Raw genomic sequence first — 72,089 nt, forward strand, 5'->3', positions numbered from 1 at the left:
ACTCCGCAGCTGTTAGGAGAGATGAAGTCATGAAATTTGCTTAAAAATGGATAGACATGGAGAGTATCATGCTAAGTGAAATGAGTCAGAAAGAGAGGGACAGACATAGGAGGACTGTACTCATTTGTGGAGTATAGAATAACATAACATGAGGCTGACAACCAAGGACAGTAGATACAAGGGCCAGGAGGATTGCCCTATAGCTGGAGGCATGCTTCATGAGTGGAGGGGAGAAGGCAGATGGAATAGAGAAGGGATCACTAAGAAAATGACAGCTGGAGGAATCAGTTGGGATGTGTGCAGAAAGTAGATAACGGACCAAGCATGATGGCCTCTCAGTGTCTGTGTTGCAAGCCATAATGCCCAAAAGTAGAGAGAGAGTATGGGGAATATTGTCTGCCATGGAGGCAGGGGGTGGGTGGGAAAGGGGGGGTATACCAGGGATATTGGTGGGGGGGAATGTGCACTGGTGGAGGGATGGGTGTTTGATCATTGTGAGATTATAACCCAAACATGAAAGCTTGTAACTATCTCATGGTGATTCAATAAATTTTTTTAAAGAAGACACTAGGTACTTTACAGTTGGTAATTTTTTTCTTTGGTCATATTTTCAAAGCTATTCATAGTTGAGTTTTAGGGATCTGTGTTCTCGCACCAGTGTCAATTACCTTCCATGGTGTCTCCAGGCAATCTGAGGAGCATAGAAGGAACTGGAGAAAATAATACATTGGGGGAGCAATCTAATGTCTTAGCACTGATAGGTGGACTATTTTTGACACCCCAGCCCTGAAGAGGCATAGGGAATGGCCATTCCAGATCCTGGTGTTAGTAGGGTTCAGTGGAGAGCAGACTGGGACAAGAGCCATGGCTTCCAGCTGAGGGGAGGGAAGCAGTCACTCAAGCAGGAGACTTGACTGTTATTTTTTTTTTAAATTTAAACACTGTGATGTACAAAATCGTTGGTAATAGTTTCAGGCATTCAGTGTTCCAACACTAATCCCACCGCCAGTATGTCCAATGCCCCAGTTTCCCACCCACTCCTGAAGCCTGTCCCTTTAGCAGGCATAGATTTACTTCATATTGCTTGATACAATAAAATGGCAAATGGAATGATCAGAAAATAGATCAAAAGTAGTCACTTATGATAATTGCTACATCTCACCGTGGTGTTACTAAAGTCGTCGTCTGAGGATTTATTGAGCTGGTTGGTGCTGGGTGAACCTTCTCTTTTACTGTTTTTTACTTATTGAGCTTGTTTGGCATAAATGCAACTTTCCCAACAAATTTGCTGTACTTGTACTGGGCTATCAGTACTGTGAAATTTGAAGGTGTTGCACAGCTGCGTGTGTGGCCACGGGTTCGCTCTAGAACAGTGGAGCTGGAGAACTATGTGTCAGAGGGTTTGGGGTGTGGGGCGCAGTTGGGCCATAGGGAAGGTTGGGAAATCAGTCAGCCCTCATTCTCGGAAGGTCTTAGAGGTTTAGGACAATTTGGCAGCTTGGCGCCTTGATGCGTTTTGCCTGAGGAGCTGGGCCGCTGTGTGCCAGACTCATCAGTGGGTGAGGACTGCCGGGCAGTCTAGGTTTTGCTCTAGGTATCCTCCCCGGCATCTTCACACCAGTCCCTGCCACTCACCAGTGCACAAGTAAAACAAACCTTCCAGTCCCTAGCAGGGTGCAATATGGAGGAAAGATTTGGAATCCACCCACAACCTTGACGTTTTAGGGTGCAAGTCACTAAATCAAGCAGAAAATCAAATTTCTTTTTTTCTATAAAATGAGAACCATTCATTCCATCTCTGTGATTTGCAGAGAAGTCCTCCTACTGGAAACATAGAAGAGCTCCAGAAGTGGGGCAGAAGCCCACTAGAGGCTGAGGCTGCGTCCCACAGTGGCCTCTGGTGCTCAGCCTGGAAGCCTCTCCTCGGGGTGGATGGGGTAGGGAATGGAGATCCTTCCAATTGCCCTGGCTGGGAACTTCTAATCTACCCAGAGGCCTCTGCCGAGCGACCTCGAGGTCTCTGACCCTCTCTCTGCGCTGCGAGGAGAAGAGGGCTGGACGCCTACGTGGCCTGGACTTGGGCAGCCACAGGAGTGTGAGGCAAGCTGGAGAGGAGAGAGGAGGGCACGGTTCCGTGGAAGGACTTGCCCTGCCAGCTCCGCGGAGGCTCCCGTGAGCTGTGGGCGTGTAGCGGGGGGAGGGGGGAGGGGTTGGGAGGCGCGGAGGGAGGGAGGGGGAGCGCGCAGCTGCTGGGCCCGGGAGGGGGCGTGAGGGTGGAAGAGCGGAGGAAGTCCCTGTTCCGCCGGCAGGAACCGGGGCTCGGCCATCCGTTCAGCAGCCCCCGGAGCGTCCCTAAGCCCGTCGGGAATGGGAACGGGGCCAGGCGCCTTGTCCAAAACCAGGGTCAGGAGCTTCAGGCGGGAAGCAGCGAGAGGATCTTTGTGCTTAAAGCCCTCATTTTGCAGATTGCAAATCTTAAGGCAGGGTGACGACGAGCTAGGGTCCCAGGGCAGGTGTCCGCCGCGGGGCCTGGGCAGAGAATGACCCCCGGAGCGGTCTCCTGTCGGGGCAGAACCCTTGAGTCCTGGGGGAACATCGATCAGCTCGCGACAAAGATCCCACTCAAAATAAAGCACAGACCAGAAACCGTGTTGGAATCGAGTTAGCCCCGATTTTCCCGAGTGGGCATCCTGAGTGGTCAATCCAAAGCAATCCTCCGGGGCTCCCGCTCGCTTCTGCCGCCGGGGCCGGGGTGAAGACTCGAGGCCCCGTCTGAACCGGGTTCGACCCTCGGGAGAATGGGAGAGGGCGCCTGGGTCCCGCGGGCCTCGGGCCCGGACGTGTCCTGGAGCGGGTCCCAGCTATCTCGGGGGTCCGGGCTGCAGACCCAGCTCGGGGGCTGGCCCAAGGGCCCAAGTGCCGGCCCGGAAGACTGCGGGTGCGGGGACTCCGGGCGCTGTGTCCCGCGCAGTGCAGACGCGCCCGGCGCTCCCTGGAGGGTGCGGGACCCTAACAGACGCCTCTGGCGCCCTCCGGGAGGGTGCGGGACCCTAACAGGCCCGAGGCCTCCTTTCCTAGCGCTCACTCTTCTCCTTTTTATCACGCTGGACTTTCTAATACAGAGTTCACGCAGGCACAATTTTTATTAGGATTCTGAAACTCAAGCAAACCAATCCCCACGACTGCCTTCTGAGAGTCCCGCTCCGGCAGCCCAGAAGGCAGGCGCACGGCGCCTTCGATTCGGAACCGCACGCCTCGCGCATCGCCCCCTGCCCCGCGGCGGACGACCCCGCGCTCCGGCCAGCTGGACTGCGGCTACTCCCCCGAAGTGATGGGAAGGAAGGCGCGCTCTCGGGGCACCTTGCCCTCCTTTCCAAAGTGAGTGGGGAGAATCTGGCCGATGCTGAGAATATCCTCGTGGTTAGTAAATTTAAGACAATGGTGAATTAATTAAATTGAAATTTAAGCGTCACTGACGAAGAACACAAACGTTGGGCGAGAGCGGAAAAGTCAAGCTGAAGCTGCCCTTGCGACTGCACGGGGGACGAGACCCCGCCCTCCGAATCCCCTCTGCTCCGACGTTTCCTGGCTAGGTTCCGGCCAAGGCAGCTCAAAGAGCTCGCGGGCCGCGGGCCGCGCGGCTGGGGGTGGCCGCTCGGGCCCCCAAGTTACCCGGGTCTCCCGCACGGCTCCGGGGCCGTTCGCCGAGGTCCGGGGGCGGCGGGTCAGAGGGTCCGGAGCCCGGGGAGGCGGAGGCCCGTCCCGCTCCAGCCTCTTGGCTGCATCTCCGGGCGCGGCCCCGCAGCGCGTGGGAACGTCTCCAAGGAACGGCCTGCCCAAGGCGCAGGCGTCAGGTGGCCCAGGCATGGGGGTCGCAGGGCCAGGGTGCTGGCACGAGAAACTTTCCAGACACCCCACGCAGGAGCGCGGGGACTCGGCTGGCCGGTTACTGATACGGGAGAGCATCTAGCAAGGGATTGCGCTGTCGCCCGCGGGCCAGGCCGTTTGTGGAAGCCAGACCCCTCTCGCCCCCGCCCCAGGAAGGTCGTTTTACAGAAGAGAACAGGAGCCTGGAGCAGACTTGGACTATAAATAAAAACAACTCGGGATCTATGTGCTTCAAGTTGACATTTGACTCTGAAAAATCGGCGGTAAAAAACACCTAGTAATTAGAATGACAGCAAACTAAACCATCTACTTAAATGAAGACTAATTATGGCTTTGATGTTTTAATCAGGGAAAGGGGGATATAGAACATTTTCTTAAATTTAATGTCACCCGGTTTTCATTTTTCAACGACCAGGACACTTTTATTTATTTGTTTCCTACAAGTGTTTATCACTCGCTCCCTCAACCTTTCGCAAACCGCATAGGTTAGAAATCTAGGAATATTTTTTTGAGGACAAGTTTATTCAGATACTAGTTAAACGGCAGAACGCGAGAACAGCTTCTGGCAAAAGAGTGACATAAAAAAAAAACAAACTGACAATGATTTCCAAACACGTTTTCTACTCAAAGTGTCAAACTTCTCGAATGGGTGCTTGGTCTGGAAATGCCCTCCCACCCCCGCCCCACGCGCACCCCACCCCATTCCATCACCTCCCTCTCCTGGCCTCTGGATTGGGGTCCTCTGAGTGAGACTGGGCGGGTTTTAGAGGATGCAGGAATCTCTGTTTGATTCCCTCTCCTCCAACTTCCCCTTAACACACACACACACACACACACACACACACACACACACACACACACACGCGTGCGCGCACACACATGCGCACACGTACACACGCACACACATGCACACACACACACACACACACACGCGTGCGCGCACACACATGCGCACACGTACACACGCACACACATGCACACACACATGCACACACACATGCACACACACACGCACACACACGCACGCACACACATACACGCGCGCGCATACACACGCACACCCCCTTCGCCACCACTGAGTGTGGGTTCGTGTCCCAACATCCGGAATAGTGCGGTGCAGGCCGGCTTGGAGGGAGGGACGCGAACACGTGGCGGGGGTCCCAGCGTGCCGCTCGGTGGGCTCGGGCTTCTCAGCGCCGGGTCACCCCAGCATCCTTCCCACCATCTGCTCCTGTCACCAGCTCGCGGCTCCGCCCCTTAGGGCCGCCCCTCGCTCTGCAGCCAATCACAGTGCCGGGCCCCTCCCCGCAGCCCCCGTATTTGCATGATACCGCGGGCCTCTGGTTGGTGGAGTGGTCCGTCCTTCCAAGGCCGGCCCGCCCCCGCACCTCGCTTGGCGCTCGCTTCCTGCGCAGTTCTCCGAGCTCGGCCGCGGGACGCGCCGCGCTGCTCTCCCGCCTGCTCCCTGCGCCCGCTCGGCGGCGGAGCGCCCCGTGTGCCCCGACCGGCCGCCTGCCGCGCGGCGACAGCTCGACTTTCTGTCCGCGCGTGACTGCTCGGGGCGGCATGTCCAGCGCCGCCGGGGTGAGGGCAGTCGCGGCGCCGGCGGGGTCGGGCGCGCGGGGAAAGTAGAAGCCCACCGCGACCCCCGCGGCGGAGAGCCGGGCCGAGCCATGCCCCGCGCCGCGCTGGCGGCCAGCGCATGGGCCCGAGCCTGAGCGGCGGCCGGCCGTGCCCCGATGCGCCCGGCGGGCTCCCGGCGCCGCTGAGGAGGCGGCTCGCGCTGCTGCTCGCCATGCTCTGCGTCTGGCTCTGCGCGCTCCTCGCCGCCTGCGCCGGGCCCTGCGCCGCGGCCCCCGGGCGGCCGCCCCCCGACGGGGCCCCCGGGCGGCCGCCCCCCGACGGGCCGCCCCCCGGCCTGCCGCCCCCCGACGGGCCGCGCCCCGGGCTGCCGCCCCCCGACGGGCCGCGCCCCGGGCTGCCGGCCGGGGACCCCGCCGAGCCGAGTCCCGGGGCGCCGGGCGCGCCCGGCCCGATGTCCAGCTTCCCGAACGGGCCGGGCCGCAAGCGGCTGCCGCAGGCCATCATCGTGGGCGTGAAGAAGGGCGGCACGCGCGCGCTGCTCGAGTTCCTGCGCGTGCACCCCGACGTGCGCGCCGCGGGCGCCGAGCCACACTTCTTCGACCGCAGCTACGACCGGGGCCTCGCCTGGTACCGGTGAGTACTGCCCGGGCCCAGGACCGGGGGAGCAGGGAGGGGCGTCGGGAGGGCCGGCGGCCGGGTGACAGCCCCGCCGTCAGTGCAGCTCGGCCCGCGCCGTCCCGGCCGCCCGGGGCCCCGCTTCCGCCTCGTCGAGGGAGAGCTGTGGAACCCCAGGAGCGGCCCCGAGGTCTCCCCGGAGTGCGGGCGGCGGCTGGGCCACTGTCCCTCCGGAGCAGACCCCAGCGAGAGTCGAGCCCGGGCCGTGCTTCTCCCCTCGGGCCAGGTCCCGCGCGAGCGGCGGTGCGTCTCCTGCCCCGACAACTTCTAGCAAACTTCTGCGTCCCATGAGACGGGGCGGGGGGCGATGGCGTTCCGCGGCTGCTGCCCGGCGTCTGCGAGCTTCAGGGGCGCCGTCCTTTTTCCCGGGGCCGAGGAGGGGCCGACCGGCCGGCGAGGGGCCGGGCCGGGCGAGGGCCGGCGCGTGGAGCGCTGCTGGCCCCTGTCGGGCGGACGCGCGCACTGCGGCCGGCGGCGGGTGCGGGGCCGGGGCGCGGGTGGACACCGGAGTCTCGCCGTGCACGGCCCCGAAGTGTGTTTCCGCAGGTCGGGGCGTCCTGGGACCGGATCTTTCCTGGCCGGGTTGTGGGTTTCCTCCCGAGGACTGAGGCCCGGAACGGCCTTTTCCGTAGCCGCCGCCCCTCCCCGGGAGCTGCTAGTTCTGCCGAACTTCGAACTTGGCGAGGTCTCCAGACGCAAGCTTTCGGGAGCTAGGGGCTGCGGTGGCCCCGGCCCAGTGCTTCCCGCGCCCACCCCCCGGCCCCCATATCCGTCCAGGCCTAGTTCGCTCTCAGGGGACTCAGGAGTCTGTTAGCTGAAGGCGAGAGTGCAACAGAACCTGCACCCCATCCCCTGGAATTCGGGGGGAGTAGAAGCGACGAGAGGGCGATGCTGGGCTAAGCTGCTCCCTCCAGCCTCCTCCTCCCCCCTTCTGTCCCTGGTGTGCGATTTCTGTCTGCAGTTGCTGGGTCTGGAGGCCTGGCCAGCCCTGACCGCGCGCCCTCCCGAGCTACAGGCTTAGGTGATAGGAATAGGGTTCTGGGAGCCGCGCTGAAAGAGGTGGGATCAGTGTTCCCATCTGGGCGGTGGGCACTCTACGGATCTCGCATGTCCAGGGGGCCTGGAAGCGCCTTCAGAGTCAGTCAGACGGCTGACGGTGGTCAGCCCCCGTCCTGGGGACTCCGGCCCTCACCCAGGACGGGCTGCGAGTCGCAGGCAGAGTCCTTGGAGGTTCCGGACCCGTGCGTGCGCGGGGGCGGGCAGGAACCAGCTGGGAAATAACAGACTTCGGGGCGTCTGCCGCCTTTAGGGGCGCCTGGGCAGGCTGCGGAAACCCCCCGGGAAGACGCACGCCGTCTCGGCCTGCTCCTCCCGACCCTCCGTGTCCTTTAGGACGGACTCAAAAACGCTGAATAAAGAACCGCGTCGCGCTGGGAGCGCTGCCCGCGAGAGCCCAGCGGCCCTGGCGCGGAGACGGGGGACTGGACACTCTGGGCCGGGCCGGGAGCTCAGCGTTCCCCGTCTTCGCCCGACCAGGAGCGCCCGCCGCGGGGGGAGCCACTTCCCCGTGCGCGTTGCCCGTGCGGATGTCCCCAAGCGCCGGGCGTGGCTGCAGGATTAGTGCATATTTTTAAGGGCGGGGGGGGGGCGAGGGGGGGGAAGAGAGTCTTTTGAATGCCGTTTGCTTAATTACACTCTGAAAAATCATGAATGAAAACTATTCGGGATAATTGGGCAGATTCATGGACCTGATTATTTTGAAAGCGGTCGTGGTAACTGTGAACAGGCTGCACTGGGACGGAGACGGGCAGCACCGCTCCGCTGCCCGATGCTTGTCCCCCTCCCTAGGGGACTCGGGGCGTGTTCGTCCCGGTCCAAGCCTCCTTGCTCGCCCCGACTGTGCTCCGTTCTACCGTCTTCTGTTCGTGGTCTGTGAGAAGGAGCGGCAGATAGCACAGGAGTGTAAATAATAATTAACCAGAGCGAGTTGCAGTTAGGAAACTTGGCTAAAGCAAGTTCTCACAAATCTCATATAGAAGAGACTGGAGACTTTGTAACGGCATTTAGGTATTTTGAAAACATTTCTTAAAAGCTCTGTGCACGGCTGGTTTAATGTGAGCGTAAGCGCGTCCTTTGGAGATCTTTGCCTGTGTCCGAGTGAGTCGTTAGTGGGGCTAGTGCTAGTTATGCGAGTGGCCTACGCCGGGCTCTGGGCATGTTGGCGTGAAATCTCGAGTGTGATTGCGGTTCCTTTCACTCGGGCTGAAAAGGCGAGGTGCATAGGTGCCCTCCGCTCTTGGTCCCACAGAACCCAGCTTGGTGGCGCCGGATGTGGCTTTCCACTACCCTGTCCACTGCAGAAATCACTACCCGGACGCAGCCGCCCTCATCGATTGCTTCAGCTTGAGGTTAAAACTCATGGAGTTCCTTTTCCACTTCAATTTCCACCTCTGCCGCGAATCAGCCCTGCCAAACTTCACAGGTGCTGGGAGGACCCGCCTGGGGGCTGGGAGTACTGTCGGTGAAGCTGGCGTTTTCCGGTGGTGCTGCCATGTGAAGGTTTTTAAGAAACGTGGAGCTTGGGTTCAGGAGAATCGCCTGTAGCCTAGCTGGAGAACCATCTCAGCATACAGCCCATTTAGGCTCTGAATATTGGTTTCAACTTTGGCTTTTGAACAAAGATCAAATGAATAGTAAGTCTCTCTTTTTTATTTGACTTAGTTTGGTAGATTTTTCCAGTGAAATAATTACTTTTACTGATGAGAAAACAGTCGCAGAGGGACTTCAGATGGGGCATTAATTGAAACAAATATTGTGTGATTATTTTCTATACAGAAATATGCCTTGGATTCTTACAGAGGCAAGATCCTTCTCACATCTTTACTTGGACTGTACTTTCATTTTTGGTTACACAAATTAGGCTGACACTAATGCAGGGAGCAAATTTTTAAATGTGCTCGTGTGTGTCTGTGTGTGTAGTGTAATACTGTCAGTGGCAGACACGGAATGTTTTCCCTATGTGCCAGACACTGTTTCAAGTTTTATAGGATTAGCAAATTTAATCCTCATTACAGTCCTCTGAAGTGTAGGTAGTTTACAGGCAGGAGAAGCTAAGCAACTTGTCTTAAGTCTCACAGCAAGTAAGTGGCAAAACTAAAACAACCAGTCAGATAGACCTGCCCCAGAAATCACGCTGGTCCTTGCTTCCAGGACCAAACATGATGTTGGTCATAGATGAAGAGTCAAAAACTATGAAGGTTTGTTTCAAAAGGTTTGTTTCCGTGGCCCCTTTAGTGAGCTCAATGTAGATTGATCCTTTTGTCAATCACTTCAAAAGACTGTTGGCTCCAGAAAAAAAAAATCCAGTTGGTTTATAATTAGAATGAGAATTATACCACTGTAGCAGTTTTATTTCTTGTCTTGCATAGGACAGAGTCAAGGGGTCATTACAATGACAAAAATATCTCTCAAGTATAAAGGCTCAGAAAGCCTTAGCTGGTGCTCCTACTGAAAAAACATGTATTCCCTTCCATTTGCCCTTTTACATCTGAGGAGGTATGAGAGGGTGTGGAGTTAATGGATATATTCCAAAACTTCCTGGATTGAATTTATTAATTTAAAACAAGTATAGTGCCCAAATTGAGTTTGGAAAATGTGTACTTAATAACTAGAAGATAATCATTACTAAGGATATGGGTTTATTTCTTTAGATTGTGCAGTAATTCAGTATCTTTAGAAATCTCTCTTGAAAGGAAATAACCAAAAATAGTTACTTTTAATTTAAGAAATTAAGCCCAAAACATCACTTTTTGCTCTTCTTTTCTAAAGCTCTTGATAGCAAATGACCAAGATTTTTTTCTCTATGAGAACTTGAAGATAAGATCTAATTGGGGATAATCTTTGCAAAGATTGCATTCTTGGAGTCCGGAGTCCTGGAGTTAAACTAAGCATGGCACTCACCTCTAGCAGCTGGTTGAAGACCAAAAATCTACATTTACATGCAACAATTTGAAATACTAACCAGCATGTTACAAAGCTGTCAAGATTTATTATCAATACAGTGTAGCATGTGTTGAACTCTGTTTTTAATTAAGCACCTAAATTAGGCCATAAAATGGTTGATTAATCTTTCACAAGTTGAGGGGAAAATATAACAAATTAACCTAATCATAAGTGTTTTACCAGATATTCTGAATTAAAAAAATGATAAATATTTAATAGCAATTTATTGTTTGTTTTATATAAGTAAAACCCTGAAATAGAATAGTTAATTTGCACTTATTGTTTTACAGATGATGTTTTATTGAACTAGGGTCTAAAACTTAGGTTGCAGTCTAGATTAAAAACAAATTAGATATTCTTATAATTTAGGAATTAAATGCTTACTAAATTAGTTTTTTTGATGGAACTGATATTGAAAATTTGTGACGTTTTATTTTTTTAATTAGGTGTTTTGTCTTTGTTTGAAGAAGAACTTAGTTTTTAAATTATTTTTCCCTAAGAAATTAATATGCAAATAACCTTCCATTGTAAGCTTATTTACTCTTTGGTTTAAAACATTGCAGGACATACTGTTTTCTGATTATATAAGATGGTCCTATGAGTCACGGAAGTAAAATGAATTAAAAGCATTAGAATGTAAAACACAATAGGAATTTTTTTAAGCCTACTAATCAGCTAATACCATGAATCAGGAAAGTGGCTTTCCTTAAAGTTTCTTTAAAGAGCTAAAAATATGTAGCCAAAATAACTTGCTGACTGATTTCTTTTTCAGTTTATTTTAAAATACTTTTATGTTCCCACTCTATGAGCATGGAAATTAAGTGGATTGTGACAGAAACACAAAATGTCGTCTCTCTGGGCAGAGTATAATGAGCGGTTCTTTCACTGTGAATTGAGTTAGTTTTCAAATAGGACTTTACTCCCCTTTCCCAGTCTGTCATTTCAGACAGTAGTAAGAAGGGGCATTTCAGCCCTGAACTGTTGGGTTAGTCAGAAATCCCAGCAAAATGAATTCCCCAAATATGTGGTGAATTTTCAAGGGTAATGAATACAATATGCTGCCTACCTCAAATGGAAACATTTACCATGACTGAAAAGAAATGGGATACTGATATCTTTAAAAACTGCTTGTAAGTAGAGCATGAAACTTGTAATAGTTAAAGCATTACCTTGTCAGAATTCTCATAATCTCCTCAAACTAGTCCAAAATAAGGCTAAAATCAAGTATAACTGATGTTTTTGTGTGTTGATTTTCTTTCTGATTTTAGTTTTGGACTGAGGAGCAAATTGCCAGCCTAATTACCTGGTAATTTTAATGGCAGTTAAGAAACGTATGTTAAAATGCTGCCATATTTTCTTTACATATGGGTTAATTTTTTACACTAAATTTTGTCTTAAATTGTTTATTTCAGTACACATTTCTGAGACTTAATGTTACACCTAGCAGATTACTGCGTCATTCATATCATTTACTTCCTTGTGTCATGGCTGTAATGTTTCAATAGCAAAGCTGTCCTGCAGAATTTGCCTCCACAAAAAAAACAGCTCACAAAAATTTAGTTGATCTTTGGAGAAAGGGTTTGTTAGAGTTAGCCAGGGAAGAATTTGTATTTTTCTAGCTGCATTATAACATTATGCATGTGTTATACATTTATGTACACCCACATAAAATTATAATCACTGTGACTGTCGATAAATTTGTTGAAGAACATTTTTCTCCTAAATATAGCAAATGTGTTAAAATCACATCAGGTTTAACATCAGTCTGGTGATTTTGATCTTAAAGTTGACATGTGTGCCTAGACTAGTCAGTACTTTCAAATACCTTTGGACTAGAGAGTGAACAGTTGTCAACAAGTAAATTGGGGGTATACGATTCAAAAACTTGTTTTCTCCCAAATCTTAGCTACTTGGTGACACCCGTTAGAAATTCATAACAGTGGAAGGTTGTTCTTGGCAACCGGAGGTTGGTTGGGGCAACAGATGGGGTGGGTAAAACTTGGGAAGAGAAAGGAGAAGCAGGAACACGCTTGGCTGGGGGCGGGGGTGGGGTAGGGAAAGAAAGCCCTGATATTCGCGTCCGACGTGGCCCTGCGAATGCCACGTGTCTGTTCTTTCTGGAAGGGTGACCAAGGGCAGAGGAAGTGGCCCCGCGGCTGCCCAGCGCGCTTGAACCATCGCAGGGATCCTCTGGGCGCGGACTGTCGGCAGTGCCTTCTCCGGCAGTCCCCAGACTGCCGCTCCCAGCCCAGGCACCAGCCTCACCTGTCGGTGCTGAGCCAATCGCAGCCGTGCTCGTGGCGGTGGGCGGGACCGGCGTGTGGGACCACCCTTATTGGCCAGAGCCTCCGCCTTCCGGCCAATGGGCGCCCGCGGGGGCATGGGGCGGGGACCGACGCGCTGGGGCTGGTGTGGAGCTGCCTCTGGGTCCTGCTGCTGAGTCGGGGAAGTGGGGCTCTGGGGTGGGAAGCCGGTGGCTCAGTGTTCAGCGGGCATCCTTTCCCCCTTACTACTGCTCTCTTTCCCTACCGGGGGAAAGAAAGCGATTCCTCAGTCACCCGCAACGGGACCAACAGGACATTCGGCAGATAACCAACGTTTCTTTCATCCCGCGGCTCTTTGAGAGAGAAGCGGAAAAGTCCTCCCTCCGGGAAAGAGCCCCCGCAATCCCCCCCCCAAGCGCTCCATCTCTCCCCCCAGGTGCTTCTGAAGGTCCCCCCCCCCCGCCCCCTCCCTTCACCAGCGGTCCATCTCTCCCCCCAGGTGCTTCTGAAGGCGCACACGTTCACGCCAGGCACGACCTTTTCTCAGTCCTGGTGCGTCCCCACACGGGAAGGAAGGGATCTGGAGGACCCCCTGTGCGCTTTCAGCCTGTGACCCGGGCTGGTCAGCTCACACTCTGCAGGCCGAGCCAGCATGTTCATTGTGCCCCGAAAGGTGGAATGGCAACTCAGAACGTTTTGCATTAAGTATTTATTTTGTCGTGGAGTTTGTATGAGGCCACGATATCTCCTGAAAGTTTTTGTAGAGGTTACAGCGATGACCTATTAAAAAAGACAGGAAGCACACCTGGCTCTTAAAGTAGTCCCCCGGGAGAAGATGCACTCCGAGCTGGTAATCAGGGGTGTAATCGCCTGCAGATCACTCCTGCTGCCTCTCGCCCGGCTACTCCTCCTGTATATGTGGTTCTTAGGGTCCCTGGTGCCCTTCAGTCTGACTGTCTGATTGTTCTGGAGTCTCTAGGCACTTAGCTTTTGCTGGTGCTGCCAGTTAACACAGATATACAAAGAAGTAAACATCCTGTTCCCAGTGAAGAGCTTTTATAGAAGCCCCAAGTGAGTGAGTGTGCAGAGAGGGGGTTGGAGAAAAGTGAGGTAGAGAAGTTAAGTGATCCCTGCTTAGCCACTGACTGGAATACGTAATGGAGGACCCTAAAGGCAACCATTTTTCAGTCTTTTTCTATAGGCAAGGAATAATATTCTTTTTAAAAAAATTTTATTGAATCACTGTGAGATAGTTACAAGCTTTCATGTTTGGGTTACAATCACACATTGATCAAACACCCATCCTTCCACCAGTGCATATTCCCCACCACCAATATCCCGGGTATACCCCCCCCTTTCACACCCTCCCCCTGCCTCCATGACAGACAATAAGGAATAATATTCTTAAGATAATGTTGACTATTTGTTCTTCATTTAGTAGTCTGTACTGAACATTTAACAAAAAACTGTGGTGACTTTTAAAGAGTAATTTTAGGTTCACAGCAAAACTGAGTGCCAAGGCAGAGTTCCCATCACTTCCCTACCTTCATACCTGGAGCTGCAAGACTGTGGACACTGTCAGCGACCCACCTGGCTTTGGCACTTGTTACCATTAGTGAAGCTACTTTGACAAACCCTAATTATTCAAAGTCTATAGTTTATAAGAGAGTTTGCTCCTGATGTCACATATTTTATGGCTTTTCACAAATGTATGCTGACATGTGGAATAGTTTGCTCTATTAGCACACTTACTTTTTTTTTTTATCAAATGCTGCTATGCCAGGCAACAGGACATACTAAGTAAAGAGACATAAAATAATTCTTAAGTTATCTCTTTTGGTCAGTGAACTAGAGTCTATGGGGTTTTAATGTGATTTGAACACTCTCATTTAAAAAATCATTAGTTCTGGCAAGTCACTAGTATATCTAAACATTCTGAAGAAAAGAGGGAGCATGTGATAAAATTGTACAAAAGAAGAGAGATGTGATTTTATTATATTTACTTCCCCCAGGAGATTTTCAGAGGCAGCTAAGGAGATAAGGAGAGGGATTTTGTCAGTTACTATGTGATGCAATTGGAAAAAATATCTTAGCCTTAGTGAGGGCCTGCCTACTGTATTCACACAAGTGACCTGTTTTATTTGCTCTTACCTGTGATACTTCTTGCATTTTTTAAGAAATGCAGGTATTGAATCCAGGATCTCATACATGGAAATAGGATGTTTTACCACTGATCAACATTTCTGGTCTCACTTAACCTCATTGTGCAAAGGAGAAAGGAAACTCAGATAGATTGCTTAAGGTCAAACTATTATATCTATAGGTGACTTCAGCCTTTATAATCCAAAAAGAAGTTAGAATATCTTTCTGGGGACTCTTTGACTGTTCAGACCATTTTTTCAAAACTTCTATCTATGTCTGAATGTTTTGTTGTTTTTCCTCAAATCACAGATTTTTCTGCATCAAACTGCACTGTAGCACTGTCATCCTGTTGTTCATTGATTTGCTCGAGCAGGCACCAGTAACGTCTCCATTGTGAGACCTGTTACTATTTCTGGCATATCGAATATGCCACGGTTAGCTTGTCAGGCTCTGCTGTGTGGGCGGGATGCTCTTGGTAGCTTTCTGGGCTCTTGGAGAGGGACGGAGGAATCAAACCCAGGTCGGCTATGTGCAAGGCAAACACCCTACTTGCTGTGCTATCGCACTAGTCCCTGCATCAAACTATATAAAAAAAATATTTCCTCCTTTTTTTTGTCCTTGTATTTGTATTTCTTTTTGCTTCCCACACCTGTTACCCAGCCTCACTTGTTAGCGGGACATGTGAATGGTGACTGTCTTGAATGTTATCTGTGACTATGTCACTCAGACATGACTTCCACATAACAACTATCACTTTGAGTCAATCTATTAGCTCTGAATTCGTTGATAGTTTATGTCCCACCTTAGCATGCAACCTCCTTTCTTTGTCTCATTTGATGACCCATCTTTTCTTTCTACCTGTTCAATAAAGTTACCCAACATGTCCAGAACTTGGGTTGGCGCTGATTTTATAACTTTTTACCTATGAGTGACACTCTTTTCTTTTTTTTTGGGGGGGTGGTTGAGGTGGGGGTGGGAGTTGGACCAGGGGTCACTCCTGGCTTGGGTTCTTAGTTTTCAGGATCTCATTGATTCTCTCCCTTAGTCACCCTTACCTTATACTCTAAATACTCTTGGTTTGTTCAACTGTGGGAGCATCCTGTTTGATACTGTCCTCTGTAGCTGTATAGGAAAACATTTGCCTAGGGACTGGAGAGATACAGCACAGCAGTTAAAGCATTTGCTTTGCACACAACCAACCCGGGTCTCATCCCCAACATCCCATATGCTTCCCTGAGATCATCAAGAGTGATCCTTGAATGCAGAACCGGGAGTAACCTTTAAGTAACCTGGTGTGTCTCCAAAGTGAAAAAAAGAAAAAATGTTTACTTATAGAACAGGCTCACTAACTCTGAGTTATATCTTTGCCCAAGAAGTTGGTCCAGATTTTGTAACTTTTTACCTATAAGTGACACTTTTCTTCTTTTTTGGGGGGTAGGGGGTGGGAGGGGGTGAGCGTGGGGATTTGGGCCAGGGTTACTCCTGGCTCTGTATTCAGGGATTATTCCTGGTGGTGCTTGGGAGAGACCATATGGGATGCCAGGGATCAAACCCCAGTTGGCTGCATTTAAGGCAAACACCTTACCTGTTACACTATCTCTCCAACCAAACCGTTTCATGGTTACTTTTGTATTCTTTCCTTTTAAGCACCAATTCATGAGGCTAAGAATGATGATGAAAAGCTGAAGTGTATGCTTTGCATAGTGGAGGCTCAGGTTTGATCCCTGACACTGCATGGGTCCAGGAATGCGATCCAGAATGACCTGTAAGCGCCACTGGGTATGGCTTACTCCCCTGCCCCTCACAACCCCTAAAGAAAAACTTAAGGAAACAAAATCAAGCAGCAGTTCAAGAAACTTCGTCCTCACAGGGAGAAATGACTTGATTTGTAGGAACATCACTTCACCACTTCTCAGCATGTTTACTACTTTTCCCAAGACTTTCCTTCATTGTTTCTAAGAAGTGTCATGTCATTATTTTACCAATAAATCTGGTCTATGTTTTTTTATTCACATACTTATAGAAAAGTGTAAAGATCAGAGGCTTCAGCCTGATGAGTTTTCACAAAGTGAAGAACACATCCATGTGGCAGCAGATCAAGAATCCCCAAAGCCACACTCATTCTCCCTTCTGTCATTTTCCTTGTCCCTATAATAACTGTTCTCTTTTACTTCCACACATTATTTTTGCCTATTGCAGATATTTTTTTATCTTGCTTTTTGGGTCACACCAGCGATGTTCAGGGTTCCTCCTGGCTCCTGACTCTGCACTCAGGAATCACTCCTGGCAGTGCTGGGAGGACCATGTGGGATGAACCCAGATCGGCCACATGCAAGACAGATGCCCTGCCTGTTGTACTATTGCTCTAGCTTTAATATTGTGGAACATAATGTAAATCAAATCCTAGAGTTTCAAGAACGTACATTTTCAGTTTCAAGAACATGTAAATTAATGGCTAATTGGGATATTTCACTTGATAATGCAGATTTCCGTTTGTTTGTTTCTTTTTCTTTTTTTTAAATAAGGCAATTGCCATGGCTGGAAAGAGAGAGCAGCTTCCTGGGTGGTGACAAAGTGTCATTTGACTCAGGTCCCACTACTCCTTAGTCTCATGCTAGATCAGCTTCACTCATTTTTTTGCCTGCCTGGTCCTTGATTAGGGTTACTGCCAGAGAAAGGAGCTACAAACTTTCTGCCACTTTGTAAGGTTTGCACTATTTTAGAATTAGGTCTTCACAGTTCAGTTTGTTATGGACATTCTTAATAGATTTCGGCACCATCCCATGCCTCTGTAAAGATCCTAAGACAGGCTGTATTGAAATATGGCATCTAGATGCCATTTACAAATTAGAATCACTACCATGTAAAAACCATTTTTAGTGAAATGCAGCTTCCTGCATATTTTGCAGGGCATGGGGGAACTGCATGGGGCACCATACCTACTTGCAGGAATGCTCAGGGTTTACTCCTGACTCAAGGGACCATGTGTGTGCAGGGAATTGCACCTGGGTCAGCTGCATATTTAAAGCAAATGCCTTCCCTATTGTGTGCTCTCAATGGATCTCTACTAAAATTGAAAAAAGGAAAAAAAGGTTTTTCGAAGGAATGCTGTGACCTTTACAAATCATGTAATGTTGTTGGTATCCCCATGTGTGCCACAAAACTGGAGCCAGGGCAGTGCTCAGTACCCTAGAATGTAGGACTGCATTCTTTCCCACGCCTGTTACTGCTGGTGACCTGTTGCACGTGACCACTCCTGCCAGGCCCATGCCTCCGGCCATGTGATTTGCAGTAGCCACACCGGTCGCTACCTTTTTTAGTGAGTTCATTGATTAGATCATTGAATATCGCAACAATGGCACTAGTTGTTTTAAGAAATTAACTCAGAAGTTATGCTCAGATTTTGTATTAATCACCTGAACATAGCTTATAGGTAGTCTGCGGACTACCTTTGAGAAGTACTGCCTCACACTTTCTTGGTGGGGGTTCTGGAAGGTCCAGAATGATAGTACAGCAGATAGGGCTCTTGCCTTGCATGTGATTGATGTGGGTTCCATATCTGATACCACACATGGGCCCCCAAGCCTGTTTGAGCACAGAGCCAGGAGTAACCCTTGAGTAACACCACGTGTGACCCCCCAAACCAAAACCAGCCAATCAAACAAACAAAACCCACAAAAAACAAAGTCAAAAAATTCTGGAAAGACTAATAGGTAGTGAGTAGGGAAAAAAAGGCTACATGTTAACATACTTTGTAACAGGTAATATTTTCCATGTTAGCATATTAAAGATCTTGAGGAGTACTGTAGGTAATAACAGAATAACAAAGCAAATGTTTTCATTTTGTTGAACCTAGTGTTTTCCCTCTGTACAGAATCTTCATTTTATTCAGTACCTGAAAAACATCCTGAGAAGGAGTATGTTTTCCAGTGCCAACTCCGGGCAATTAGTGGAGCAAGTTGCCAAGGTTTCTTGTAGTTCAGAGAATTGAACACTGGACACAGTTCCCTCTGTCCACCTTCACCCATGGGAATAAGCTGCTCTTTCTAACTGCTCAAGTTAAATTCTACACTTCCTCCATTTGTTACATCATCTTGTACTTGATCTGACTGCACCCTCACTCCTTTTTACTCCCTGGTGATTGCATAGAAAGAATAAAGAACAAAAAAGAGGAATTGCAGTAAATCAAGAACCCTAGACAAAAAGTTGCTGAGGTTGAGACCAGGAAACAGGCTTATGAAGATTTCAAGTTGAGTCTTGCTGCAAGGTTCTTTAGTTGGCTTCCACTTGCTGCTGTTCTGTAAGCAGGCTAATTGCTGGTTCAGCTTCTCTGTAAGAAGCTTGTGTCTGTTTTTTCAAAGGTATGTGCCCTGTTCGGGTGTTTAAGGAGCAAATATTTATTTGATGGTGTTGGAAAAGGGGGAGACTTTTTGCCACCTGTCTGGCCCTGGTGATCTGTGTATGCTTTATTACAACACAAAGGGAATTTGTTGCCCATCTTTCATTTCTTGCTGAGATCTCTGCAAAATAACATGAGTGCCCCATATAAACATTGGCAGCCTTGAGCTGAAAACAATGCCAATCACTTTCCTTTGAAGGCATGTATTTTCCCTTTTTTGTGTGTCTGGGGCCAAAGGGGAATACTAAAAAGTAACTTTAGTCACATAGCAACGGAAATGCAGACAATTTCAGATTAGGTGTCACTTCGAAAGGTGAGTGGGGCTTTCCACAGGGAGAGCCAGAGGATTGATTTACTTGTTTGTATAGAACTTAAATTACAGGAGTATTTAGATTTCCTCTCCAGTAATCTAAATGTGCTATAACAATCTTACTCTCTTGATACACATACTATAGACTCCTAGCATTTGGGAAAATTCTAATACTTGTTTGGATGTTTACCTCACCCCTGCCCTGAGCCCTGGTCTAAGGGGAGGTGTTTGGCAAGAGTATTTCACACAGTCTAGAAGTGAACAGTTCACATCAGACTGCAGTCCTTGATCATGTTCTGGACTTAGTTTTTCATTCTTATCACACTTCCCTTCCTGTGAAGTTGCATATCTTTTAATGGGATATTTGATAGCCACCTTCTCTCCTCAGGGGGCTTTGTGAAAATCAGGAAATAATGATGCAGAGTCAGTTCCTAGTGACAAACAGAGCTTCTATGTGATACTACTAATGGAATAATGTGATGTCTACTATTCTTCTATTGATGATTTGATTTTAGATAGTTGTGAAGTACTTTGAATGGCTCAGGCGTATGAGAGCATTTGGGAAAATAATATTTGAAGCTATCGGCAGACCTCTCAAGGAACTCATGATCTCAGTTAAGGGCTCTGTTGAGAGAAAACATCAGAAAGAAATGCTGTGGAAGCAGAGAGAAGGGGGGCCCTGAGGAGGGCCAGCAGTGTGCTGACTTTGCAGCATGGGGAACAAATGAAGCCATTTTTCCCAGAAAGCAAATAAAAACACCCAGGACTTCATAGCATCATAGGAAAGTCCCCCCAAAAGTCAGGACCTTGACTTGGGGGTACATGGAGTGGGGGAAGTGTGGGAGAGTGGAAGAAATGTCCCGGAGACTGACCCAGGTGGAATAGACCTTGAGGATAGGAATTCATCTTATGGGCAAAGGGAATTTTCCATACCAAAGAAATTTAGCCTAAGTGAGCTATTTATTTAAAATATTATTATTTTTGTTTCATTTTGGCGGGCCATATTCAGCAGTGCTCAGGGGTTTCTCCTGGCTTTGCACTCAGGCATCACACCTGGCGGTGCTCATGGAACCATATGGGATGCTGAGCATTGAACTCAGGTCAGCCACATGCAAGGCAAATGCTCCCCCACTATACTATCTCTCTAGCCCCATCATTTGAGCATTGTAATGCTTTTTTTTAAAGGAAGGAATTTTAGTATTTCATGATAGACAAAACAAGAAAAGAAGTTATCTAGATGATTTCTCTGTTTAGCCCCACTTTGTGATTTTTTAAAAAAAATATGGTTCTACCAAGTAGAGGATGTTGGGAGGATCCACTTGGGGTTGAAAGATGTGTGCCGAAAGTAGACCATAGACTGAACATGAAGCCCCTCAATACCTCTATTGCAAACTACAACACCCTAAGGGAGAGAGAACAAAAAGGAATGCCCTGCCACAGGGCAGGTTGGGGTGGTGGGGGTTGAGGTGGGGGTGGTGGGAGGGATACTGGGAACATTGGTGGAGGAGAATAAGCACTAGTGGAGGTTTGTAAGAGATCACTGTATGACTGAAGTGCAAACATGAAAGTTCATAAGTTGTAACTGTACCTCACAGTGATTGACTAATAAAAAAATTACTAATGTTAAAAAAAAATATATGGTTCTTAGAATTCCCTAAAGAAGCTTTTCACCCCAGAAGTGCTCTTGAGAAGAGACAGGCCGCTGAGAACAGAACCCGTATGTCACTATTTCTGTTTCCTCTCTTGGCTAACTTCCATGACTGTTCTATAATGGGACCACCCTCTGTGACTTCAAGTTTGGGGGAAAGAAAGTCATTTCCCCCAACACCAAACTCAGCTCCCGACGAAGCCTCACTAGTCCAGTGTCTCAACTGTTGAGGAGCTACAGGCTGAGCCCCACCCACCAACCCTAACCAGATATGCGTCAGGGGGCTTTCCATCATCCCATTTCTGAGTAAAAAATCAAGGGAGAAGGAACACCGTGTGGCTGTCACTCTCCCCAACAGCGGGGAGGCTGAAGACAAGCCCTTGCCTTCTGCCCAGACACTAGAACACGCAGAGGGGAATCTTGTTTGGTTCCTGGTTACGAGCATTGCTGGTATGAGTTAGTCCTATTCCCATCACTCATTACAGAGGAACTCAAGTTTGGAAACTTCCATGTTCAAATATAAGATGATTTCAAGTTGTAGATCAGGTTTAGCTTAGACTTGCATCTCCCTGCTCCAGGGTCTCAGTCTGTTAAGAAGAGATGAGAGGCTGAGGTGGGCTCAGGAGAATGCAGCCAGGGGGTTCTTGGGAGGGGACTGGCATCATGAGAGGGGCGCAGTGCACTGTCTCCTCTGGTGGAATGGAATGTTTGGTTAGTCAATTTGTTTGTTTGGGGAAGCAAGGCAGTTTTTAATTGAAATTTATTTGAAAAGATGTGAGAGGAGAGAAAGAGAGAAACAAAGAAACACATATTTAAGAACACAAGGTTCTCCAGAGTGGAAATAAGCAGGCAAAGAAGCATAGAGACAAGCAAGGGAAGAGCAAGCCTAGTTATTTTTAAGGTTGTTTTTTCTGCTGTTCCCAGCTTTACACAGCATAGGGCAGGCTAATATCTTTTTCTTTCCTATAAAAGGAATATATACCAGGGAGAACATATACTAGCTTCCCCAGAACTTAAGCTTTTTCTTTTGATCTTCTATAGATAGTATTTAGGGTAGATGTCAGTTGGGAAGTGGGAAACTTAGTACCCTTGCCTTTCAGTGGTTGCTCAGCAACTCTAGTGTGGCAGTAAAATTAGGTCCTGGAAATGAGGTGTAGACCTAACTTTTTCAGACGAGTTAAAACTACTTTCACCTTTGAAGTTAAGTGGTGGAGTTAGGTCCTAAAGGTTGGCAACATTTGTATCTAACATGACTCCTACAAAGAATTTTCCAGGTAGATCTTAATTCTCAGTTTCATTCTGAGTTGTCTGACTTGTTACATCTTTTGACTTCTTCCTGCTTAGTGATTGTATTGAGAAGAGAGTTGGCAGGAAGCTGGCACCCTGGAGGATTATCTCCACCAGGAAAGAGTACTGATATACTAGAGACGAATCTCCTGTATTGCATTTGAAGTAAAATTTCTTCTGGCCTCCCTGCATTTAAATGTCACCTAAGGTCAGTTTTATTTGGTTGAGGTCTTTGGTTGTTGGACTCTAGCTGTCTCCGGGGCTCCTCCTGGTGTTGTGCTCAGGGACTACACCTGGTAGTGCTTGGCGAACGTCTGTGTTGCAAGACTCAAACAAGCTGGTGGCATGGCTGACAGCTAGGCAGGCATCTTAGCTTTGTACTATATTTCCAGCTCCTAATACCAGTTTTCTTCTTTAGAGTTGAAGATCCATTTATTAATTTGATGAATATTCTGCTCCGAGCTCCAGGGATGCACGGATTTAATCATTTATGGGATAATATTGAGTGCCTATTTTATTAGTATGATCTTATCCTTCCATAGCTCACATTCCAGTAGGGAAGAAACAAGTTAGGGAACCAAAAAACCCCAGAGGATCACCTGGTGATAGAGCCTGAAGAGGAATGAGACAGTGTGAGGTGATGAATAGTTAGGAGAGAAAAGTGTATTTTAAGTGGTGGTCTTTTTAAAGAGGTGACGTTTGGGATAAGGAGAAGGGGGTCTCCAGAGGTCTGTTGGGTGGGAGCAAGTTCCTAAGAGAAGACATGTGACTAGAATGAAGAGATCAAAGTAAGAGGGAAATGGAACGGGATAGAGTCTTTGTGTTCTTAGTGTGTTGGGGAGGGTGTTCTGGGCCAGACCAGTAGTGGCTCTCAACTATAGAGAGTGAGGGAGAAGGCAGGAAGTAAGATGCTAAAATACACAGCAGTGTACTGCAAACCATAATGCCCATAAGTAGAGAGAAAGAGGGAAACTGTCTGCCATAGAGGCAGAGGGAGGGATGGGACAAGGGGGATGGGAGGAGTACTGGGGACATTGGTGGTGGAAAATGTGCACTGGTGGAGGGATGGTTGTTTGATCACTGTATGACTGAAACTCAAACATGAAAGTTTTGTAACTGTAGCTCACGGTGATTCAATACAAATAAATAGAAAAATAAATAAATAAAATATACAGCAGAACCAGAAGGAGGTAGAAGGCAAGGAGGATAAGGGGGGTTATTCTGTTTAGGGTAGTCAAGCCTCACTGGGTAGGCTGCAGGGAAGACACAATATTCAGGGGGTATTTGATGGATGAATGTGTAGACCTGATGGAGAAGGGAGTCTTTTTGATAGAAGAAACACATGTGAAAAGACAAGACGGTTGCATGAAGAAGCATGGCTGCCGAAAGGCCTGCCCGCAGAGGAAGCGTGAAGCTTGCAGGCCAGAATAGACTCCTCATCAGGGTAGGAAGCAGGAGCACCCTTTTGTAGAGGGACTCAACATTACAACTTCAAAGGGTGACTGGGGCGATTGATCTTGTGTTCCCTACAAGTATTTCAACTTGCAAGAGGGATTTCCAAGATGCCACTGAATAGTGTTAAGCAGGAATTGCTCTTGCCAGTGGTCATAAAGGATGCCACCGAGAAAAGCCAGCAAGCCCTGGGAGCCTTTCACGATTGTTTCCGGGACCTGGTCCTCTGAGCTGGCTCATTTCTAGTTGCCTGGATGGAGCCTCTCATTAGAGGAGCCCAAAGCCACGTAATTAGAAATTCCACTTCTCAGCTCTTAGGACCTAAAGCAGGAACAGCCCAGAGGACTTTCGATTCCAGCTCGCTTCAGAGCTGAGCAGGGGCTCGCCAGCTGCCTGCCAGGTGCAGAGCTGGTAGTTAGCATGTGGGGGGAGGGGGCTGTGCAGGCACACACCTGTTCTAAGTGTGCAATTAGTGCCCACTTCCCTTCTTACGGGAGCTTATACCTCTGCACACCACTTGGGGGTTGCTGGGGGGGTATGTGTGTGTTTTTTCCCTTTTTTTTCAATCTCTTTTTTAACTCATTGCCCCCTTTTCTTCCTCCTTGCTTGTTTGCTTACTTTTTTGCCTTCTCTGTTTCTCATCTAAATATTTTTTCTGTATTCATTTCTGAACAACAAATTTCTGATCATCTAGTTTACTGAAGCCGTTTCTTTGGTTATATTATCAAGATTAACCCAGTTTCCTGTGCTTTTATCTAAAAACCAAAATAAGAACCTTTTACCCTTTGGCTGGGGTGTTTTTTTTTTAATATTCAGAAGATAAATTGCAGAGAAGGGGCCAATGTGGAGGAGAGCATGTGGGAAGGGGAGCTGCTCCCTGGGATGGCTCATCAGATACTTCCCACTCTGCATTCCTGTCTCATAACTGCTCTAATTTAATTTCCAGCTGAGCAGCTACTCCCCATCTGATGGTAATCTCAAGTAGTTAATGAGCTAGAAGGGAGCCGCCTATGGGATTGATTCTTGAAGCTCAGCTGAGTGGCTTTGCTGCTGGTCTAATTTATTAGCCTGTTTGTTTCTCGGGTCGAGAGGCTGTTCACCCTGGCACAGCTTTGTATTTCTTCCTACTCCTTAAGATGGATTGAGCTATGACTTCTGGCCTCTGGACATTTAGAACCCACTCATTTTTCCTTTTACACACCTGGTTTACTTAATAGGGAAAATATAAGGAGAGGGAGTAGCTGCAACTCAGCTCTCCCTTCTGTCTAGAGAGCTGAACGTGAAATCTTGATTTTCTTCTTTGCTCCAGCTGGGCATATACCCCAGAACAACCTTTTGGGAAAGCTTCGTGGAACAGCCCTGCTTTGCCAGATAGGTCCTAGGATTTGGGGCGATTGTTATTTTTCCTCTTATGGCACCTTGATAACTTTGAAAACATAAGGACTCTTGTCAGCAGTACAGAAAGGAAGCAATGACCGAAGAATTAGGGCTGTGGCAGGGGAAGGCTAGTTTGTTTCCAGTTTTGTGAGAATTTCTTTTGATAAGGTGGACGAAAAAATAAACTCCTAAAATAAAGGCATAGGGTAGAAGAACAAGGAACCAGTATTTCACTTCTACTCTCTAAATTTATCTTCCTTCTTCCCTTCTTTGCTTTTCTCTCCCTATGCTTATGTATTTATCATTTATAATTTATACCTTATAAATTATAATTAAGAGGTTGAAATCTCTTTAAGAAGATGATGATAGATGACTTGGGAAGTGTTACTGCATTTGAATGCTAATGTTTTTTAGAAATGTTGAGAATAGGGTGGGCATGAGATTCAAAGATGAACTTTTTGAAATCCTAGAGTCCCTGCATGGCCATTCCCCAAAACTTGATTTGGGGGATTGCCCGACCTCCCTTTTTTTAATCTCCCATCTCTAAAATAGCCCTTGAGAAGGGTTCTATAATGAAACAGATTCTAAAAGCACATCCCTTTTTCTCGAATTAGGTGCTAAGCAAATCTTAGAATTTACTTCATTCTAGTTAAGAAGAGAGTCTCATCTGATAATAGGAAGCACCTGGATTTCTCCACGAGGAGGATTTTTTTCCCTCACTTCTGTGAACTTTAAATATTATAGTAGGCCATGTCTTTGTGGCTTCAAAGATCACATGCTGATCTATTATGCCATCTTATAGCCATACTTAGTAAAATACAGAGACAAACCCCTCTTTTTAGGTAGCTCAGACAAAGCAACTGGGATCAGCAAGGTTTCTGGAGCCTAAATAAGTGCTGACCAGCAGGATGTCATATCAGCTCTGCACACTCACCTGCAAGCTCCCTCAGGCTGGAGGACAGAAGGGCTCATCCATGTGGATTGTTGTTGGTCTCTCTCGAGGGTGTTTCCATCTTAGGCTCACAGATGGGCCTTGTGGGTGAGTACCCAGGGAAGCTTAGTGACAAGGTTCATGCACGAAAGAAAGGTCCATGCCTTTCCCAGATTGTCTCTGAAAGACATCAAGCGGATAGCATTGGTTCCAGACACTGCTCTCTGCAGACCTGCTTTGCAGTATGTTATGATATTCATCTATTTCTTTATTTTATTTTAATGAAGTTATTCACAGTATTTGATTACATTTAATATTCAAACACCAATCCCACCACCATTACACCTTCCCACCACCATATTTCGAATGTTTTCATCTGAAACTCCAAACCCTTCTCCCAAATCCTAACTGAAGTAATTTATTTTGTATTGGTTGTTATGAATAGCATTGTAGCACTGTCGTCCCATTGTTCATCGATTTGCTCGAGCGGGCACCAGTAACCTCTCAATCGTGAGACTTGTTGTTACTGTTTTTGGCATATCAAATACACCACAGGTAGCTTTTCAGGATCTGCCGTGTGGGCAGGATACTCATGGTAGCTTTCCAGGCTCTTGGAGAGGGACAGAGGAATCGAACCTGGGTCAGCTGCATGCAAGGCAAATGCCCTACCCACTGTGCTATTGCTCCAGCACTGTTAAGAATAATCCACTAAAAATGATCCAAAAACGTTTTCTTAAAGTGTGTGAAGATTGTTAAATCTCACCCTGGAGCAATTAAGACATATTAAAGGTTGAGCTTTGTGTGCTTGTATAGGTATCTATCTATCTATCTATCTATCTATCTATCTATCTATCTATCTATCTATCTCTATCATCTCTTTCCCCCTAAGATTGGTTGACTTTTACTTTAAACCCCATCAGATGTGCTGTGCTACTCTTGGTATATCAGTGGTGTAAAGTATGAGATATCATTCACAGCTTTGCAGTCAGAAATAGATTGATTCATGGGTGAGGCTCATTTGAGTGTGTGGAGAGCGACCATGAGCATGGCAGTGATTGAGTTCTGGAGATTTTTGGCTACACGGCTGGCTCCATTGGGGCAGGGAGGGGAACTCACCTGCCCCCACAACTCTGGGTTGTCCTGGTGCGGGGTCAGAAGGCATCTCTATGGTGCATCCTGAAGCTCTGTTTCTATTTTGAATAAGAGAACCAGTTCTTATCAAAAGAAAAGGGGAGCCAGGAAAGTTTTTTTTTCCCCTAGGGTAGACACCAAATCTGTCTTATAAAGAAATCTTTCATTTCCAAAGCCATGGGGAAGCTTATGAAGATGGTTAATGCACCAGCTTCAGGACTTCTTCATACAAGTAGTTTACTCCATTCCCGTCACTGCCCTCTACGTGAAAAGTTAATCTATGTGGAGAGGTTTGAACTTGATTCATCTTCTAAACATGTTGATGAAGCTACACTGAGAGCAACTTTTGTTCTCTTCTTTAGGTAATGTTTGCTCATGGGCTTAGAACTGTAAAACTGTTTTCCAAGTCTGAGGCCCTGGCATTTGGAAGCGAATTCATTTAGGAAAATAGTAGTTTAATAGTCTTAATCTGTGAACACTAAGGATTTCAGAGAGAGGCACTCTGCCTCTAGTATAACTCCATCATGTTTTGTTTTATTTTGTTTTTGGGCCACACCTGAAAGTGCTTGAGGTTTACTGCTGGCTTAGAGCTCAGGATCACTCCTGGTAGGCCTTGGGGACCATATGGGGTACTGGAGTGCCAGGAATTGTAGCTAGGTTGGCTATGTGAAAGAAATAGTAGGCCTCCCTACCCACTCTACTACTTTTCTGACCACATAGACCCATCAGCTCAGACTATGTACCCAGGAAATCTTTTGTAGGCCAGTTTCAGGTAGTTATCTCCTCTCAATTTCTATCATAAAAGAACAAACCAAAAAAAAAAAACATACGGAACCAACAATTTCAATCCTCATTTATTTGTAATATTTTTTCGATGAGCACCACAAATTCTCCTGCTGAAACTACATGCAAAAGTACAAGTGCTGTGGGTGAATTCTAAACACGTTGTTATTTCTTAAAAACTGAAGAGGCCCCTCCTGCTACTTTCTTCTTTTCTAATATGTTAGCAGATTTTCTATTTTTCTTCTGTAAAAGTGCTTCTACATTTGACTGTCTTTGTCATTCCCACCAGATCTACAAAATTTTAATTTTTAAAATTTAGATTATTATTCGGAGTGGAGTGGTAGCACAGCGGGTAGGGCATTTGCCTTGCATGCGGTCAACCTGCGTTAGATTCCTCCGTCCCTCTTGGAGAGCCTGGCAAGCAACTGAGAGTATCTTGCCCACACGGCAGAGCCTGGCAAGCTCCCTGTGGCGTATTTGGTATGCCCAAAACAGTAACAAGTCTCACAATGGAGACGTTACTGGTCTTACAGTGGAGACGTTACTGGTCTCCGCTCAAGCAAACCAATGAACAAGAGGATGACAGTGCTACAGAGATAGTGCTACAGATTATTATTGAGGTAATGTGTTTTATAATAATGTTAATGTTTATGCTTTTTGTATAAAGTTCCCATAACACCGCCACCATCAAAATGTCCTCAAATTGTCCATGAGTGTCCTTATGTCACTTCTTTTACACCCTAGCCCTTGTCCCTCCCTCCCCCCTTGCTTGCTAGGCTCAGTTCTGAGTTCAAGGATTTTTTAAATTGGACATTGTCCATTCCCTTCTTTAGTTTGACTACATATCACATATGAGTGAGATCATCTGGCATTTTCCCTTCTCCTTCTCATTTATTTTGCTTAGCTGGGTACATTTCAGCTCTATCCAAGTTGTATCAAGTTGTACTTATAGCTAAATAGTATTCCATTATATATGTATAAGTACACCACATTTTAAAAAATGAGGCAAAGTAGGAATGCATGTTCAGTCTTCTCCAAAGTGCAACGAATTAAAAAAAAGAAAAAAAAACTCAGCAAAAGGTACACAGAGACAATACATTTCAAGGGAGAACATGGCATGAAGAGCAAGCCCACACACATCTTTCTTATGTACTCATCTGTCCTTGGATACTTGGGTTATTTCCATCTCCTAAATACTGTGAATAGTATTGCAGTAAGTGTGGCATGCAGATACCTTTTAAATGTATTGTTTTTGTGTTCTTGGAATAAATACCAAGGAGGAGAATTACTGTTTCATAATAGTTCCACTTTAACCTTTTTTTGAGAAGTCTTCATATTTCCACAGGGGTTGGAGCAGACAATATTCTCACTAACAGTGAATAAAGTTTTCTTACTCTGTATATCTGTGTCATCATTTGTTGTTTCTGGTCTTTTTGATGTGTCTTTTTTTTGTTGTTTTACTGGTGTCAAGTGGTAACTTGGTTTACATTTCATTGATAATCAGTGGCAATTAACTCTTTTTTGTGTGCCCATTGGTCAGCCCTGAGGTAATATTTATTCATCTCATCCCATTTTTGATAAAGTTATTTGGTTTTTATTGTTGTTGAGTTTCTCGAGTTCTTGAAATATTAGCCCTTGGTCAGTATATGGTCTGCAAAGGTTTTCTTCCACTTAGCAGAATATATATTCATTTTGTCTGTAGTTTCTCTTTCAGTGCAGAAGCTTTTTAGTTTGCTATATCCCCTTTTTAATTTTTGCTTTTTTTTCTTTGCCAATTGAGTCAAATCATTGAAGATATTTCTGTAGTAATATCATGTAGAGTTCTGCCTATGCTTTCCTTTTATAGACTTGGGTCTAATATCAAGGTACCATTTGAATTAATTTTTTTATGGAATAGCAGTTTTTTTTTCTTTTCCATGTGGCTATCCAGTTTTACCAGTATTCTTTGTTGAAGAGGTTTTACTTCCTTCACTCAATAAATGTAGCTTTTGTCCATAATTTACTGTATGGACAGTCCATTCTTTGAGCTTTACTTGGGGTTCTCAGTTTTACTCCTTCATTTAATGAATCTAGCTTTTGTTGTAAACTGAATGTCCACACATCTGAACTTTTACTTCTGCATTCCCAGTTATACTTCTTTAAGAGTTTGCTTTTAAGCTAGTGCCACACTATTTTGATTATTATAACTTTAAGTGACTATTGAAGTCAGAGTGCTTGCCTCCTGTCTTCTTTTTTCCTCAGGATCTCTTTAGTAGTACAGGCAGATTTCTGACATAAGAAAAAAATAGTAATATTTGTTCTATATTCTGAAGAATGTTATTGGACTTTTGATAGAACCACATTGAATCTATGTAGTACTTCGGGTAGGATGTCATTTTAATAATTTTAATTCTTTCAAGTCATGAACCTGGAATATTTTTCCACTTCCTTGATCTTCTATTTATTTTAACAGTGGCACTTAATAGTATCCAGTGTGTAGTTCTTGTACCTCCTTTTATAAGTTGATTTTTGTTGATACAATTGTAAAATTAAAAAAAATGTTTTTCTCTTCATTTGTTTGCATATGAAAACACCAGATATTTTTGTGTTGATTGTTTTGCTGCTTGCTGCTTTACTCTATTGGCTTACTCTACTGTTTCTAAATGTTTTCTTGGTGGTGTTTTAAGGATTTCTATGTATATTGTGTTATTTGCAAATAGTGGTAGTTTTAACTTCTTTTCTGGTTTTTCCTTTTTCCCCCCTTGCTTAGCTACTTTTGCTGTGGTTTCCAATACTACGTTGTGTTTGACGAAAGTGCACTTCCCAAGGGGCCAGAGTGATAGTATAGCAGATAGGGCCTTGCGTTGTATGTGGCTAATCTAGTTAAATCCCCAACATCTAATATGCTTCCCCAAGCTCTGTTGGGAGTGACCCATGAATGCAGAGCTAGGAGTACCCTGGACAGAGCTGTGTGTTGCCCAAACCCAAAAATAAGTAAATAAATAAGTGAAAGGAAAGGGAAAAAGAAAGAAAGTGAACATCCTTACGTTTGCCTAGTCTTATGAGGAAAGGCTCTCAGGATTTTTCTGTTGAGTATGATGTTAACTGTGTGTTTGTTGTATACCACCTTTATTATATTGAGCTAGAGTCCTTCTATCCCTATATCAGATTTTTTTGTCATAAATGGGTATTGAATCTTGTCAAAAGCTTTATCTACATCTGTTGATGTGATCACATTTTTAAAAATCATTTGATTAATGTGAAGTTTGATGGTCCTGTGCAGTGACCAGGGATTATGGCCATGTATGCCTGTAGACCTCAGTTCATAAATCCGCCCTAGTGCCTTATATTGGAAGACCCAGGGGAGCAGCTGGCATCTTTGTATCACCAAAGCCCTGCAACCCTTCATCTGCCCCGTGTCTACAGAAGTCTCTGGTTGACTAGATAATCTGTGCTATGACCTGGATTTAAATAAGGAGCCAGCACCCCAGTTACCACATTTGCTCCCTAGGTTTGAATATCTTAGGCTGTGTAGCTGAAAATGCTTTAGACAATGTCACATATAAGTCTATAGTAGACTGATGAGGCTAAGTTTGTTGTTTTGGCTAAGTCAGTAGCTGTCAGCCAGCAGTCTGCTCTGCTTTTTGTCTGGAATAGGTGGGTCTTGCCTCAGGATTGATGTCCTTTATCCAGGACCCCAGCAAGAGCATCAGTAGCAATAACAAAGGTAAAGACACAATTCAAGCATCTAATTCTCACACATATTCATTGATGTGAAAACAGCTGGACATCTGGGAGACCTGGTTGCATATCAGAACACCACCCTATTACCTTGGGCTTTGAGCTGTCATTTACCGGACAATTGGGGTCCATACGACAATGTGCTTCCACACTTTCCCCTTGCACATATTCATGGGAATGAATAGCTGCTTGCAAATCTACAACAGGGTTTCTCTCTTGGATGGGAGGGAGTTGCTGCTTTGTTCAGGCATGTTTTCTGCTGGAAGTATGATGGAACTCTTTGTAACTGTCCAGTTCACTGCAACTCTATTCTCTAGCAGAGAATCTCTAGGAGATAGTAGCTCCAGAGAAGGTTCTTGGTGGGCTCCATGTAGGATTCTGCATTTGTTTTGATGCAGTTATTCTCTCTCTCTCTGTGTCTCTGTGTCTCTCTGTTTCTGTCTCTCTGTCTCTGTCTCTCTTTCTCTGTCTCTCTCTCTCTCCTGCTACTGTTGGTGGTGCAGGGAACCTGTGGGTGGCTCAGTGGACCCAGGGGCTACTCCTGGCTGATTCTTGGCTCCTGGGCTGACTGGCAGTTCAGTGTGTGTGATGATGTGGAGCTTCTCAGGCCTTGTCGTGCTTAGGTCCCCCAGGGCCACGCCGAGTATTTCTCCCATCTCCCTGTAGATCTCTGGCCCTTGATGTGGTTTCTCTTGTGGGAATGCCCTAAAATTCTCTTTTCCACCATCTTGGTCGTACCCTTCCTTAAAAATTTTAATAATTTTGGATTTGCCTTCTTGAAAATATTTTCATGGTGGTTTTTAAGTGATACATAAAGACTCACTAACACATAAAATGTGAGAGCAAAACAAGAAACTCATTAGTGGCACCATACGTGGACCCAGAAACCAGCCTAAGAAATGTCTTTCAGCTGTGATCCTTAGCTTCTAAGCAGCTTTTATAATAAGAAACACCTCATTTATACAAATCATAGAAACAAATGGTTACTTGGGAGAAAGTGTGGCTGTTCTTGATACTGAATATCTGAGGGTAACAGTCACTGGCATGGAAAATGCCCGTATAAGTAACATAGTAATTCAGTATTTGGGATAAAGAATAATGTTCTAAAAATGAAGGGTAATCGTGAGACTCCTCCAGATACAATGTTAAGGGTTATATTTGTTAGTTATTAAAAATTTATTTTATTCATTATTAGTGGGAGATCTGGGAAGATATTTTTTTTGGTTCAAAGAAGTCAAAAGGAAACAAGTTAGCTACTAATTTGTTTGTTTTTGCTTTTTGGGTCACACCCGGCAATGCACAGGGGTTACTCCTGGCTCTGCACTCAGGAATTACTCCTGGCGGTGCTCAGGGGACCATATGGGATGCTGGGAATCGAACCCAGGTCGGCAAGGCAAACGTCCTACCCGCTGTGCTATTGCTCCAGCCTGCCACTAATTTGAAGATCTGTAAGCACTCCTGTTTTCATTACAGCATCAAGCACAATAGGACGATATGCGAACAATCTAAGTGCTCATTAGCAGATGAGTGAATAAAGCTGTGATGTCTGTATGCAATAAAATATTACGTACATACATATACAGATATATAATTCTGTTGTTTACAATGACATGGATGGATGTGCTTGTTGATAAAATGAGTCATGTGGAGAAAGACAGATACTATATGATTCTACCTGTATGGTACATAAACAAGTGAATTAACTAAATAAATTTAAACAAAAACTTTTAGACTATAAGACCAAATGAGTGGTTACCAGAAGAGAAGGGATATAGCATAGGTAAATTAGCGATGGTGGATTCACTGTATGGTAAAGATAGAATTGGCTTTTCAATGATAAACTTAATGTAGTTCCCTATTGACTTATAATGACATTGATTTGTAGTGATGCACAGGTGAAATCTATAAAATGTTACAATGTAATGTTACTTAAAGAGTTTTTTTTTAAAATTTTATTGAATCACTGTGAGAGAGTTACAAGCTTTCATGTATGAGTTACAATCACACAATGATCAAACATCCATCCCTCCACCAGTGCACATTCCCCACCATCAATATTCCCAGTATACCCCCCCTTTCCCACCCTCCAGGCCTGCCTCCATGGCAGACAATATTCCCCGTACTCACTCTACTTTTGGGCATTATGGTTTGCAATGCAGATACACTTCAAGAGTTTTTTTTAAAAGAAAACATTTACTTGGAATAAAGTAACATTCAGATAACTACACAGAATTGGGACACTGCTTTTTCCATGTAGTGAAAGGTGGAAAGAAGTCCAGCAGGATTTAGGGAAGAAAGCATTCTTCCCTAATCCAGTGACGGAAAGAGGAAGATGAGAAAGGGAAGTAAGGGGCACAGGGCTTAGGGCCTCAGGCATCCTAGTTATGTGGGGGAATCATTTAGCCATAGAGCCAAAGCACAGACTCTGCAACACTGAAAACACGAGATCCAACCTAAGACTACCAACTTTATAATACATACGCCTGTCAAGGGGGCAGGTTGGGAGGGCTGAGGCCGAAAGGAACACGGGACACTGGGAGTTGACACTGGTGATGGGATTGGTGCTCGACCATAGTGTGCCTAAAATGCAATTTTCAGTTACTTTTCAAATCAGGACTCCTTCATTTAAAAAGAAAGGAAGGGAGGAACAGAGAAAAATAAATATTCTTACCTGTTTCTGTGACCAGGGATTATCTTGTGTTGCTCTATTGGTATTATTATTGTTATAATGGACAGAGTTGCAAAATATCTCAAAAGCATTAAAGGCTACAGTTGTATAACCAACAATATATATGCTTAGATGCATGGTTTTCGCTATTTTGTTTTCTGCTACATGTTTTTTTTTTCCAGTAATCTTCTTTTGTTCATTTCATATTCCTTTCTGCTTTTCTCCCGTCAGTCTTCAACAGGCTCATGGAGTGTTCAATCAGCTAGAAGTTCAGAGAGGTTTAATTTGTGCTCCTGAGAAGCACCTTCCCTCACATCCCAGTATATTTCATGGCATTCAAATCCTGCATTTGTTGCAACTCCTGATTGTCTCTGAAACTAAATCCAAATTATAGCTAGTTTTTATTCATTTACATATTTACCTTTTGTTTTGTCACAGTTTAGATAAGGTACAGGCCTCTTCAAATCTTTTGAATCATGGGTTGAGAATCCCAAGTATAGATATATATAAATGTTCTGCTATGTATAACCATGTATATGTATGTAAATTGTGTGTGTGTGTGTGAGTTTGTAGGGAGGATGTTGGGAAGATGGTGGCTATGAAAAGGGACTGCCAACCTACAATGAGGAGTGGACAAGTTATAAAAATTTATTAGGAGGAAGTCTGAAAAGAATATTTCAGGAATACAGATTCATTGGGACATTTGAGAACTTGCACCTGGTCACCACTCTACTGGGTAAAGCAGAGTTAGCTGGAGAAAGGGGCAGAATTCACCTGGTGAGTGTGTTTCCTGCTAGGGAGTTTCAATATCATTTTACCATTATGGAAGGTTTCTAAGATTTGGTTTTTTGGAAGCTGGAGAAGCACATGGTAGAATGGGCAGGAAAGATGGGGAGGACCCATTTGTTTTTCAGTTTGTCTTTCTGATCCTAATTCTCATTGCCTCAAACTTCAGGCTAGGTGACCAATCACTGTTTAATGTTTCTAAAATGAGGTTATCTTTTTGTCTGACTTCTTATTGTCTTATTCATTTACATATTTACCTTTTGTTTTCGTCTATTAGGATAGGACTTTAAGAAAACTTTAGGGGCTGGAGCGATAGCACAGTGGGTAGGGCGTTTGCCTTGCACGCGGCCGACCCAGGTTCGAATCCCAGCATCCCATATGGTCCCCTGAGCACCGCCAGGAGTAATTCCTGAATGTAGAACCAGGAGTAACCCCTGTGCATTGCCAGGTGTGACCCAGAAAGCAAAAAAAAAAAAAAAAAAAAAAGAAAACTTTAGTGTTCCCAAATTATACAACAACTTCAGGGTGTTTCTTTGACTTATCTTGAGCCATGAATACAATTAATATCATATCATCATCATCATCATCATCATCATCATCATCATCATCATCATCATCATCCCGTTGATCGTTGATTTTCTCGAGCGGTCTCAGTAACCTCTCAGTAACCTCTCCTAGCCTTGAGATTTTAGAAGCCTCTACAATAATCACCATGAGATAGTTATAAAGCTTTCATGATTGAGTTTCAGTCATACAGTACAGTAATCGAACACCCATCCCTCCACCAGTGCACGTTTTCCAGCACCAATGTCTCCAGTATCCCTGCAACACCCACCCCATCCTACCCTCTACCTCTGTTTCAGGCACCTTCATTCATATTCTCTCTTTCCTTTTGGGCATCCTGGTTTGCAGTACAGGTAATAAGAGGCCATCATTTTTGGTCCTTAGTCTACTTTCAGCACACATCTCCCACCCTGAGTCATCCCTCCAACCATCATTGACTTAGTGTTCCCTTCTCCATCCCAACTGCCTTTCCCCCCAGCACATGAGGCAGGCTATGTGGAATTTCTTTTAATTTTCTTTTAGCACAGTTTGTTCCTGGAGAGCAAGAGTTGTCTATTCCACCTGCACTATCATGATCTCTCCATGATGAATATTACACTGGATCTCTAGTCTGCTTCTTCTTACCTGGGAAAAAGATATTTAGGGTTCTCAATCTATGATTCAATTGATGAATGCGGAGAAACAAAACATTGTAATAATAGTTAAAGCAAAATAATAAGTAAAATAACAATGTAATGTGCTAATTAGAACAATTTTCAACTGTAATTATTTATTTGAATGGAATGTTTATCACCAGTTACACAGGTGGAGCGTCTAAAGTTTGCTAGTGAAATGTCTTCAGTACCTTTCAAATGTCTGCTGTACCCTGCAGATGAAAGAAGGAACACTGATTTTATTGTATGTTTGTGTGCATGTATGTATGTATGTATGTATTTTCTGCTTGTTAAGAGTTTCACCCATACATTTTAATTGTGGTTTAATGGTTTATCGCACTGTTAAAGATAGTTTTCTACACACTGTTCTGGTACTGCATCCACTATCAGCCTGCCTGCCTGCTTCCCCTGGGCCCTGGGATCCCTCCCATCCTCCATCTCCCTAACAGCTAAGCTCAGCTTTATGAACAATTCTCAGATTCTGGTGCCTTTGGCTAACTGTTGTTCCTTTCCTTTGTTTCTTTCTCACAGCTTAGAGAGATCACTTTGTGGGGCTCTCTCCTGATTAACTTCACTCAGCCTGACGCTTTCTAGTTTCATTCTCTGCTTTAGTTTGGCATTCAAGTTCAAGATCTATACATACATATGGTCTTTTAGTGTCATTGTGTCACTTAATGTGATGTGTATGATGGAATATCCATGTGACTCTTGAATTAGTCTCTTGGAGCATTGAGATACTGAGCCCACCACCGTTTTATAGCCTGACCTGACCTGAACATTGCTTTTTATTATTAAAGTTTACATCCAGTTCAATCCACATATTTGCCCAATGGCCTTTAGTTATTAACTTTAAGCATTGCAGACTTATCTCATACTCATTTATTTTATTCACTTGTTCACTCATTTATTTATTTGGTAAGTAGTACATAAGTGTTCCCTTTGCCTGGTGTTTTGCTGTTTTTCTTTCATTTCTTTTGAAGATAAAAATCTTCTAAAGTCATACCTTAAACATATAAATAAAAAACATGGAGGACAATAAAATTCAAACAATGTTTTTCTCTCAGAAATATATTAGAATGAGTGTTTTTTTTTTTCACTCAGGCTAATGCAGGGTAAAAGACTAATCTCACTTGTAATTCTTATCAGCTCTCTCGCTTGTTATTTGATTTTCTTGGTGTATACAGTTCTGTTCTTTTGTGGGAACTATGGTGTCGGAGGGGGTAATATTTTATCAAAATATAGAAGAAATGCAGGAAATTATAAAACTCAACTGTTAGGCAGCATAATATACCAAAAAGTTCTAATAGAACATGAAAAGGATAGAGCCTGATCATATAATAGGGAGCACATGAGTGTAGTTGCAGCCTTGAATACTTTTCATCTCTCCTGTCTTTGGACATGAAATACACAAGGAAAGTTGGGCTCTGTAGAATCTGTTGAGAATTATTGAGTTTTTACAAGAAATGGTTGACAGTGAAGAGCTATTTTAGGGAAGCTGAACTTTTATCTTCTCCTGCTGAAAATTTACTCCTAGAAGCTTCTGTGCTTATCAAAGTTTCAAGAAGGGTGGGCTTGAGATATTTTAATGGGTGTTTCATTAACATTGTTCACATCTGGTTTATTTATTTATTTATTTGAGATACCTTTTGGTCTGCTGGAAACAATCAGATAAACCAGCTAAGTTGGAGAAAGTACTAGTAATGATAAGGAGTGCAAGATAAGAAACTGCAGGGATGTGTGTGTGTGTGTGTGTGTGTGTGTGTGTGTGTGTGTTCCTGTTGTCAGCAGTTTCTCTAAGTGTAAACACTTCCTTGGATGTTCTCAGTAGAAATTATTTTCTTCTTTAAAATGTTGAGCTATGTAAAGTCTGTGATAAGGGGATTCTATTTTCACACCTTTGCTTGCTTAATTCAAACTTAAGTCTCAGTATTTTAGTAGACCTAATTTACTCTATCCTATTCTTGTTGATAATCATAAAATGGTTTGTTGAGTAGAGGTCTTGTGGAGAGCAGGATGGAGCCAATACCTTTCACTTAGAGCTGACAAGGATTTTGCTCCTAAATTTATATTGGCCCCACAGTCAGGAAGCAGGGTGGTTACTGGCAATATCAAGTTTTCACTATCTAGATCTGGGTCAGCAATGGAATGATGTGTTCCGGAAAAAAAAAAGAAAAGAAAAGAGGGAGGAGAAAAAAAGAAAGTAGGGGAAAAACTGAAGGAAGGAGGAAATCCTCCAAATTATGCTGTGTTTGGATGAAGAACTGCCTCATGTTCCCTTCTTTTTTACTTACCTCTCCTGTTCAGTGCTGTCAACCCAAGAAAGGGGCTTCAGTTTCCCTTTATCTTCAACATCATGCCAGGGGATAAGAAGCAATTGCCAAATATGGGATCTTTACGTCATCAAACAAGAGAAGAATTATAGGAAATTGAGACTCCAAATATTTGCTTTCATATTTCTTTTGAATTTAAAAACCTTTTTGTGTTCATGGCTTACATCAGTTTGATCTGGGTGCCACATATGGTCCCCCAAGCACTGTCAGAAGTGATCCTTGAGCACAGAACCAGGAGAGAGAGAGTCCTGGTGTGGCAGAGAGAGAGGGGAGGAGGAGGGGGAGGTTGCAGGGGAGAGGGAGGGGAAGGGAGTGAGGGGAAAGAAAGAACCAATATGCTATTTATTTTTCCTTAGCAGATTTCTCTAGAAATGTACTAGTAACAGCCTTATGACAAAGGAGATCATGAAGAGGCATACTAAGTGTGATTGATGCAACTTACCCTTAAATAGTTTTAGTACTTTATTTACAACTGTTTGAATCCTGGGGAGAAATGTTATAAATTAGGCATTTTTCTGAGGAGCAATGTCAGCTGAGAGATATTAGGAAATTTGCCTGAGGCCACAGAGCCATGTCTTAAACCCCACCTTTCTCTCCACTAAACTGCCTAATGGTGAGGACCTAGTTTTAGTCTTCTTGACTTTGATTTCCTTCTGAGTTTGTCTTTTGGGTTGGTATATATTCATGGCCGTGAGGTACATTTCCTGCAGATTCCATCATCAAATATTTATAGAACTTCTATTTGACTCCTGCCATCTTGCAACAGTCTACTAGTGGTTGATGGGAGAAATGGAAACAGAGTGGTTGAGGCGGAGATTGCAATGAGCATCTTACAGCATTTTATGCCCAAGAACTCCCTTGGAAGCCAGTCCATTAAATTGTATACTCAGGGAAATTCAGCCCCAAGTTTTGTCTGTGAGTGCCTTGTCTAAAGGCTTACTTGCTTATCTGTGGTAGGCCACCCGGAATCATGGCCTTGAGTGACTAGGCTTTGGTGTGCCTACTGTCAGGAAGTCGCTTGTTCTCTCCTGGAGTTCCTGTGATGCTCATCTGCTCTATTGCCTGGTCAGTGCTGTGTGGTTCAGAAGCTCTAAACTGAAGGTCTGTGAAGGAGTAGGGAGCTGGGAGTGGATTTACAGGAGCATGTGAACTGCCAAGCCCTGCCAAGGGGGTGGCCCTTTGTTGCCAGAGAAGAAACCATGCAGAGCTTCTGCATCCCCGGGGTGGGGAGACCAGTGTGTTCCCCACTAGAAGCTGACCAGTGTTCCAGATGTAGAAACCAGCACTCATCAGAAGCCAAGTGTTAGCTTGACCCGCACTAAGAAGGAGCTGTGAAAGCTGGAGCAGTGCCAGCCTTTGGTACCCTCCTTCCCTCCTTCCTGGGTCCTCCATTCCATCTCCTGTTCAAAAGCTGGGCTGATTTTACTTTCAAATAGTCTGCTGCACAAAAAACTTTTTTAAAAAAATTCTTTCTAATGATCAAGGGGAAAAATGAATAAGCCCATTTTTTTTTCCAGAAATTAGGACAGATTACTCTGATTTCACATGATTTGTCCAGCCACATAGTGAGGTTCAAGAAACTTAAGCAACGCTCCAGAGAGCTCGTGCACAAAGGGCTATTAGCTTTTAATCCAAACCCTCCCTCCACTCTCTGCTCCCACCCTAGCCCCTTCCAGGGACAGGAACTGGGGCCTTTGTGAGGCAGGGTCTACAACAGAGAATTCTGCCAAAATAAAAGGAATCTTGAGTTGACCCAGAGAAGGGAGATGCTCTTTTGCACCCCACCCCCTTAAAGCATTCAAAGGCCTTTCATTTTCTGAACAGTATTGAAATTCTAGGACAATGGAGGCCAAATCCTTATGGTGAGGGCTGGGGGCTGCTGGGAGTGGAGAATGGGGAGAGAGCTGGAGGAGGAGGGCCGGGGGAGTCCGTCCTTTGTTATTTTTCTTCTTTTCTACCCTTTACCTCAAAAAAAAAAAGAAGACCTTATAAACTTTATAATGAATAATGACATCACTTCCTGTGTTCCCCCCCCCACACACACATCCAGCTTCTTGACCTGGGAGAAACTGAGAACAACAGACTACTTACAGCTTCATTTAAAATTACTGAAAACCCTCCCAAAGGAACTCTTTGATATGCAAACATCTTTCCCAAATGGAGATAATTACTCATGGAGATGTAGCCCTTTGAATGGGCCTAAGGACTGGTGGGCTTGTAAGCTTCCTATGAAAGGAAGAAGGTTCCAGATACAGAGAGGGTGGACCCAACAGCGTCTCCCTCCTCCCCTCTGGTCTTTTCTGGGAAGAAAGCTGCTTTAATGGAGAGACTTCCCTGAGTTGACCTGTCAAGTTATAACCCTCAGGAAAAGGTTGGTGGCTCCTTCTTCATCTTCTACAATCAAAATTTCAGGAAAGTTTCATTTCTAACCCCTAGGTGCTTCAGCTTTCTGTGGTAGAAGAGAGACTAGTTTGCAGCATTTAAGCATTTGCCTTTTGGACCTCCAGAATCCAATATACTCTTATTAAAAGCATGAGGTCAGAAAGTAGGGAGTTCTTCTGAGTCTAAATGAGGGTGGAAATTTCGAGTTGCTTGACTCTTCTATGAAGAGGTCATGGCAAAAGTGTGTGTTTTGTGTGCAGCCAACCTGATGAGTCTCTTGAGCATCATTGAGTGCGCCTGGGAGGCCTCTGAGCACGGTCACGGTGGCCCAGTCGTCCCCTGCATGCCAGGGCCTGCATTGGACTGTCCTCTAAGGGCAGCTTGTACAGAACCCCCAGCCTGATTGGCTGATCTGTGGGGCTTCCTGCTCACTGCTGGGGAGGCTCTGCCCACTTTTCCCCTCTCTCAAAAGAAGATGACACTGGCCCAGTCTGTACTTGCTAGGAGAATTCATGTGACTTGGACTATAATGGCCTTACGTCCTTTTTGACTCTCTGCAGCCCTCGGTCTCTGCAAAGTGCTTTCCCTTCTCACCCCCAGGACTTGTCTCCAGCTCTGAAGCTTGATCCCCTTTCTCCCCAAACTCAGACCCTTTCACCTGAAGTCAACTTAGTGAGTGGACTTCTACACCTTTATGTAACAGACAGCAAAGGCAGCCAGCTCCTGCTGAGCACGAAGGAAGGAGTGGGCTCTGCTATGGGCTGTTCTTAGTCTCTCCCCTCCTTCCTGGGGGAATAGCCAGAACCACCATGTCAAGGAATAGAGGCCACGTAGGGAATCTTGGCAGCCCCCAGTAGCCCAATGGTCTTACTTTGTAAGATGACATCTCCTCCAATATATGTTCAGGAGACAGTGGTTTGATATTTACTTGCACATTTTACATGAAAACATACTACCTTGTTTGTTTTTTCCTGAGTGGTTGTGGGGTAAGGGGGCCAATGTGGATATAGCAAAGAGAATGTGTTCCTTCCACTACCCCCAAAGAGTCTCCAACTCCAGTGAGTGATAGGAAATTATATTGCTAGATAATGCGAATGGTGGCCCGGACCAATGATCTAAGATCACCTTTTTCCCAAGAAGAAAGCCATAGTTCAGGGAAAATATCCAGGAAAGATGAGATCTTAGTAGGGTTGTTTAAAATAGGTTTTGTTTCTAATCACCATTTTAGGCTCACAGCAAAATTGAAGGCATAGAACTCTCCCATATATTCTCTCACAAAGGCTTCCTCATCCTAAATACTAGCCCAATTAAAGAGTGGCACATTTATTAGAACTGTTGCAATGACATGTCATTTTCACCTGCTGTCCTTAATTGACATTCAGGTACACTCTTGATGGTGAAAATTCTGTGGGTTTGGAGAAATGTATATGAACAGCATGCATATTGATGGTGTTATGCAGAGTATTTTTAATTACCCTATAAATCCCCAGTGTTCTTCGTATCCAACTGTCTTTCTCTCTGTCTCTGTCTCTGTCTTTCTGTCTCTCTTTCTTTTGGGGGATTACAGCTTATTTCTATTTAGCTGCTGTTTGTGGGTTTTTCTGTTACTAAAAATTGGCACTCTCTTTTTTATCCCTTTTGCAGGGGGCATCTTATTTCCTTAATTGGTTGATTGTTGCTATCTTTATTTTGGTGGCCATGGTAGGTCAGTGTATAGATTAATTTTCCTATTAATCTTCATCCATTTTATGGTGAAGAATTCTTGGTTGAAGTTTCGTGTTTGAATTCTCAGAGGCTGGGCTTGGGCTTAATGGCAGAACTGAATAGGATGTGGCCTTATGACTTTCTGCCCATGTCTTTGGATTTGTTTTGATTAGAGCAGTTATCAGACTAGGACAGACTTTTGCAATCTCCTCTTGCAGCACCAATTTTATGAATCAGGAAGTTCAGGCATGGAAAGTCAAGAATGCAGCCAGAAAGAATTCAATTAGGAACAAAATCAGGACACTTAAGTGGCCTTCATAAAATCAAATTTGCTTTTTTTTTGAGTAACACTAAATACATCACTATTTTTTGTGGTAGTGGGAGGGCCTCCCAGTGGCACCAGGGTCACCAAGGATTTACTCAGTAATGCTTATAGGCTGGGACTTGAGAACCTGGAGCCTGTGCATGCCTGACATGCTTTCTGGCCCCGAGCTGCTCCCACAGCCTCAGAAACATGTCAAAATTTGGGGGGTCAAAATTTCTAAGTCAACATGGACCATTTTGGTTTCAATATTTTCCTGAAGACAAGAGTTTGGGAGACTGGTGGTCATTTGTAGAGGACTTTTGCTTAAACTCTCAGTGCTGCAGGGTGGTGGGAGAGGGCTCTCCCCGCCTCGCATGCATGACCTGTGCTTTCTCTCCTCTTTAAGGTCATTCATGTTCTTTACTGGTCTCTTGTAAATATCTTGACTTCTGTTTTACTGTAGCAAGTTTGGTCACACCCATCTCAGCAATCTTCCTTTCTATTATTGAGCAATTTTCCAGTTTAAATAATATGTTCACTTTCTGCGGCACCAAAGGAAGCCTGTTACGCAGTGAAAGAGAGAAGTTGGAAAATTAGATCAGAGCAACATTTGCTACTGGAAAACATTAGATTAGAGAGCTTTTCTAGAACTTATCTAGTTTATTCTCATTTCCCACTCATTCAGGCCTAAACTTGTGTTTTTAATAGTTTGATTCTAGTAGCATAAAGGCACCAGAAGGATAGGGTTGTTCACTAGTAAATATTGGACTTTCTAAACAAAGACTTGTGACACCCAGGGGGGTGTTGACTTGCTTTCCTGGCTGCCATTTCCAGACTGGCAAAGGTGTAGGTGAAGGCAAGTGCCAGGACCAAAACTAGATCCTAAATCTTCTGAGTCAACCATTCTTCTTACTGATCCTGCCTCAAGATGAGTGAAGTGGAAGGGGGCCAAGTGGTTATAATTGATGTTAATTCATTTCAGTTTCATTGCATTTTTTTTTTTAAAAAAAAGGATTTAGTTTCATTTTCAGCCTTGAACTTTGGCAAAAGTATAATCAGATAATATAGCACTACTTGTACTGTTCTTGACCCCTGTTTGTTTTCCTTTCCTTTGCTTATGTTGATGTTATCTACTACTGATGATGAAAGTTAGATGCATCTGTTAGCTTTTCTTTATCATAGAAATAGAGACACCCTTATCTTTCTGTTCTTTTTGGTTGCCTTTCAGTTTGTCTCATGTTGCTGATTTAGTGTTTGATAACTGTGTCAATGTTTGTGTGCATTCACACATATGCCAACTGTTTTTTCTCCTCGACATTGAGCCTGACTATTACATTCTAATTGTCCCATTTGTTCTGTGTAGTTCATAGACCATCGGGGCCCAACCCTCCCTCTCCCTGGTACTTCTTTTCAAAGTTGCACTCTTGGTACCTTCTCGCATCACAGACACCCACTGGTGATTTGTGCCAAATGTCAGAGAGCTGTCCCTCCCCTCCCAGGGGAGGGCCTCAGGGTTGCTGGAGGGGAGAAATATTGCTGTCATGACAGAATGCACTTACCTGCTAACCAAAGTGAACCTAAGAGATCCATTGTTTAGAAATCTGACTCATATTTGAATAATTATGATTGTGGTCTTCTGATTTTAGCACTGAATTACCTATTATTAAGATCCTAATCTATGAACAGGAGAAGAAAAGTAGGTATCTATTAAAAAGAGGACAGGTGTATGACCTCTGAGCTTTTCATCATCTTTAGTACAAAGGAGACTGAAGGGAGAAGATTGTGATGAACAGGGGAATAATTAAAGTGGGCCACGATAAGTTCCAGCTCTTGACCTCTGGCCAGTGATGCATCTACGAATGAGTTATCTTCTCTCCTTTGGTCTCCATTTCCTCATTAGCAAAGTGGAGATTGGAATAGTTCCTCAAAGGCTTGTTGTGAGGGATTAAATCAGATAATGTGTGAGAGTTTCTCTGCAAGCTCCAAAGCACTATATAATTATTAGTTATGACTATCAGTTTGACAAACTAGCTCTTGTAATGAGAAACTCAATTATCCCCATGACCTCCCTACTGGCTCCGGAGGCCAGCCTGGGGCTGGGTGGGCTCTTGGAGTTGCTGGGATGAGCACACAATGCCCACATCAGTTGGATTGCCTCAACTGCATACTTATCCCCTCTTCTTTGAGCCACTGTTGTGTTCAAAGAGGATTTGAATGCTCAGACAGAAGACTGGTCAGTGATGGGAGGGAAAGGAGCTCAAGAAATGAACAGAACAGACTTTCCCCCAGGACAAGTTGTTGTTGGCGAGGGGTGGGGAGGGGCATTGAGGGGTATATAGGGATGGTACAGGAGCAGCTGGAGAGAAGGGCTATAACTTTCCAAGGGATATGGTGCCAGTAGCTGTCCACACACTTGGTAGCACTCAGGCTGTGCTGTGTTCCCACTTGGTCAGCACCCAGCATGTGCTGGACTGTGCTTGACCCCCACCTGAGCCCGGTGCCCAACCCAGAAATGAGACCGGGCTCAGGAGGTGTGTGCTGAAGTGACGATGGCCTAGTGATTCATCTCACCTGTCAGCCCCACAGTTCTCTTTTGTCCCTTGGTGAGCTTCCTGACATATGTGGATTCCAGACTATTGGAGAGGAGGTCTCCTAGAGTTGGTGCTCCAGAATGACTTGAACAATTGGCAGGAATCATGCTGAGGAAATCTGTCAATCACTTGGGGTATCTTTATTTATGATTATGGAGGTTTTGCCTTTAGGCCTCAGGACAGAGAGGCCCTCCCCAATTTCTTTTTATGTCTTTTTATGTGGTTTCTTAGTCTCTATCATCTGTTCAGTAATTTTGTTCAGTTTCTGCCAGGTATTTCTTCAAAGACTCTGAGGAAACACTGGCAGTGAAAGTGCAGAGGTGGTTCTGGAACCCAGGCAGGCTGAGAACAGAGTCTGTTGTGGCATCCTTGCCTCTCAGAGAGTGGGCCCTTTGCCCCTCTGTGGGGTGGAGCTGAGTGGTCAGTCTCATATGTGCAAACTTTGTCTCCCTACCCAGAATCTGACAAGGGAGGCGATTGATACATCTTCCTGGCATCAGCCAACTACAAGGCACAGTGCTTATTCATAGTTCTTCAAAAACCTGGTTGGTACCTTCTTTTCTCTCATAATTTATATGAGAAAACTGAGGCATGGGCAGCAAAGTGACCTCTTTAGGTCATACACCTCAGTCAGTGAGGAAGAGGAGAGTCAAGCCAGTGGCCTAACTCCAAAGCCCATGTTGATTCAAATGGACTCTGAGAACACGCCTCAAGCCCACTCCTCGGCTATGGCCATGGAGAACTCTGGGAGTTGGACGACCTTCCAGTATGGTAATAGCACTTTGATTTTGAGTATTAAACTCTTCTAAAATGGTCACTTACTTAGAGCTTAACATGGGGGGAAAGAACTTGAACTTTCTCTGTTTTGACCTGCTTTTTAGAGAAATGCAAACTAAGTTGAGCATCAAGATTCTTTTTAATCCTCAATCATATTAGTCTGAAGACACTGCTGCATTAAATCTAAGCGATTAATGGGTAAAGTGGGTCAATCCAGCTTTAGTTTAAGCCAGGGATAGCTGCTGCATTGTGGACTGATCTTCCTTAAAAGAAAATGCTCTTCCTGTAAGTCTCTGCAGGAAGCTTTCTGCAGGGACTTGGCTTTTTTTCTGGCCCTGTGAAAGAACTCTTGTCATAATGTCTACTGTGTGTGCCATAGAGGAGTACTGTCCCAGTAGATTAAAGTTGGCTTGATGGTGTAAGTTTAAAATACCTTAGTAAGAGGTATGCTTGCTCAAAAATGATGTGGAAATTGTCTTTTTTTAAAATTCCTGAATTCGGGTGGGATCAAATTGAAATCTCCATGCCATACCTGAAGGAAAATTGTACATTTGTATATAAACTCCAATTAGTCAGCAAATCTTTTTGAAGTAGCTGCATGAACATGTACAAAATAAGCTCTCATCTTTGTTCTTAACATGTATTTTGAATATTATAACAACAATATAATAGTAATAAAAGGAGTCTTTCTTACGTCAGATATGTTCTCAGCATATTCTGACATTCTTTCTAATTTGGTTTTTGGGTCAAAAAACAGTTGTTCAGGTGGCACAGCTTGTAAATAGCAGAACTGGGATTTGAATCCAGATGGGATGACATCCAAGTGTTATTCCTTAAACTGTTGTTAAGCTAAAATCTGCTTGATTTATATACCTCAAACAATTTAGTGATATAGTGAAGTATTCCCATTTTATGTAGTAAATGCTGAGGATCAGGATGCCAGTAATAATTACCACCATTATGCTACCTTTTGATCCAAATACAGCCTTATTTCCAGTGGGTTCGTACCAGTTTTGCACACTTACAATTTTATTTCAATTAATGCTGTGATAGCTAATCATGTAATCCTTTTTAATTTTAATAAAACCTGAGTGTTTTTGAAAACTTCAGAATTGTTTTTGGGGAAGTACCCGATAGCAAATTTATCTGGTTTTACTTAATTTCTTGTCTACTCCTTCCTTTGTTACCTTCAGGTCAACTTTTGGGGAGTAAAGGCGATTTTCAGTGGTCAAAATTGTGAGGAAGCTACTATGACCTGACAGGGTGGGGGATATTTTCCTTTCAGTGAGCACCTAAAGGCAAGCTAGTAGAATTTATAGCAGGAAAATCTCTGGAGCCCTTATCTATGAAATCCCAGATGCAGAGACCAAAGAATTTTGTGCGGGGGGCAGGCAGGCTAAAAGCTGGATAAGCCCTGGAGTGTGGTTCCTGGGATGCTGGGAATCGAACCCGGGTCAGCCGCATGCAAGGCAAACGCCCTACCCGCTGTGCTATCACTCCAGCCCTGAAATGTGCTTCTTACTATTTCACCTTTGGTGGGGGTGGAGGAAGGTACTTCATGTATCAGGCTTCCGTACCTGAGGTGAGAGGCTAGCGAAGTGTTTCTTGAAAATTCTAGCTGGGCTAGCTCAAGAAGCTGGAATATGTCTTTACATCCTTTATGTGTAGGTTGGGTCTCCCAGATGATCCTCAAGCACTGACAAATACATAAACTAAAGTTCTACTTCTATTTTTATTTGTCTCGTTGTTGGTGGATTATTTTTGTTGTTATCCTGTTTCATTTGTTTTGAGGTTATGCTCAGCAGTTTTCAGGGGTACTCAGGTGGCATTTCTAAAGTGCTTAGGGCACCATGTGCTTGCATTTAAGAGAAAAATTTTCAGTATTAGGAAGAGCCCAATTGCCAAGTGTTGACACTGAATGTGTGGCCAAAGTGACATCAGGTTTTGAACTGAACTCAGTCTATTTGCCCTTCGCAGGGACCTGATGCCCAGGAGCCTGGATGGACAGATCACCATGGAGAAGACGCCCAGCTACTTTGTCACCCAGGAGGCGCCCGCACGCATCTCGGCCATGGCCAAGGACACCAAGCTCATCGTGGTGGTGAGGGACCCAGTGACCAGGGCCATCTCGGACTACACGCAGACGCTCTCTAAGAGGCCGGACATCCCCAGTTTCGAGAGCTTGACGTTCCGGAACAGGACCTCGGGCCTCATTGACACGTCCTGGAGCGCCATCCAGATCGGCATCTACGCCAAGCACCTGGAGCGCTGGTTGCGCCACTTCCCGCTGGCCCAGATGCTCTTCGTCAGCGGGGAGCGGCTCATCAGTGACCCCGCGGGTGAGCTGGGCCGCGTCCAGGACTTCCTGGGCCTCAAGAGGATCATCACCGACAAGCACTTCTACTTCAACAAGACCAAGGGCTTCCCGTGCCTGAAGAAGGCGGAGGGCAGCAGCAGACCCCACTGCCTGGGCAAGACCAAGGGGCGGACCCACCCCGAAATGGACCGCGAGGTGGTGCAGAGACTGCGCGAGTTCTACCGGCCGTTCAACCTCAAGTTCTACCAGATGACTGGCCATGACTTTGGCTGGGATTGAACACCAGGCTGTGTAACTTTCCACTTGGGTTATATATTGAAAGAGATTATATGTATGTAAAATGTACAGAAATCTATTTTATAATAATTTATTTTTAATTCATAAGCAATTAATTCACTAAGCTGCCTAGCCACACTCTTTAGAGAGTTAGCTTCATAATCTGTTAACATTCCAAAGTGTTTTACTCTAATATTTTGGTTTGATAATCACAGTTGATGGTGCTTCCATTTTTTGCCTACTCATATTTAAAAAGAAGAAAAGCACAACTTGAGATTTTTGTTGTTACGGGTATTCCACCTTTGGTCTCCATCTGAGTCAGCTTGCCGTTTCCTTGTGTCTTTGGTCCCAGATTTCACTTTCTATTGGTCTCACTGCCTATGTACCTCATAAGAACGCTGAGCTGCCTCAGAAAGCTGCAATCACTCTGATTCTCAGGCTTCATGTAGCAGCTTCCTTATCGACATGATTCCATTTCCAGGGATACAGATACCGACCCACCCCCGCCCCCCTGCCCGCCCTGGCCCTAAGTCCACTCAACACAGAAGGGAATCACTACCTTTGCCCTGCCATCTGCGTCTTGGGAATGTGCACATGAGGGTCTGTTTACTTCACCTTTTATTTTGAAGGATGATGGTCCTGCATCTTTTCTAACTCAGTCCCTGATTCATTAATCACCTTGAAGTGTATGCAGATGTTAAGCTCCTCTTTCCCAGATGTGAGATGTTTGGTTGCTGCTTTAGAAACAAGACTATCTCTTCGAATTTGCATGAGAGTGCACTATGCTCCATCTTGCTAGCAGAAAGTTCTGCACTAACACCAAAGAAATTTCCAGGCTCACTAAAGGCTCACATCTTTTGGGGTGCCAAGTGACAAGTCCCAAAGGAAGGAGGTGCATTCCACACAGTCAGTGTCTACCAAGGTGCTGCTGAGTGCCCCTGTTGGGCAAGTTTCAGTAGGCTAACATCCGCGAGGGGAAGAAAAGACAAAGACACCTCCCAAGGCAGCAAGGCAGAAAAAGGAATTCTCCTATCCCCTTATTCCTTGGTGTCTGGAATTCTCCTTGGAATTTCTAGTTCATCTCAGATTGATAACAAGTTCTGTAGCTAATTGCCAAGAGCCTGTAGAGGCTGAAAGCTGCCCCAGATTGTCTGTAACCATTTGAGCCTAACACTTAATGAAACTATTCCTTGTTTCAGCCAGATTCTGGCGAAGGCTTGCCAGCATTGATGCTACTGATGCAGAATGAACTTCTCATACCTCTGTATTGAGGGAGCAGCTGGGATCATTTATGATGACTAGCTAGTGGAAGCTGGATAACCACATAGCAATAGCACATAATGACATTTTTACTTGGTCCTCAATTTTCTAAAACAGAATGCTTCTACCATAAAAGATAGATATTTAAGCTTTTTCGTCACCAGGGAATATGGAAAGATATGCATATTGCTATAATGATTAGCTTGTAATATTTTCAAAGGACACTTTTGTAATGTTGTATGAGAGAACTTGACCAACATAGTAAGAAATGTTGTTATCTTTAGAAACTCATCAGGATGTCACTCATTTTTAAGTGATGTCTCAGTAATAACTTGGTTTGTATTTGCTTACAACTTTTAGCCCAGATCTTGCTAGTTTATATTTAGCAACCAAGTTGTCACTTTGTAGATTCTGTGTAGGATAATGGACACTGGGTGTCTCCTTGTATTCCTCAGATGTTATATTCAATTTATAGCTTTCTTATTGAGTCTACCAAGTAGTGTAGAAACTGCATTTAACAGAATGCACATTTGCATTAGGCACCAATTAGTCACACATTTTTCCAATGAGAAGGCTAATTTGAAATAAACCTGAGAATACCTCTTGTAGTGACAGAATAACATTACTTGAAATAAAAGTCAGAATCTCTTTCCCTCATCTAATCCCCCCCATTCACTTTCTAGACACTCGCATGCTCTGGCATGGTCTAAGTTCATAAGAAAGGTGTGCAACCAAGCAGTACTAAAGCATGCAATGAGCTTTTCCTTCCTTGGGGGAAAAGAACATGCAGTCTTACTAAGCTGGATTTTTAAATAGGGTTTTTATTCTTTATTCTATGCCTTAAAATAAACTGAAACAGGAAATTTTCAGATAGGAGAGTCATTTAGTCACGAACACTGAAAGTGGGTTAAAATTCTCTTCTGGGTCAAATTCTTGACTCCAAACAGATGTCAATAATTAGCACTGATGGACTATAGCAAAATTTTCCATGTAACACAAATAAATCAAACGTCCTTGTGCATCTCTTCCTTGTGGTTTGATTGCTTATAATTCCCAACTAATTCACACATAGCATTTGTCCTATGGTTATGCCCATCATGTGATGGTCATTTCAGAGCCTGACCCCACATGCCTTCTTCCAGAAGAAGCTAGATAACATAAAATTAAGCTTCTGGGTTTCTACATGTAGCAATTTTCAAGGTTACCAACTTCACTTTTTTAGCTGCTATGGAACAAACACCATTTCAGGTTTGGGCAGTTTGTCTTAGCACATGTTTGAAGTTTCTTCCAATTATAGAAAAAACTCTGGTATTCAGTGAAGTACTTTATTTTTTCATTGAAGACAGCAACAAAAGGGATAACAAAAAATTAGAAGTGTTTACTGTTTTTATCTATCCCAAGCTTTTTAAAAAGTGTCATAACATGGATATGAAAATTTATTTAGATATAATAGTGGCTGCATCATTAATACTTAATTGGATGATGGAAGAGGAGAAATTCTCTTAATAGGATTCTCTTTGGAAGCCAGCTTGAGTGATAGATTCCTTAGAGGATCTTTGGAGAAAACAGTTTCAGATCCTTATGAAAACAATGTTTTCATAAGAAAACATAGGGAAGTTTCAATAAATTGAAATGTTTTGTGTGTATTTAAAATGCTGGCAAAAAAAAGGTCTATCTTCAGTTTATTCAAAAGGATGGGCAATAAAACTTAAAGGTGTGGTTAGAATTTATTTCACTTTTGTAACATTAATTTATGACTGAGTTTGATTCAACCCAGTAATCTGAAATACTGTGCAAAATCTAGCAGTGTCTTCTATAATCTGGATGTTAGAATAGCCAATATGTACAAAAAAATCAAGTATTTTCTCCTATGTATAACACAAATTAATTTTACACAGAAAATGATGTTTTTAGGAAAAAGAAATTCTGGTAACTCATACTATTTCTTTTATGAACAAATAAAATATATTTTACCAACTTTTTGGTGCCTCTATGTTTTTCTTTATGTTATATATGAATAAAGAATAATTCTTTGCTCAGTAACGAACCACACACATATGTACATAATACATACCCCCACACAGAGGCATTCTGAGACAGACTGATGCTTTAGATTTTTATGGTCCAAAACTACCATTGTACAAGAACTCGGAAGGATCTGAGGTGGGCAAGAGAACTTCTGTCACCTGGAGAAGTTCATTTCTGTCACCTCTGGAAGGCAGGCAGTCCATTTCACATAGGTTTCCGAGAGTGTTGGGGAGACTGGAGGCTGCCCTGTCAGGGTGCTTGTCTTGTGACAGCACAGTGTTAGCAGAGTACTTAGAGCTAGTGACTGGGTGATAGCAGCAGATCCTTCGTAAACTTGCAGGGTATTTGGAAAGAAGCAAAGAGCTTGGAAAAAAACATCCTATCTTTAGTCTGCAAATGACCTTGTTTTCTTTTGGCGTGGGACATCATCTGTTAGATAATATTGATGTGATTATATATGATACAGACCATTTCTATGATTAATGCTTACAATATTTGTTTGATTCTTATGGTTTGTGTTTGTGAGCCACACCTGGTGCTGCTTGGGGTCTACTCTTGGCTCTGTTTAGGGGTCCAAGCGGTGTTGGGAATCAAATCTGGGTTTCCTGCATACAAAGCATGTGCTCAATTGAGCAATGGATATTCAGATAATTCTTTTGTATTACTAATTTTTAAATTGATATTTAGTTTTGTACACATCTGCTTGGATTTAAAAAGACCAGACTAAATCAATAAGGGGTTCTTTTTGATTTGGGTTTATTTTGCTTTACCTTATTTTTTATTGAGTCACCATTTTTATTGAGTTACAAAGCTGTTCGTGATCTGGTTTCAGTCATACAGTGCTCCACCAGTGACCCCACTTCCCTACCACCTCACCTCACACACAACCCCACCTCCCCCTCTTTCTTTCTCTCTCTCTCTTCTTTGGGGCATTATGGTTTGCAATACAGGTACTGAGAAATTATTATGTTTGTTACTTTCCCTGTTTTCAGCACGCGGTTCTTATCCAGAGTGATCATTTCCAACTATCATTACCAGTGGTCCCTTCTCTATCCCAGTTTCCTTCTCCTCCAGCACCTGAGGCAGGCTTCCAACCATGGAGCAATCCTCCTGGCCCATGTTTCTACTGTCCTTGGTTTTTTGGTCTCATATTATGTTTTTTAAAAAAAATTTCCACAAATCAGTGCAATCATTCTATGTCTGTCCCTCTTCTTCGAACTTGTTTCACTCAACATGATACTTTCCATGGGAATGGGGAGGCTAAGGGCCCTTTGGTGATAGGGTGGGCAGTGTCTTTGTATATAAATACTATCAGAAACAAACATTGTTGTAATCCTGTCATCTACACTATAAAGATATATATATATATAGCTATGTGTTATATATGCACATATATATACAATATATACACATATATTAGGACTGGAGTGATAGCACAGCAGGTAGGGCATTTGCCTTGCACGTGGCTGACCCGGGTTCCTCTGTCCCTCTCGGAGAGCCCGGCAAGCTACCGAGAGTATCCTACCCACACGGCAGAGTCTGGCAAGCTACCCGTGGTGTATTTGATATACCAAAAACAGTAACAAATCTCACTAAGGAGACATTACTGGTGCCTGCTTGAGCAAATCAATGAACAACGAGATGACAGTGATACAATGGTACAGTGGCATATCAAATGCTAAGTAGGTTTTAGAACAGTAAGTCTCAAGTTTTTTTTCATTAATCTACATATATATAGTATATATGTGGAATAAAATATTTGAAAATAATCAAATTGAGTAACAGAGTAAACTAGTGGTCACCAATGGTGAGCAGGGGAAGAATATGAGAGGAAAGATGAGAAATACTGATCAAAAGGTGTCGTTGCTCCAGGGTGGGCCCAATGACAGTGGTTGATAATCAGTGGCCATTCTTTGAAGTCTTAGAGCATTAGTTATAGGAGAAATCATGAAGGACTGGGGGTAGGAATTACACATAGGTGTGGTCCAACATTATTGTAGACAATGAACAGATGTAAAACCTTTCCTTCAGAGGAAGTTGTAAGAGAATTCCTGGAGGACAAAATTTTGTCTAAGTGTTCAGCACTCTAGATTCCTGCTAGGTGACCTGCCCAAGGGCAGAATTCTTTCAAAGGGTGTATTGCTTTCTCCATTCCTTAGCCAGTATCCATTTAAACAGTCAAATTTATTTCTTAAATTTCTAATTATTTTGTATGGACACTGTACATACAAGAGATATATTAAGCTTAAAGGGTGGCTTTTCCCGGGGACATCTTACTATAGATCCCACATTAGTCTTTCCTGATCCCAGAAGGATCATCATTCGGTTACTTCCTTTTGAGTCATGACAGAGTTTCTTCATGACTGTGCTCTTACTATACTTTTTATAGCGCTTAGCCTGTCCCTTTTCAATGCCAGGGTTGCTTAAGGCTTGCCCTGGGTTCATCTGAGTCTCTTGCTGGAACCCTCCTTTGGGGGGTATTAGGAAGTAAGGGCAACTGAGGCTTAAGTCAAGTCAATATGACAGAGGCCCAGGAGTACATCTCTGGAGTCAGTTAATCACTATGTTACAAAAGCATAGCATTAACTATTTTCCTGTGTCTATACAAAAAGAGACATTGCTCTAAAACAATAACTATGCAAAGGATGAATTTGGATATGAAAAAAGAAAAGCAATATTTCACTTACATACACAGAGTCAGAAGAATTTGACTTTATAAGTCACAGGGTCTGATTTGGGGATATTAGTGATTAATAGATAGGGGGAGAGGAGTACAAAGGAGAGGTTAAAGATAAACACAGGGATAAGGAATGTTTGATGGAATTGGGTGTGTCTTGGGAGTACGTGATGGGTGTAACTCAATAAACCTAAGCTCCCTGCAGGAGGAGCAAGGACAAGCCAATGTCACTTCTAAAAATGCTTAAAACTATAATCCAACAAAAAGGTGATAACTCAAGAGTTTCTACCTTAGCAAGTTGGGGATCTAATGTACAGCATGGTGATAATAGCTGATAGGGTATTTTATGCTTTAATATTTATGAAATCTTAAAATCTTAAGTTTTTTCACTGCAAAAAAGAAATCATAATTATGGGACCATAATTGCCCATAATTGTAATTATGAGATGGAGATGGCAGATAATAATATAATGGCAATCATTTTTCAACCTATAAATATATTAAATCAACATATTGCACAATGTTATGTGTCAATTATATCTGAATAAGACCGGTGTAAAATGTAAAAACAAAATTAAATGCTTCCCAATGAATTCCAACATGCGGCCAAGATTGAGAACTGCAGTTCATGGACCAGGTCTGTCTCACCTGGGAACTTGATTGATTATATGCCAATTATATGCCAATTCTCAGCCCCACTTCAGATCTACTAAATAAGATAAGGAGGGTTTAATAAACCCTACTGTCTTCATAAAAACAGTAACATCTATTCATGCACTCTCATTAACCAACATTTTACTTAATTGCTTAATGAATTTGTTGGTGATTGCTCTAACATTAGCTTACATCATTATATATGTTTCAGCAGACTTTCTCTTTTTTTAAGAAAAAAAATGCCTCTTCAAAAGTAAGTTGTCACCCTATGCACACCACTTAAGTGTAGTAACTATTTTAGCACCACAATTCCTTGGATCCCTCCAGCCTTTGTGCTTCTCCCCCTCACTAGTCTGACTGGTGTGGCTCACACAGGTTTTAGGTGGAGCTTAATTATCAGTTGAATGAAAGAAAAGGAATTTTAGAGTATACCTTGAAAGCAAAAGAACTTTGAATAGGTGAGTGACATTATAATTTTATAAGAGAGAACAGAGGTAAAAATTTAAAAGCTAGCTGTTAAGAAGTGCAGAACACTTCCTAAAAAGCTTATATTAAGGTTTAGATAAAATAAAAATTTTGGGTTTTTAAAGATAAAGGCTTTGCTTTACAATGCTTCTTCAGTCCTTCGTCCAAAGTTGATTTTAAGTCTATGAAGTTCCTGAACTGTTGTTTATCCATGAAGTTGTGTGTATCATTCCTTCAAATCCGAGAAATTCTAGCTGGGTGCAATATTATTGATGAGGCATTCATTTTATTAACTTTTTTTCACAATATCCTGCCACTGTGCTGAAGGGACAGATGTTAGAACATTGTATGACTGAAACCCAATCATGGACAACTTTGTAACTGTTTATCTCATGGAGTTTTAGTAAAAAAAATATGTGTGTATCTATCTATCTATCTATCTATCTATCTATCTATCTATCTATCTATCTATATTGCTTTTTGGGTCATACCTCGCAATGCACAGGGGTTACTCCTGGCTCTGCACTCAGGAATTACTCCTGGAGGTGCTCAGGGGACCATATGGGATGCTGGGAATTGAACCCAGGTCAGTCACGTGCAAGGCAAATGCCCTACCTGCTGTGCTATCACTCCAGCCCCTAAAATATTCTTTTAAAAAATGTTAAAGAAAAAGATGGGCTGGGGCCGGAGCTCGGGCTCTGGCTGAGATTCGACCTGGGTGGCCATGCCTTTGCACAGCCGAGTGGCTGCGGAACGAGCAGGAGCCAGAGCCAGTATGACTTGGGGTTCCAGCCGGCTAATGGAGGAAGGAAATATCCTTCTTCCTTGGTCTCTCTTTCCTCCCGGAGGAGGAGGTGTGGTGTCCGACATTTTATGGGTCCTTTGAACAGGTATGAACTTTGTGGCGCGGAAAAAAAAAATGTGCTTTGAACTTTAAACAGTGGGACGCCTGGGCAGTCTCGGGCCAGGGCCGGAGCTCGGGCTCTGACCGAGATTCGACCTGGGTGGCCATGCCTTTGCACAGCCGAGTGGCTGCAGAACAAGCAGGAGCCAGAGCCAGCTATATGACTTGGGGTTCCAGCGAGTGTTTGCAACCATGTATCCAGACTGTGAACTAAGCTTTTGCTCCATGCTGCTCCAGGAAGGGAAATGATTCTATTTACAACTTAAATCTCCCTGGACTTAATTACTAAAATACAGAAATTGTAAACCGCGTGGCTGCTACCGCGGCCATACGACTTTTTATCTCTTCATTCTCATCAGTGGAAAACTAATTATCAAATATTTCCTTGTCAATAGGGCTGTATTCTTGGGGGATAAATTCCAACAAAAATAGTGAGTCTGTGTTGAAACTCCAACAATAATAGTGAGTTTTGTGTTGAAATATGGAATGTAATCAAGGTAAAGAGAAAAGGAAGTGAAATTAATCAGTTACGCAGGGGGGAGTTGGGGGGTGAGGGGTGGGATGTATACTGGTGTTTTTTTTTTTATTGGTGGTGGAATATGGGCACTGGTGAAGGGACAGGTGTTTGAGCATTGTATAACTGAGACATAAACCTGAGAACTTTGTAACTTTTCACATGGTGATTCAATAAAATAAATTTAAAAAAAAAAGAAAAAGAAAGAAAAAGATGCCTCCAGATACTGCACCAGACTGAGTCTCATCCTGGGCAACCCAAGGGGAGCAGATGAGACCCCCCCACAACCCCAACAGAGCCCTGCAGCCAAAAACCTCCAGAACCAAATCACCACCATGATCACAGCCAATCTCCACAGGCTCAGGATGAGCTTCACCCATGAGTGAATCTGCTGGAAAACTAAAATATGTGGGGTTTTTGACCTAAATCTCCATACTCTTATGGAATCATGAATAGGTGAGCTTCCCCAACTCCCTGTTCTTCTGGGAGCCTGGCAGTCACGCCCATGAACTGCAACTGGTGCCATATAAGCTCATTAACGGCCATGATCCAGACTCACAAATAAATCTCAGAAGAGAAACTCAAGCTGCAGAGATGCCTCTGAACCCCAAAGTCACCTCCAGTTTTATCACCCTTCTTAAAATTTTAGAATTCCTGCAACAAAAACTCTCATACTCTATTGCACTGATGTACCAAGAGTAGCCCACCATATTTGATTGTAAGGTAGAAGGTAACTACTTTTGATCAAAAAATAAAAAATTAGATCACAAGGCTCAACCTGTAACATGTTAGTAATCTCTTACACAAGGACTTAATGGCTTTAGAGTGAGATACAAGAATCTTCACACATTTTCCTCTAAGGAAATTTTTTTGGATAATTTTTAGCAGATTATTCATAACAAGCAATACAAAGTAAATTACTTGCTTTGGGGGCAGGCTTGTGTGGTGGTGGGAAAATTCTAAATAATGGAGATGGGAACGTGTAATGGTGACAGGATTGATGTTGGAATAATGAATGCAATAAATTATTGTGAACAACTTTAAAAATTAAATTAAATTGGAAAAAAATAGATGGTAAAGGCTTTGGCCTTAGTGTTGGTGAGAGAGAATGAGAGAGGAGAGGTTAAGTTACTCAAAGATAACATAAAAAGTGAGTCCTTGGGCAGAGAAAAATCGAGAGATTTTCTTCCTACTTTGTTTGAAGGAAACGCATTTAGGAAAACAGAAGGCTAGGGAGAAAAGACACAGAGATACTTGGTTTGAGAGGGTCCTCTAGGGATAAGGAGGAGACCAGGTTAGTTGAAAAGGAGATATGGAGGTGTAAGGAGTAGTCAGGCCTTTGCGTGAATTCTGTAATGAGAACCACAGCTGAACACTTTAAATTACTGAAATGTAGTGTCTTTATTCCCATGCAGATGCCCAGGCACTGAAATAAAGACAGCCATGGCCATGATCTCTCTGAAACTTTTAGGGGAAAAGCATCATTCTTCCTTCCAAATTCTGGTAGTCCAGATATTTCTTAGTTTCTAGTAGAAAAATGATTCTTTTTGCCTCTTTTTCATATGGCACTCAACCACCTGCATCTGTGTCTTAACATGACCCTGTTCTGTGTGTCTGCATGCTAATTTCTCTTGTTTTAAAAAGATGATAGTTAGGTTAAAGATAGGATCAAGAAGGTCGCCTGAACAACTCCACATCGGGACCCATGGCCTAGAATGGAGCGAACAGATTGCGAGACTGAGTTCATCATGTCGACCAAGACCATCCATGGTAACTCACAGTTCCAGAATGCCGAATCTGAACGTTAGACATGGGAGTCTCCCTGTGGACAGTTCCACAATGAAATTGACCACATCATATTGAATCGACAGCTTTGCCTGACTGATGTCGCTGTTCCAAAATTCCAAACGGGATCAGACCACCGTCTCCTTCATGTGAAATTCTACTTAACAAAGTAGGGGGAAAGGGCTGTGAAGTTTAAGAGGAGAACTCTCAGAACGACCACCAACTGAGAGCTCTTTTGCACTATCACGGCAATAAGGGAAGATGCTGTCATTGACGACATCGACAAGGAATATGATCAACTGGATCAGTACCTCCATGATTGTTCAAGGAATGCTGAGAGAGAGAAAGCCAGAAAAAGATGCCTGTCTTCGGAAACTCTAGCTCATTCGCAAACATGGTTTGGCGTGAACCTTGGGCAATCACAAGCTAACGTCCGAGCTTGCAAAGCTGTGTAGAGAAGTGATAAAGGAAGAACTCAAAGAGAGAAGAGCAGCAGTGTTGGCCGATGCGGCAGAAGCTGGGAAACGTGTTTTCAATGCCTGCCTGTCTTTCACCAACTATAAGACCAAGATGACTGCCCTCCAATGTCCTGATGGATCTATCACATCTTCCAGAAGGGCAATGGAAAAGATTATCCATGACTTCTACTCAAATCTCTGCGATAGCCATGTCCACTTGCTCACATAGCAGATTCCACAGGATAGGTATGTCATTCCCAGCATTCTCCCTTCCGAAATCTGACATGCCGTTTTGTTGGTAAAGAAGCATACAGCACCCGGTCCAGACAAGGTCAGACCCAAACACCTGAAGAATCTGCCACTATACTTGTCAATACACTGGCTTGGCTCTTCACATGCTATCTATCTGAATTCAAGGTTCTGTCCCAATGGAAAACCAGCAGGACCATCCTGTTGTACAAGAAGGGAGACATCCACAACATCAGCCACTATCGCCCAATCTGCCTGTTGTCTCTTGTCTACAAGTTATTCACTTGAGTCATCCTGAATGGCATTGGCAGAACAGTAAATGAAGAACAACTATGCGAGCAAGCCAGGTTCCAAAAAGGATTCATAGCCACAAAGTGACCAAGCTCATTGAGGTTTCATGAGAGTTCAAGATGCTGTGTTCAGAGATGTTTGTTCCATTGAGAGCAAATGGAATGACAGGAACTAGTCTGTTTCTCATGAACATTGTCTTCATGAGATTCAGCTTTAAATATTTTGGATTTTCTGTACTTCATTGTGTTGTGCAACATCTCCAAACTCTACAATAGTTACATCTCAGTTGAACCCACCAGATTAGATGGAAATGGCATGTAGAAGCCAACTAAGCTCTATTAACAAAAATATCAACATGAAAGACTCAACTAGCAACTGCAGTTTAGCAAACCCTCAGTCAAGGACTTAATGTCCCTAAGCATTTTCACAAGTTTTATCTTACTTAAATATTTTTGATAATTCCACTTGCCACTTAGTGGTGACAGGCGAATGAGGCCAATTGTTGTTACTATTGTTGGCATATTGAATACATGACGGGTAGCTTGCTAGGCTCTGCCGTGCGGGTGAGATACTCGGTAGCTTGCCAGGCTCTCCAAGAGGGATGAAGGCTTTTAGGGTGGCCTCCAATCGTCATTAGAAGTGTTACCATGGTTCACACCAAATTTTAACCCTATCAAATATGGTGTGGGAATAATAGGTATTAAGTGTTTTATGGTGTGTCCCGCGGCCGCAACGCACCTGCGTGGTCCGGAGAGCAACCTGAAGGGTGGCAGTGGCTGGGTAGTGGATATAGTGGGGGTCGGCCAGTGAGGTATTTACCTTGGGTAGGGTGGGGCGTCTGAGTTGGACCCCTCCCTCAGATGCCGGAGATTGGAGGAGGCAGACAGAGGATCTTGTTTCCAGGTCTCATTGAACCTAGAGCTAAGGTCTCAAAGTTCTGCTTACCTGGCTTTGCTTCACTCGTGTGTGAGGTTCGGCCCAAGTGTCTGGAGAGCAACCTGGAGGGTGGCGGTGGCTGGGTAGTGCCACTTAGTGGTAACAAGCAATATAAGATAAGTTATTTGGGGTCTGCTATGGGGGGGAAGTAAGAAGGGTGCCTGGGAAAATGGGGACAATGTGGAGGGAGTGTCACAGTGGTGTTCGGTCTGGGGTTGTAATATCGAATGCCTCTAACAACTGCATCATGAGAAACTTTGTCAACAACAGTGCTTAAATAACATGGAAAAAATAAAAATAAAAAGGATGATTAACAGTACTGTAAATCCTGATACATCAATAAAAATTATTAAAAACATTTTTTAAATGGAGGAAACAGATCAGCCATGGGTCAGCTTCAAGCCAGAGTGGGAGCATGTTGGTGGGATGTCATCCACTTGTTATAAGATGGTTCAGATCATTTCCTTCTTGGAGTTGATTATAATGAAGTCTGATTATAAATTAAGTCACTGCCAAATTCTGCAGTCCTTTGAATTCATACCTTTCTCTCATATCCAAGTACAATAGCTAGAACATAATTACTGGAGACCCAGTCTTTTATTGTAAAAAACCTTTTAAGCAAAATATATTTTTGTCTTTTACTTCTGAAACTAACATGTCTTAGACAGCCATTGCGGTTTATCACTTCTCTCTCTTGCTTAATTTCCCAAGTACTACTTCATTCCCAAAGGCAGAGCTGAGGTCTCTGTTATTCCATTCTAAAGGTTCACAAAGTCTGTTGTGGTAAAGTCTCTTAGGTTGCATATTCAAGCAATTAGGGCACATCACAATAACAATTCAAACTGAATAAGAGGCTGCTACATGTTGGATTATATCCCTCCAAAATTCATGCTGATGTCCTAACTCCCGATACCTGTGCACATGGCCAGACTGAAAAAAAAAAGTCTCCACAGCAGAAACCAAGCTAGGATGAGGTTATATATATATATATATATATATATATATATATATATATATACATATATATATATTTTAGTCAGTTCCTGCTGTGGATGAATCTTAGTCAACCCCAACTGGAGAGACTCTAAGACAGTTGCCAGGTGAAAGATGATGATGTCTCTGGTCAGAGTGATAATTTGGACATGGAAGGAAGTTAGCAAGAAGCAAATGACCAGTAGATACAAAGGCATCATCGGTGACAAGTGGGCTTAGAACGTAAACACTCTGGTGGACACAAATGCTAAAACTCAGATGGGAATCTTAAAAAAAATGAAAAGGCACATATTGCTGCTGTAATGTAAACTTAAGAACAAGGACATAGAGGGGATGGGTGTGGTAAGACCTCTGGATTACCACCTCCACTTTTCCAGTTGGCCTACTCCCATGTCACAATATGGGCACCATGAGACTAAATGAGCTTTTCAGGGTCTTAAGTATAAAGAATGGGTTGAACTGTGGGAAGTTAGAGAATATTTTAGTTGAATTGGAGATTCTGGGGAAATTGTATAATTTTATTGAGTTTTTAATAAAGAATTCATTGTTTATGAGATCATATGCTGACATTCAGAAAATTTAGGTTTTAAAAAAATGATTCATGGGGCCGCCGAGATGTGATCCCAGGGGCCACACGTGTGTGCGGCCTCTCCGCAGCTGCACGAGCGTAAATCCAGACCCAGCAAAACCTTTTTTGGCATGGGCAACTCCTCACAGAATGTCTCCAGCCTGAGAACTAAGCCGCGGCGCCGTGCCCACCCAGGAGGGGAAAGGTAAGGTATTTCTCTCTCTCTCTCTCTCTCTCTCTCTCTGTCTCTCTCTCTCTCTCTCTCTCACACACACACACACACACACACACACACACACACACACACACACCTCTTTCTCTCCGGGGATTAAGGGCATGGTGTCCACCATATTAAGATGACCACAGATGGGATTTACGACAAAAACTACAGTAAAAGGACATGAGGGTGCTCTTAGGAAGGTGGGAGGCAGCGGCCCCTCCCGCCACCGAGATGTGATCCTCTTTCCCTCTTTTGGCATGGGCAAATCCTCGCAGAATGTCTCCAGTCTGAGAACTAAGCCGCGGTGCGGCGCTGTGCCCGCTCAGGAGGGGAAAGGTATTTCTCTCTCTCTCTCTCTCTCTCTCTCTCTCTCTCTCTCTCTCTCTCTCTCTCTCTCTCTCTCTCTCTGTCTCTCTCTCTCTCTCTCTCTCGCCTCTTTCTCTCCGGGGATGAAGGGCGCGGTGTCCGCCATATTATGACGACCACAGATGGGGTTTTCAAGCTTGCAATGATCCAATATCTGGAAGACATCTCCCTGGACTTAGTTGTTAAAGTACAGAAATCCAAAACCGCGCATCCGCTGCCGCGCAACCTCATTTTTCTTCACAATAGGTCTAGTGGGGTACTCCTAACAATAATTGTGAGGTTTGTGTTGAAATATTGAATGTAACCAAATTAAACAGAAAGTAAAGTGAAACTTATCAGTTACAAGGCAGGGGGTGGGGGAGCGGGATGGGAGGTGTACTGTGTGGGTTTTTTTTTTTTTTTGGTGGTGGTGGTATATGGGCACTGGTGAAGGGATGGTTGTTTCAGCATTGTATAACTGAGACTTAAGCCTGAAAGCATTGTAATCTTCCACAGGGTGATTTAATAAAATAAAATTTTTATTAAAAAATGATTCATAGATAGAAACACATTTCCATGAAATATTGTTAAATAGATAATTTGTAACTTGTTAAATAGTTGAAGAATATTGTCATATTAAATGTTTTTTCTCCAGGCTTTTTCTTTTTTAAATGCGCCCCACCCAGCAGTGCTCAGAGCTTTTTCCTAGCTCTGATACTATGTGTACATGAGCTCTGTTTTAGCCTATGTCTATTAATACCATTTTTGCGATCCTGAAGGTGAATGTTCTTTTGGGTCTTTGTCACTTATCCAAATAACTATTTGTTCCTTGGGTCTAGTCATTTGATCTATGAGGTGATGGGAGAAGAGGAACAGTGGGACAGACACTCAGTCTAAGAATAATAAGCCCTTCTAGTCTCAGTAACTCCAACCCGAGTTTTTATACTTCCTACCTATAGCCTAGGTGCATTCCAGTCTGGATTTGTAGCTCTACACTGCGACATTTAACTTGTTGCCATTGCACAATTACTAAACCTCTATAAGTGTAAGATTTCTTTTTGTTTGCTTTTCTTGTTTTTGTTTTTTTAGCCAAGCCTGGTGGTGCTTAGGGCTTACTTCTGCATTCAGGGATCACTCCTGGCAGTGCTCGGGGACCATCTGGGGTGGCAGGGATTAAACTGTGTCTGCTGTGTGCCATCCAATGTACCGTTGTTCCGGACCCTGAACTCAAGATTTCTATAGTCTTTCAGAGCTTATGACGCTGACCTACTAGGTTTGCAATAATTACAAGAAACACGCTACCTGTCACATGTAAGATTCCATGAATGTTGCTTTACTTTACTAGTCACTCTTGATTTAATGTTCATCAAAAGCCCCAGGTTCAGTTTGATGTACCTTAAAACAATGACATTTTTATAAGCCCAGTGTTTACTCTAGAATAAATTCTTTAGGGGCCAAAGTACAGCAAGGTGACTGTTGTCTTGAATGTTGCCAATGGGGGGTTCAATCCCAGGCACCATATATGATCCCCAAGTACCACCAGGTGTGATCCCTGAACACAGAGCCAGGATTATGCCCTGAGTACTTCCAGGTATCACTTGTATCACTTGTATCACTTGTCATCCTGTTGATCTTCGATTTGCTCGAGCGGGCACCAGTAACGTCTCCATTTGTCCCTGTCACGTGCTAGTGCAGCCCAATAACATCTGCTTGCTCCAGGAGTAGGAAGAGACTCAAATTGTTCATTCAGGGATTTGACGAAGAAATCTGACCATCTAGTTGGTGGGTGGCCAAGAGGTCTTCTGACGTCCTGTGGAATCCAGTCGGTAACAGCTCTAGTCCAGCGGTCATCTCTGAATTGCATTACATGACCGGTGCATCTGATTTTTGATGCCTTGGCAAATGAGACAGCATCCTTGATTCTTGACCGCCAACGGAGGTCAGAACTCCGGATTCCTTCTCTCACTTGAGTGAGACGTGATACTCCTAGCATAGCTCTTTTGATTCCTCTGGATACCCTAATAGCGTTCTCATCCTGTTTGCATAGGGCCCAGGTCTCTGAGACATATGTTAGTGCAGGAAGAATGGTGGAATCGAAAGGATTTACCCAGAATCAGAGGTTCTTCGTACTCTTAACCACTTCTTCTGACGCTCTTGAAGGCATTCCACTATGCTCTCTTTTTCCTGTGCAGTTCAGGTGCCAAGTCGTTCCTCATGTTGATTTCTCGACCCAGGTACACATAGCTGCTGCATTCAGACATGTTTGTTCCATTGAGAGCAAATGGAGCTTCAGGGACCAGTTCGTTTTTCATGAACATCGTCTTGTTGAAATTCAGCTGCAATCCGACCTTTCCACACCTGTGGTCGAAGTTGGCCAGCATTTGTGCCGCTTGGCTAATATTTGGTGTTATGAGAACGATGTCATCAGTGAAGTAGAGGTGGTGTAATTGCCGACCATCTATCTTCACTCCCATTCCTTCCCATTCCAGTCATCGCATGATGTTCTCGAGGGTGGCACTGAAGAGTTTTGGTGAAATGGTATCACCCTGCCGCACCCCTCTCTTTACATCAATGATCACTTCCTTGTAGAATGGTGAGATCCTGGTGGTGAATCTACAATACAGCTTGCGGAAGATTTTGATATACTGAGTTTGAACGCCCTGTTTGGCTAGGGCTCCGATGACTGCTTCTTCAGTCTCAACAGAATTGAAGACCTTCTTTAAGTCGATGAATGTTAGACAGAGCGGCATCTTGAACTCTCTCAAAACTTCAATGAGTTTGGTCACTGTGTGGATATGGTCTATTGTGCTGATTCCCCTTCAGAACCCGGCTTGCTTGCATGGTTGTCCTTCGTCTAGTGTTCTGCCTATTCTCTTCAGGATGACATGAGTGAACAACTTGTAGACGATAGACAGCAGGCAGATTGGGAGATAGTTGCCAATGTCATGGATGTCTCCCTTCTTGTACAACAGAACGGTCCTACTGGTTTTCCACTGAGACGGAACCTTGCATTCAGACAAACAAAAAAAATGTTTAATTTTTTTTAAAACTTCCTTTAATTTCCTGATGCTTCAGAGATGTCAGTCTGATGCCCCTCTTTATTAGTTAATATGAAGAGGTTAGTACTTCTCTTTCCTCCAGAATGAGTGTTCTGAATTCCAGTATGTTTGGGTCTCTGATGCTTTAAGTACCTTTCACATTCAGCTCTGATCCCATTTCTTTCTAGAAAGTGACCCCTACATTGAACAGCATGTACTTGGGAGCAGTACTCTATTGGGGGAGCATGGGTGTGGGGATTGGACCACATCTGGCAATGCTCAGGGGCCAGCCCTTGTTCTGTGCTTAGAAGGGACCTGTTAGTGCTCAGAGGTGAACTGAGATGCTGACTAGGGTGAGCCACAGGTGAGATAAGCACACCGTTTCCTGTGTTACTGCACTACTGCTCCTGCCTCCTGAAACAGGATTGCGTTGCCTATTGTCATTGTGCAGTTTTAAGCATCCATTCCTCTTGCCATGGCTGACATGTTGAGGTAGTGATCCCTGACCCTGGTATTGTGGGATCAGCCAGGTGAGTTTTCTGGCCCCCCACCATATGCAGCCCTTGGTGTCTTCCACCCTTGCTCTTACCTCCCATCACTGACAGCTTGAAGGGCCAAAGTGGGCAGCAAGTATCCACAGGCAGCCAGGTGTGAAGAGATCATGCAAATTTTGATTCAATCTGGACCTTATGAAAGAAGGTGTTAAATCTGAGGTCACAGAAGAAAGGCTCTTGGCCTAGGTGATGATAGGAAGCATATATTCTGCACAGGTGAGCACTTGAAGCAGGAAACACTTCCATTTGATCTCATCCTTACTGCCCTCACGTTTCACTTCCTTGCTGTCTCAGTTCAGAGTGCCAACCACTCCTGCCTTTCTCCCTGTTCTCTCTTACAATACAGCTTGAAGATTCCCATTTCCTCTCCTTGAATATCTACTGTAACACACTCCTTTATGCTTGGTATGTCATACAGTCCACTTGCGGATTTTCTAATCATATCCGTTCATATATTTGCTTAGACAATTTCAGCTTCTAAGGCTTTTTGCAACCTCTGTGCCTCTATCTGCCAACACCCACATCATCTTACCATGGTTGTGGGAAGACTCTCTTTTCAGATCTCTTCGCCCTGGTCCTGTTTTACCACAATCACTCTCCCAAACATCTGGTATAACATATCTAAGTCGCTGTCAGAAATATCCTTTGGCAGTTCCCTGAACTTGCAGCAGTCCATGTCTATTCCCTGTGCCATGATAGTGTGTAATTTTTCACAGTCTGGCCCACCTGTTCTGCCCTTTCCTCTCACCAGCTTACCTCTGATCAAAGCTTACGCTCGACATATACAAAGTTATCATTTGTTTCTTAGAATACATGTGTGTGTATTTATAGCTCCTTATCTTGCATGAGCAATCTCTTTTTTCCTCAACTTCCCTCTATGTAATTTCATGCTCCTTTCTCCCACATTACAATTTTATGAAATTTACATGAAAACAAATACATGAAGCATCTATAAACAGTTTAACTTCTGTCACATTGGCTATTCGTGGGGTCTTGTTCTATATGAATTTTAGGAGTTTTTGCTCCATTTCTTTGAAGAATGTCATGGGTATCTTTATAGGGATCACATTGAATCTGTATAATGCTTTGGAGAGTATTGCCATTTTGACAATGTTAATTCTCCCAATCCGTGAGCAGGAGATATGTTTCCATTTCCTCGTGTCCTCTTTTATTTCTTAAAGTAGCGCTTTGTATATTTCTTTGTATAGGTCCTTTACCTCCTTAGTTAAGCTGATTCTGAGGTATTTGATTTTCTGAGGCATGATTGTGAATGGGATTGCTTTTTTTTGATGTCGATTTCTTCTCTTTCATTATTTGCATATAGGAAAGCCATGGACTTTTGGGTATTAGCTTGCCACTTTACTATACTAACATATTGTTTTTAGGAGCTTCTTTCTAGCAGCTTTAGGGGTCTCTAAATATAGTATTATATAATCTGCAAATCATGAGAGCTTGATTTCTTCCTTTCCTATCTGGATGCCCTTAATATTTTTTTCTTGCCTAGCCTCTATTGCAAGTACTTCCAGTAATATATTAAAGAGAAGTGGTGAGAATGGGCATCCTTGTCTTGTCCCTGATCTTAGAAGGAAGGCTCTTACTTTTTCCCCCATTAAGGATAATGCTTGTCATAGGTTTGTGATAGATGGCTTTGACTATATTGAGGAAAGTTCCTTCAATACTTATTTTGGTGAGGGTTTTCATCATAAACCTCACTGCATCTTGTCAAATGTTTTCTATGCATATATTGACATGATCATATGGTTTTTTATCTTTTCTTTTATTGATATGATGGATTATGTTGTTTGACTTCCAAATGTTAAATCATCCTTGCATCCCTAGGATGAATCCCACTTGGTAATGGAGTTTTGATGAGTTGTTGGATTGTATGTGCTAATATTTTGTTGAGGATCTTTGCATCCGTGTTCATCAGGGATATCGCCTTGCAACTTTCTTTTGTTGTGTTGTCTCTGTTTGATTTTGCTATTAGGGTGATATGTGCCTCATAGAAACTGTGAGTGTTTCTGTTTCTTCAATTTCCTGGAAAGGCTTGAAAAGGACTGGCAATAGGTCCTCTTTAAATATTTGGAAGAATTCCCTAGACCTGGACCTGGTCCATCTGGACCTGGGCTTTTGTTTTTGGGAAGACTTTTGATTACAATTTCAATTTCCTTTATAGTGATAGGTCTTTTCAGGTATTCCAAATCTTCTTGGTTCAGTCTTGGGAGGTTATAGGAATACAGGAATATATCCATTTCTTCTAGGTTCTCTTGTTTCATGGCATACAGACTTTCAAAGTAATCTCTAATGATCTTTTGAATGTCCTCGGTTTCTGTTGTGATGTCCCCCTTTTCATTCCTGATTTGGTTTATTAGGGTTCTTTCTCTCTTTGTGAGTCTTGCTAGTGGTTTATCAATCTTGTTTATTTCCCCAAAGAACCAGCTCTTGACTTCATTGATCTTTCAGTATTTTTTGGGGGGGTTTCCTCGTCATTAATTTCTGCTCTAAGTTTTATTATTTCCTTCTTCTGCCTGGTTTGGGCTCCTTTTGTTGGTCTTTCTGTAAGATCTTGAGCTGTGTAGTCTCAAGTTATTTACGTGGGTCCTTTCTTCCTTCCTGAGAAATGCCTGTAGAGCAATCACTTTCTCCCTTAACACTGCTTTATCTGTTCCCACAGGTTCTGGTAGCTCGTGTCTTAATTCTCATTTGTTTCCAGGTATCTTTTGATTTCTTCCTTGATTTCCTCCCTGATCCATTCGTTGTTCAACATTGGGATATTTGATTTCCAGTTGTTTGATTTGATTCTCCGTGTCTGTGTATGATTAACTTCTATCTACAGTGCATCGTGGTCTGAAAAGATAGTTGATACAATTTCTATCTTCCTGATTCTATTGAGGTATGTTTTGTGATCCAGCATGTGGTCTATCTTGGAAAATGTTCTGTGTGCACTGGAAAAGAATGTGTATTTCGTTTTTCGAGGATGAAAGGCCCTGTTTATATCTATTAACTCTCTCTCTTGTATTTTTTCCTTCAAAGCCAATACTTCCTTGCTGAGTTTTAATCTTGCTGATCTACCTAGTAGTTGTAAGGCAGTGTTGAAGTCTCCAACTATTGTGTTGCTACTAGTGTCCTCCTTGAAGTCTATTAGCAATTTTTTTAAGTATTTAGCTGGTCCATCATTGTAGGTGTATAAGTTTAGGAGTATGATTTCCTCCTGCTGTACGTATCCCTTGATTAATAAAAAATGGACTTATTTGTCCCTTCTAATCTTTTTCAGCCTGAAATCTATGTTGTCGGATATTAGGATGGCCACCCTGGCTCTTTTGAGGGAGTTGTTTGCTTGAAGTCAAGATTGTTTTCTATCCTTTGACTTTGAGTCTTGTTTGATCTGACTTTTCAGATATGTTTCTTGTAGGCAGCAGAATGTTGGGTTGAGTTTTTAAATCCATTTTGCCACTCTGCATCTTTTAATTGGTGCACTTAGACCATTGCCATTGAAAGAGATTAGTGTTATGGGGTTTTGTGCCATCTTTCTGTCGGGCTTTGTTGTGCTTGTAGGATTTTTCTTTTCTTACAGTAGCCCCTTTAGTACTTCTTTTTAAGGTTGGTTTTGAGTCTGGGAAGTTCCTGAGCTGTTGTTTATCCACAAGATAGTGTATCATTCCTTTGGGTTTGAGTGAGAGTTTAGCTGTACTAAGTATTCTTAATGAGGCATTCATTTCCTTGAGTTTTTTTACCATGTCCCACCATTGTTTTCAAGCTTGGAAGGTTTCCTTTGATAAGTCTGCTTTAAATCTAAGGGGCCTTCCTTTGTATGTTATTTCCTTCTTTGACCTTGCTGCTTGCAGTGTTGTGTCTTTATGTGTGGTATCTGTCATTCTGATTATGATATGTCTTAGAGTCTTTTTATTAGTGTCTCTTTTAGCTGGAACCCGTCGCACTCCTTGGATCTGGATGTCTGCATTCTCCAGCTCAGGGAACTTCTCAGAAGTGATACTTTTAACTGTGGCTTTTTCATTGGGGTTACCTCCCTATCCTTATACAATGATTCTTATGTTGTTCCTCTTGAGTTCATCCCCTAGGTCTCTGACTGGTGTTAGAGTTATTTTGAGGTTTTTTCCCATTGTATGTTGTTGCCTTTCTCTTTTTGCAGCTCATCTTCAAGCTCACTGATTCTTTCTTCAGCTGCAGTCATTCTAGTGTTGAGGGCACCCACTGGGTTCTTTATTTCATCTATGGAATCCTTTATTAGTGACACTTCTGTTTGTAGCTTTCTTATTTCTGCTCTCCTTTTTTCCCCTGTATTTCCGTGACTATCCGTTCCACTGTTTCTTTAATGTCCTCTTTAAATTTACTGGATGCCTGTTCCACTGTTTCTTTGAGTTAATTGATCATCCTCAGCATTTCATCTCTGATTTCTTTATTGGAGAGATCATATTTATGGGTCATCCCTGTTTAGGCTTCTGGACTCTTTTCTTCATCCACTCCTTGTGGTGGGGATTTGCACTGTTTCTTCATATTGTTGTGGTAGTATGGAGGTGGGACCCTCCAGTTCACTATCAGTGTGCCCCATCTTGCTGTGAGAAAGGATTCTGGATGAGTTCAAACTATGGTGGTCACCTCTTTCCCCTTCTAGAATACTACATTTATCTTTGGTGCTCCTCTGTGACTTATGTGATGCCTCTATGGAACCTTCAGAGGATGTGTTCGGTTATATTCGGCTTGTTCAGGGTCTTGTGTTCACCGTTATTTTGGTGAGATTGGAATAGACTAGTGGAATATTGGCCTAATGTGATTGGGATAGCCAGGATGTTCTTCTCGGAATTAGGTAATGGAGATTGAGATGTGAGTCCAGAGTGCGGAAAAGTGGGAAAATAACTGTGACTGCAACCCCCACCTTTCTGTACTTGTGAAGAAGTTGGCAGCCTTGGTGCCCGAGCAGAATTAATGTCTCACTTCTAATGAAGTCCTAACACTTGCCGGGGCACCCCTCTGACCTGGGTGCTGGGAGGTACCTTGGCCGAGGGTGGGGTGTTCTTGCAGGTCCCTGGATCTCAGTGGAAGGAAATTACACTCGTGGTCATATTGGTGTTGAAATATTATATGCCTAAAACTCAACTATCAATAACTTTGTAAATCATCATTACTTAGTGAAGTAAAAATTATTTTTAAAAATTAAAAAAATAAAATGGTAAGTACTATGAAGTA

The 72,089-nt window shown here is 43.6% G+C and overlaps 1 protein-coding gene across 1 annotated transcript; it reads left to right on the forward strand.

Moving 5' to 3' along the window:
• The first annotated feature begins 5,285 nt into the window (after positions 1-5,285).
• HS3ST3B1 (heparan sulfate-glucosamine 3-sulfotransferase 3B1) lies at positions 5,286-52,176 on the forward strand. Its single transcript, XM_004603978.2, has 2 exons — positions 5,286-6,105; positions 48,330-52,176. Exons 1-2 carry the CDS (start codon positions 5,591-5,593, stop codon positions 48,946-48,948), a joined length of 1,134 nt encoding a protein of 377 aa, XP_004604035.2. The 5' UTR covers positions 5,286-5,590; the 3' UTR covers positions 48,949-52,176.
• The last annotated feature ends 19,913 nt before the right edge of the window (positions 52,177-72,089 follow it).

Source organism: Sorex araneus, chromosome 6 (genome assembly GCF_027595985.1).
Source record: "Sorex araneus isolate mSorAra2 chromosome 6, mSorAra2.pri, whole genome shotgun sequence".
NCBI classification, from domain to species: Eukaryota; Metazoa; Chordata; class Mammalia; order Eulipotyphla; family Soricidae; genus Sorex; species Sorex araneus.

Coding starts and splice junctions, on each gene's coding strand:
- HS3ST3B1 (XM_004603978.2), top strand. CDS start 5,591: ATGGGCCCGAGCCTGAGCGGCGGCCGGCCGTGCCCCGATGCGCCCGGC. Junction 6,106..48,329: donor CGGGGCCTCGCCTGGTACCG/GTGAGTACTGCC, acceptor TGCCCTTCGCAG/GGACCTGATGCCCAGGAGCC.